The sequence below is a fragment of the Hemitrygon akajei genome, chromosome 4 (assembly GCF_048418815.1).
Source record: "Hemitrygon akajei chromosome 4, sHemAka1.3, whole genome shotgun sequence".
NCBI lineage: Eukaryota > Metazoa > Chordata > Chondrichthyes > Myliobatiformes > Dasyatidae > Hemitrygon > Hemitrygon akajei.
In genome coordinates, this window is record NC_133127.1 from 96,928,498 (window position 1) to 97,000,586 (window position 72,089).

The window sequence follows — 72,089 nt, forward strand, 5'->3', positions numbered from 1 at the left end:
GAAAGGCATTGACTGTGTGGCTAGTCAGATGCTTTTTCCCAGGGGTGAAATGGCTAATATGAGAGGGCACAGTTCTAAGGCGCTTGGAAGTAGGTACAGAGGAGATGTCAGGGGTAACTTCTTTACATAGATAGTGGTGAGAGCATGGAATAAGCTGCTGACGATGGTGGTGGAGGCAGAAATGATAGGGTCTTTTAAGAGACTCCTGGACAGGTACATGGAGCTTAGAAAAATCGAGGGCTATGGGTAACCCTAGGTAATTTCTAAGGTAAGGACATGTTCGGCACAGCTTCGTGGGCCAAAGGATCTGTATTGTGCTGCAGGTTTTTTATGTTTCTGTGTAATTCCCTTTACTCCACTGTAATACTGATACATCTGAGTTTAGTTTCTACTTCTCAAATTTCAGGGTGAATTTGATCATATTATAATCATTTTCTCCAAAGGGTTCTTTTACTTTAAGCTCTCTAATCAAATCTGGTTCATTGCACAACACCCAATCAGAAATAACTGATTCCCTAGTGAGTTCAACCATGAGCTGCTCTGAAAAGCCATCTTGTAGGCACTCTAGAAATTCTCCCGTCTGTAATCCAGCACCTATCTGATTTTCCCAATCCCCCTGCATATTGAAATCCCCCATGACTACTGTAACATTGCCCTTTTGGCATGTAAACTTGGGGGTCTGTTTACAACTCCCATCAATGTCTTTTTACCTTTGCAGTTCCTTGGCTTTATCCACAATGAATCAGCACCTTCTAATCCTATGTCACCTCTTTCTAATGATTTGATTTATCTTTTTACCAACAGAGCAATGCTACCCACTCTACCTTCCTGCCTGTCCTTTCGATACAATGTGTATCCTTGGACATTAAGCTCCCAGCTATAATCTTCTTTCAACCATGATGCAGTGATGTCTACAACATCCTTCCTGCCAATCTGTAACTGTGCTGCAAGTTCATTTATCTTATTCTGTATACTGTCCGCATTCAAATATACCTTCAGTCCTGTATTCGCCCTTTTCGATTTTGTCTACCTTTAACATTACAACTTATCCTGTTGACTGCAGTCTTGCCCTGTCAACAGCCTTTCCTCACTACACATTGCCTCTGTTTGTAAACCAGCTACCTCATCTTCAGCACTGTCATCTACCTTCCCTACAATATTACTTGCATTGAAATGTAGGAGGTCACAGCAAAAAAGCTCACCAAGACCTCTACTTCCTCAGGAGGTTAAAGAAACTTGGAATGTCCTCGTGAATCCTCACCAATTTTTATTGATTCATCATAGAAAGTATTCTATCTGGTTGCATAATGGCTTGGAATGGCAACAGCCCTGCAAGTAACTACAAGAAACTGTAAAGACTGTGAACACAGCTCAGCTTATGGCATAAGCCTTCCCTCTATAGACACAAAAAAATCTGCAGAACTCCAAGCGACACACACAAAATGCTGGAGGAATTCCGCAGGCCATGTGGCATCTATGATAAAGAGTAAACTGTTGACGTTTAGGGTCCAAAGCCTTCATCAGGAATTCGGGAGTATAAATTGGAACAGATGTACTCAGGGAGTTGCACAGAAGAAATGTGGAGGTAGTTTAGCAAGCACTTGCATGGGTTTCTTGATGGATTTGTCCCAAGGATGGTAGGGTGAAGGAACTACGTTTGACAAGGAACATTGTATCAAGAGAAAGAAAGAAGTACTCTATACTAAAGTCCTGATGAAGGATTTTGGCTTGAAACATTGACTGTTTAATCTTTTTCATAGATGTTGCCTGGCTTGCTGAGTTCCTCCAACAGTCTGTGTGTGTTTCCCTCTGAGACTCAGTCTATACTTCTCACTGCTGCAGCAAAACAGGCAGCATGATCAAAGATCCCACCCACCCGGAATATTCTCTTTCCTCCACTCTCCCATTGTGAGGAAGATACAGATGCCGGAATGCATGTACCACCAGGCTCAAGGACAGCTTTTATCCCACTGTTAGCAGACACTTGAACGGACCTGTTGTATGACAAGATGGACACTTGGCCTCACAATCTAACTCATTATCTGCACTGCACTTTGAAATGCATTGAAATACTCTACATTTACCTGTATGAGTGGAACTCCATCAACATAAATGAGCTCATCTTACATGCTGCTTGATTGATACCATATCCATCATCTTACATTTATTCCCTACACCAGTGGTGCACTATGGCTGTAGTGTGTCCCATATTCAAATTAAGTCTCAAAAATTCATCAAAGCTCTTTGACGTCAGTGCTGAACCTTGCGAATTCCGTTAACTATGACGACGGAAGCAGATACAGGGAATTTCCTCACTGCCATCTGCACATTCCTTCTCTCTTCCTCAAGGCAAGCACAAACCTGGCTTGGAAGTATATCATCTTCATCATCATTAGATCAAAATCTAAGCCCTAGGTTAAAACTCCAGGAGCTGCTAAACTCAGTCTTGCATCTTCAAGACCTGTAATAACCTATTTGGTTTTAATTGTCCCAGTGGTAGGGATGGAGATGGAGGCAGAGGAAATGAGTGAACTTCCACTGACCTTTCTTCTGTCTGAGATTCTGTGAAAGGCTGGGAATGTTGCATCCAAAGCTTCAAAAAGGACAGGATGAGTTTAATTAAATACAAACTTTATTTCAGAGGGCATTTCTGCTCATAGCCAGGCCTCAGGAACATTGGCAAAATCTGCCCAAATGAGAAACCAGCCAGTCAAACTGAAGCTTTGGTATAGTTAGCCTCACCTCCTTTCCACAGTTCCAGAGCATAATTTTTAAAACTCCACATTTGCTGGTCAACAGTTGTATTTAATTACAGAACTTTCCTTAGTTTGTTAAATAGGATCAACAAGTTTATAATAAGTGATTAATTTTCAATCAGATATTTTGAAAACAGATGGCTAAATTATTGGATGAGCAGTAAATCAAGGTCACACTGGTTAACATTCTTATGGATATTCACAGCCAAAGAGGGCAAGTGTTGTAAAGTTTCAATGATTGCTTTCTTTGTCTCCAGGGAATAACAAACTAAATGAAAGAATAATAGCTTTATACATTGCTATTGAGTTCTTTAAAGTTTAATTACATAAAAAAACTTTTTTTCTAATATCAGTGATCATTTTATATAACAACATTCAATTAAAGCAGCTGATCTATTTATTTAAATGAAAGGGAATTGATAGGGAATCCTATTGAAGTATAACAACTGAACTGACTGACACCTTGAATGTTTTCTTATTACCACTGCCAGTAATTCAGCAGAGACATGATTCTAATGAAATATTCGGGGAATAAACCTATCTTCTGTTTGTCAGAGTCCTGGTATTTAAAAGAAATTATCGGTCAGATGAGAGTTCATTTTTAACAGCACTTTAAAATGAACAATATCTCTTTTGCTGAGATACACTACTTGACTTTTTATTGCTCAAAGTCCCACTTATTCAGTATCTAGTCTCATTATAAAGCAACATGTACCATACAATAGAAATGAAAGAACTCAATAAACAAAGTAAAATCACAAAGTCCTAATTTTTAGGAGCATTCCTCTCCCACCTCCACAACCACTTCATCTGCCTCATTTCAGAATTAGAATCAGCTTCAATTTCACTGGCATATATTGTGAAATTTATTGCCTTTGCAATAATAGTTAAATTAAATAAATAGTGCAAAATAGACATAAAAGTAGTGATGTGGTGTTTGTGAGTTCAATGTCCATTCAGAAATCAGATGGCAAAGGGGAAGAAGCTGTTCCTGAATCATTCAGTGTATGGCTTCAGGCTCCTGTACCTCCTTCATGATGGTAGCAATGAGAACAAGGCATGACCTGGGTGATGGGGACCTTAATGTTGGATGATGGATGCCACCTTTTTGAGGCATTGCTCCTTGAAGATGTCCTGGATACTACAGAGGCTAATGCCAATGATGGAGTTGTCTAATTTACAAATCTCTGCAGCTTAGTTCGATCTGGTGCAGTAGCCCCCCTTCACCCCCACCCCCATTCCAGACAGTGATGCAGCTAGTTAGAATACACTCCACAATACATCTGTAGAAATCTGTGAGTTTTTGGTGATATACCAAATCTCTTTAAATTTCTAATGAAACATAGCTGCTGTCATACCTTCTTTATAGCTGGATCAGTATGTTGGGTCCAGATTAGATCCTCAGAGATTTTGACACCCAGGAATTTGAAGCTGCTCACTCTCTCCACTTCTGATTCCTCTATGAGGATTGGTGTGTGTTCCCTCGTCCTACCCTTCCTGAAGTCCACAATCAGTTCTTTGGTCTGACTGATGTTGAGTGCAAGGTTGTTGCTGTGATACCACTTAACTAGCAGTTATATCTTGCTCCTGTACGCCCTCTTGTCACCATCTGAAATTCTTCCAGTAACAGTTGGATCATCAGAAAATTTATAGATGGCATTTGAGCTGTGTCTAGCCACACAACCATGGATGCAGAGAGAGCAGAGCAGTGGGCTAAGCACACATCTCTAAGGCATGCTTGTGTTGATTGTCAGCAAGGTGGAGATGTTATTTCCTATCCACACAGACTGTGGCCTTCTAGTTCAGAGGCTGAGCATCCAGTTGCATTCAGACGTACGCAGCCCAGGTACTGGAGCTTTTCAATTAGAACTGTTGCAATGATTGAATTAAATGCTGAGCTGTAGTCAATAAACAGCAGAGTTGGTGTTTGTATTGACCAGGTGATCTACGGTTATATGAAGAGCTAATGAGGTCGCATCTGCCATAGACCTATTGTGGTGATAGGCAAATTGCAGTGGGTCCAGGCCCTTGCTGAACCAGGAGTTAATTCTATTTCTGGACAATATAGACTCGATTGTGATAATTCAAATCCAATCAGGTAGTCAACCTGCTGCCATCAGCTAACTGCCAATAGTTTTGTGTCAGACCAGTGGGAGCAGTATATATCCCACATAATTGAACTAAGTGAACTAAGACCATCTGGTGAAGTGGGGACTTCAGAAGCCCAAGTGCTCATTAAGGTTTAACTGCAATTTAACAGCTAAAACTTCAAAGTGCCTCTCCAGAATATGGCAGGTTAGTGCAGCTATTTGGAAACAGTGTCAAAACCTGCATATGAATTTCAATTCTGTTCTCCAAAATTTTCTGTTTCAAACTTTTTGGTGCAAATCATTTGTTTTGCTTTGGACACGATATATTACCGCTAGATTTCAGTTTTTTCGAACGTATGTAGTTTTAAGTTTGCGGTGAGTCTTCCAAATCATTTTTCCAGACAGAATGGAGCTACTGAATAATTTCCTATTAATCACTTACCAAAACTGAGATTCATACTCTTCTGTGAATCATACTACTTGGCCAGTGAAATCGCCTGAGGAGACCTGGCCGACATTTGGCTAATACTGTTATTTTAAGTAATTCTTTTCTATTAACAGAATCTGTAACTGCTCGTGTAATTTAGTAGACGCTGCTTGCTAAGCAAACTGAGTCCTCTGCAAATGCTTTCAGTAATCCCACTTTACCCTGAACTTGCCAGGCCCAATGATATCTATAGATACCCTGATCTAAACGATCAAGATCAAGGTCAAGATAGTTTCATGTCATTTCCAGTACACAAGGGTAAAGGAGAATAAAGTAATTGTTACTCTGGATCTAATGCAGCACAAAGACGAAGAACACAATAATAAAAAACAATAAATATAAATACATATGATAACTTATATACACAGGTTGTATGTACATGCAGTGATGTGTCTGTATATAAAGGTGATTCTGACAGGAAATGATAAAGTAGTGGTGGGGTGGGTTAGTGGGTGGGGGTGTTGATGAGCCTCACTGGTTGGGAAAAGTAACTGTGTGTGAGTCTGGTGGTCCTGGTGTAGATGCTATGTAGTCTCCTTCCTGATTGGAGTGGGACAAACAGTCTGTGAGCAGGGTGGGTGGGATCCTTCATGATATTGCTGGCCCTTTTCTAGCACCTTTCTCGATAGATGTCCTTGATGGCGGATAATTTGGCAGCGGTAATGCGCTGGGCAGTTTGGACTACCCAAATGAGCAGCATGTTGAAGAGCTCCAACAGGATGGTGCACAGCTGGCAACAAAGCCTTTGTTGGAAAGCATGTAATTGAAAATTTCAATAACGTGCAATGCAATGCTGAGGCATTGTACCCTACTGAAGACCTTTCCTTCTGTTTTGCTTATAAAAGGTGATTAAAGACATCTTTGCATCATTGGGAGAGGTGGTTATAACCAGCTGCTTGCAGTATGGTCCAGGTTCAAAGGACAGACCGGAAGGTCAGTCAGATGATTTAACAAAAGATTAGTCTGCATAGTTGATAGGTGAGTTAGGACATGGGTTAGCTGTTATGTTTAGGAATAGGAGGGTCACCGTAGGTAGGGGTGAGGTGCAGAGAGTAGACGGATTGAGAGGTTAGTAGGAGGGCTGGGGCAAAAGCTAGTTGATGTGATTGGAAATCAGAGCAATTCTGATTTGTAGTGGGTGTTTGGGCTAGAAGATGTGTGGGTGAGTTTTGACATGAAGAATTACTAGGTGAGTTTGAGTGGTGTGTAAATGTGATCAAATATGATTCAGCATATATGCTGGGAAAGCATTAGATCCTTCTTCAAATGTGATCAAGCGCAGAAAAGTTGTTGGCGGCTGATGGCTTTAGTCTAGGGGAAGGCAAAATAGAAAATCTTCGCACTGGTTGAATTCTCAGTCAGCAAACCAGGAATTAAGAAGTGCAAAGCTTCAACTGTACTTCAAATCTTTTACTAAGCTGCAATAAAGATCAGAAGATGCACGCAGAATTAAAGTAGAAGTTGAAATATTTAAGGAGAATCTGTTTGAGGAAAGCTTCTAACAAGCACTCCACAAACTTGAATCTGATCAAACAGACATACTTCAATTAACTTTGAGAAATGTTACAAGTCTTAAATGACCTGATCCTGCATGAGTTTCCTGTGCCAAACAGAGACCATTTATGTTTGATCAAAAATCCTGGAGCGAGCATCTAGACAAGCAATGCATATTGTTGGATATCATTTGCATATCCAAGTTTCACTGAAAGCTGTTTGGACGTGGAAAAGAAGTCAAAGATTCTACATTCACAACCTATCATCAAAATTGAAGCACACAGTACAATAAAAATAGACATTATATAACTCACTTTCTCTAGACTTCTGTATCTTTATAGCTCAGAGCCCCTGGGTGAAGTATCATTCTGTTCTCATTATCTCCTTTCTTTATAGCACCAAGCATCTGTCACCTTGTTTAGGAATGAAAACCAGACATAAATGCTAACCAATCAAAGCATTGTACAGATTAATGAAAATACTCAAACCATTATTGTCAAGATCCAAAATTAAAGCTTTAAGGGTAAGAAATTTGTTAACATAACTTTGGAATAAAGGTGTTGTATTGCTTTTAATTGGTCTAATATTACAAAGGGAATTGTAAGTACACTTTTGGATGTCTTAGTACTTGTTAAAATGCTGTAGTGAGTATTTGGTCCATACTGACAGATGAGGAAGCTTGTTAACTCAACAACTGTTTTATTGTGGTAAACACAAAACAGACCGGGCACCGTGACCTGGAGAGTGAACCCACAAATAGACAAACGAATAACTGTATAACCCAAGCTAAAATGTAACAATAACTGAACTGGAACTTCCCACCACAATCCCACAGAAGCATTTTAACACAAGAACAATAAACAGTGCTAGTCATTAGAAATGCAGGGGTGGGCTGTTGACCATGCACCCCACCCCCACCACCAACCCTGGAGCTTCACAATACTGCTCTCAAAAAAAATTTTGTGTCCTGGTGCAGAACTACTGCAAATGATGATCATGCAATGCCCATCATTTGTCATCAGTGAGTGAGATTCTCGATCACTTTGGTTTGAAACATAATAGTTGTCCACTCGCAGATCAACAAGTAATCAGTGGTTACTCTGAGCAAATGTTTAAAGGGTGAATTAACTCAGACTATCAATGTGGTTGTGACAGCCCAGTTTGTGACACCATGGAGGGCTTTGGTGTACAAAACAGGAGTAATGAAACTGGGAGAGTGATAATGACTCTGTCAGAACGGGGAAGAAATGTATTTCTGTGGGCACAAGCTACACTCCAGGATGCTATGTCGCCTTCCTTAGGGTATTATTTTCTGGAGGAGAATGAGGAAATATTTGAGAGAGATATACAATATTATGAGGGGTATGGGAAGGGTAAATAAAAGCAGGTTTTTTCCACTGAGGTTCGATGAGACTAGAATGAAAGATCATAGATTAAGGGTGAAAGGTGAAATATTTAAGTAGAATACTAGGGGGAAATCCTACCTTCTCCCTGTAGCATTTGGCACCTGACTAACCAACAACCTATCAACCTCTGCTTTAAGTATACTTAATAACTAAATTCCACAGCCATTCATGGCAATGAATTCCACAGATCTGCCACACTCTAGCTAAAGAAATTCCTCCTCATCTCTGTTCTAAATGGACATCCCTCTATTCTGAGGCTCTGCCCTCTGGTCCTGGACTCACCCATTAGAGGAAATCTGTTCTCCACATCCGCTCTATCTACGGCTTTCAATATGTGATACGTTTCAGTGAGATTCCTCCTCATTCTTCTAGACTCCAGGGAGTGCACTGAGTGTAGAAGAATGAGGGGGATCTCATGGCACAGAGCCATCAAATGCTCTTCATATGTTAATCTTTCACTCCTGGAGTCACTTTCATGAACCTCCTCTGGTCCCTCTCCAATGCCAGCATGCTTTTCTTAAATAAACTGCTCAAAATGTTCAAATGTGGTCTGATCAATGCCTAATAAAGCCTCAGCACCACACCCTTGTTCTTATATTCTAGTCCTCTCGCAATGAATGCTAACATTGCACTTGCCTTCCATGCCAGCTGTAAGTTAAGCTTTAGGGAGTCCTGCACAAGAGCCCAAAGTCCCTTTGTACCTCTGATTATTGAATATTCTCCCCATTTAGAAAATAGTCTATCCTTTATTCCTTCTACAAAAGTGCATGACAACACACTTCCCAACACTATATTCCATTAGTCACTTCTTTGCCCATTCTCCCATTCTGTCTGTCATTCTGCAGACACTCATGTTCCTCAAGACTACCTGCCCTTCCACCTATCTTTGTATCATCTACAAACCTGGACAGAAAGCCATCAAATCTGTCATCCAAATCAATGACATATAATGTGAAAAGAAGCGGTTCCAATACCCACCCCTGCAGAGCACCACTAGTTACCGGCAGTCAGCCAGAATAGGCCTCCTTTGTTCCAACTCTATGCCTCTTGCCAGTCAGCCCATCTTCAATACTCATGCTAGTATATTTCCTGTAATTCCATGAGCTCTTATCTTGTTAAGCAGCCTGATGTGCGGCACCTTGTCAAAGGACTTTGACATCTGCAAAGGAAACAGCATTATGAAGGACCCCACTCACCCCTCATACAAACTCTTCTCCCTCCTGCCGTCTGGGAAAAGGCACCGAAGCATTCGGGCTCTCACGACCAGACTGTGTAACAGTTTATTCCCCCAGGCTATCAGACTCCTCAATGCCCAGAGCCTGGACTGATACATTACTGCCCTATTGTCCTGTTTATTATTTATTGCAATGCCTGCACTGTTTTGTGCATTTTATGCAGTCCTGGGTAGGTCTGTAGTCTAGTGTAGTTGTTTGTTTTTCTCTGTGCTGTTTTTTATGTAGTTCAGTCTAGTTTTTGTACTGTGTCATGTAACACCATGGTCCTGAAAAAACATTGTCTCATTTTTACTGTCTACTGTACCAACAGTTATGGTTGAAATGACAATAAAAGTGACTCTCCTGACAAAGGGTCTCGGCCCGAAACGTCGACAATGCTTCTCCTTATAGATGCTGCCTGGCCTGCTGTGTTCCACCAGCATTTTGTGTGTGTTGTTTGAATTTCCAGCATCTGCAGATTTCCTCGTGTTTGACTTGACTTCTGAAAATCCACTGACTCTCTTTCAGCTGTTCTGCCTGTTATTTCCTCAATTCCAACAGATTCCTCAGGTAAGATTTCCCCTTATGGAAACCATGCTGACTTTAGCCTACTTTATTATGTCCCTCCAAGTACCCCAGAACCTCACCCTGATAATATCCTCCCAACCACTGAAGTCAGGCTATCTGGTCTATAATTTTCTTTCCAGTCTTCTGGAGCCTTTCTGGAATCTAGAGATTCATCAATGATCAATCCTAATGCCTCCACTGGAGTGTAGTCCATCTGGTTCAGATAACCTATCTAACCAGAGCTTTCAGCTTCCCAACCACCTTCTCTTTAGTATAGCAACTACACTCACTTCAACCTCCTGACACACTCGAATTTCTCATATACTTTTAGTGTCTTCCACAGTGAAGACTGATGCAAATTATTTACTAAGTCCATCTAACATTTTTTTGTCCCCCATTACTATCTCTCCAGCAATCCAATATCCATTCCGGCTTTCTTTTACTCATTATATATCTGAAAAAAAACTTTATGTATCCTCTTCAATATCATTGACTTGATTACCTTCATATTTAGTCTTTTCATCCTTCATTTGCCTTCTGTTGGTTTTTAAAAGTTTCCCAATCCTCCAACTTCCCTTCTAACTTTTCCTATAATATACACCCTCTCTTGTGCTTTTACGCTGTCTTTGACTTCCCTTGTCAGTCTCATCCCCATTTAGAATACTTCTTCATTTCGGCATGTCTCTATCCTGTGCCCTCCGAATTGACCCAGAATTTCCAGCCATTGCAGTGCTGCTATCATCCCTGTTAGTGTGCCCTTCCAATCATCTTTGGCCAACTCCTCTCTCAAGCCTCTGTAACTCCAGTTACTGCAATACTGATACATCTGACTTTAGCTTCCCACTCTCAAACTGCACGGTGCATTCTATCATATTATGATCATTGCCTCTAGAGAGTTCCTTTACTCTAAGCTCCCTGAACAAATCTGGTTTGTTACACTACACTCATTTCAGAATTACCTTTCCCTGGTGGGCTCAATCACAAGCTGTTCTAGAAGACCATCTCATAGGCATTATACAAAGACCCTCTCTTGGGATTGAGCACCAAACTGATTTTCCAAGTCTACCTGCATTTTGAAATTTCCCCATGACTATCATAACATTGCCCTTTCTACATGTCTTTTCTATTTTCTTGTGGCAATTTATATCCCACATCCTGGCTACTTTTCAGAGGCCTGTATATAACTCCCATCAGGATATTTTTACCCTTGCAGTTTCTGAACTCTACCCACAAGGATTCTACATCTTCTGATCCTGTGTCACCTCTTTCCATGGACTTGATTCATTTTTTTACCAAGACAGCCACTTCACCCCCTCTACCTATCTCCTTGTCCTTTCAATACAAGGTGTTTCCTCCGATTGTGTGTAGTTTTGGCCGCCTAATTACAGGAAGGATATTAATAAGGTTGAAAGAGTGCAGAGAAGGTTTACAAGGATGTTGCCAGGACTTGAGAAACTGAGTTACAGAGAAAGGTTGAATAGGTTAGGACTTTATTCCCTGGAGTGTAGAAGAATGAGAGGTGATTTGATAGAGGTGTATAAAATTATGATGGATATAGATAGAGTGAATGCAAGCAGGCTTTTTCCACTGAGGCCAGGGGAGAAAAAAACCAGAGGACATGGGTTAAGGGTGAAGGGGATAAAGTTTAAACGAACATTGGGGGGGGGGGGCTTCTTCATGCAGAGAGTGGTGGGAGTGTGGAATGAGCTGCCAGATGAAGTGGTGAATGCGGGCTCACTTTTGACATTTAAGAAAAACTTGGACAGGTATATGGATGAGAGGGGTTTGGATGGATATGGCCCAGGTGCAGGTCAGTGGGACTAGGCAGAAAAATGGTTCGGCACAGCCAAGAAGGGCCAAAAGGCCTGTTTCTATGCTCTAATGTTCTATGGTTCTATGATCTATGTTAAGCTCCCAGCTATGATCTTCTTTCAGCCATGACTCAGTGATGCCCACATTGTACCTGCTAATTTTTAAGTGCACTGCAAGATCTTATTCTGCATACAAAAAATAACACCTTTAGTCCTGTATTCATCATCCTTTTCAATTTTTCCCCCATGTTACACTTCACCTCATTCCACTGACTGAAATTTAACCCTTTAATCTGGCTGCCCTTCCTCACAGTCTCACCACACAATGCATTGACTTGTATACTAATTGCCCCATCCTCAGCCCTATCACTCTGGTTCCCATCCCTCTGCTAAATTAGTTTAAGCCCTCCTCAACTGCTCTAGCAAACCTGCCCACAAGGATATTGGCCCCCCTTGGATTCACTTGTAATCCATCATTTTTGTACAGCCCATACCTTCACCAGAAGAGGTATGACAATGATCCAGCAATCTAAAATACTGCCTTGTGCATCATTTCCGCAGCTTCTTGTTCATCTGTACTATCATCCTATTCCTAACCCTGACTATTTGGTTTCGCTTGAACAAATGGACCCAGACTCGGTAGTTCCTCTGAGACTCACTTTATTGTTAATACAGAGAAGAAAAATAGAGAGTTGCGAGAAATGCTTTATATTATACACTACCTACACCACTAATAGGTAGGGCTAACTTAAGCAACCCCTAGTAGTCTACACCGCAGAGTATGCTTAGCAACGTCTGCGTGGTCCCTGAGGCCGGCGATCGACCGTGGACTGGCTTGGGTGGATGTCCTTGGCACTGGTTCAGCTGCTCGGCCCGAAGGTGGGACCCAGGCGAGTGGTCTGCCAAAGAAGGGACTTGCCCACCTTTATAGCAGTATTGCCACCTCCCAGTCCAGCTGGAAGGAGCGAGGCATCCAATCTGACGTTTACACGACCCTAACCTCTTGGTCAGGTGACCTTCAACAATTGGCCTCTGCCTCCTCAGGGACAATGCATTCTATTAATCTTACAACCAAACAATGTAAAAAAAAACCATTCTTTAGAGACAAGGTGACTAATTACTTTTACACAAATCAGCACTTTTGGTTTGCTTTCAGGCCATTTAATCAGGTAGACCAGAGTCACATTGTTTCTCCCCTTATCTAGTATCAAGGGTCAATTTGCCCAACATGCAGGTAGACCTTCAAACCAGGGCAGACCCACAAATTCCTAATTGTTAACCATTTCCTTGCTGTATCCATTTATCAGACCCACACATCTCACCCATACACTGAACCATGACCTTCCGCTGCTCACCCTCCCTCTTGAGAATATTCTGCAGCCAATGTGAGGCATCCTTTACCCTAGCACCTGGTAGGCAATGCACCATCCTGGCTTCTCTTTTTCAGCCACATAATCTGATGTCCATCCCCTAACTACTGAGTCTCCTATCACTATTGTTCTACCAGACTCTGCCCTTCCCTGGTGAGCCTCAGAACCAGCCTCAGTCAGTGACAGTAACCGGGCTGTTGCTGCTGTGCCCTGATAGATCATCCCCCCAGCAATATCCAATATACTTGCTGCTGAGAGGAAAACTCTGTACTGACCATTTACTCCCATTACTCCTCGCCTACAATCCACCTACCAACACAACCGATCGACAGACGACACAATAACCACATCTGGAGAAGAAGGATGCTTATGTGAGAATGCTGTTCTGGGACTACAGTTCAGCATTCAACACCATAATTCCCTCCAGGCTCGACAAGAAGCTCAGAGACCTTGGCCTTCACCCTGTCTGCTTAGCTGGATCCTGGACTTCCTGTCAGATTGTCAGCAGGTGTTAAGTGTGGGCTCCCTCACCTCTGCCCCTCAGCACAGGTGTCCCTCAGTGCTGTGTACTAAGTCCCCTCCTTTACTCACTGTATACTCTTGACTGTGTCGCCACTCACAGCTCCAATCTTCTAATTAAATTTGCTGACAACGCTACAGTGATTGGTACACTACACTGAACATGACACTGAATCTCAAATAATAATGAGGCAGCCTACAGAGAAGAAGTCATCACCCTGACACAGTGGTGTCAAGAAAACAACCTCTCCCTCAATGTCGCAAAAACATAGGAGCTGGTTGTGGACTACAGGAGTAATGGAGACAGGCTAACCCCTATTGACATCAATGGATCTGGGGTCGAGAGGGTGAACAGCTTTAAGTTCCTCGGCATAAACATTACTGAGGATCTCATGCAATCTTTACATACCGGCTGTGTGGTCAAAAAGCACAACAGCCCCTCTTTCACTTCAGACAGTTGAAGAAGTTTGATATGGCCCCCCAGATTCTAAGATCTTTCTATAGGGCAGGGGTGTCAAACTCATTTTAGGTCACGGGCCGGATTGAGCAAAATGCAGCTTCATGCGGGTTGGATCAGTCGGATGCGTGCGAACACAGCTTTCATTGCCTCCGTTTTTTCAGTCTGCTCTCATGTGTCTCAGTCTCTGCTATAACTACAAAGTGTTTCACTTTACAAATTCCGTTTCTTATGAAGAAGACTGCCGAGCAAGACTGCCGAATAAACACTAAAAACCCTGAAAACCTGGTACCTGAATAAACTCAGCATTAGCCATATCATACACCATAGGCGCTTCGATTACTGGGGCCAGCTTTAATAGTAATTAGATATTATCTCGCGGGCCAAAGATAATTCAACCGCGGGCCGGATTTGGCCCGTGGGCCTTGAGTTTGACATATATGCTATAGGGGCACGATTGAGAGTATCCTGACTGGCTGCATCACTGCCCGGTATGGGAACTGTGCTTTCCTTAATCGCAGGACTCTGTAGATAGATAGATAGATAGATAGATAGATAGATAGATAGATAGATAGATAGATACTTTATTCATCCCCATGGGGAAATTCAACTTTTTTTCCAATGTCCCATACACTTGTTGTAGCAAAACTAATTACATACAATACTTAACTCAGTAAAAAAATATGATATGCATCTAAATCACCGTCTCAAAAAGCATTAATAATAGCTTTTAAAAAGTTCTTAAGTCCTGGCGGTAGAATTGTAAAGCCTAATGGCATTGGGGAGTATTGACCTCTTCATCCTGTCTGAGGAGCATTGCATCGATAGTAACCTGTCACTGAAACTGCTTCTCTGTCTCTGGATGGTGCTATGTAGAGGATGTTCAGAGTTATCCATAATTGACCGTAGCCTACTCAGCGCCCTTCGCTCAGCTACCGATGCTAAACTCTCCAGTACTTTGCCCACGACAGAGCCCGCCTTCCTTACCAGCTTATTAAGACGTGAGGCGTCCCTCTTCTTAATGCTTCCTCCCCAACACGCCACCACAAAGAAGAGGGCGCTCTCCACAACTGACCTATAGAACATCTTCAGCATCTCACTACAGACATTGAATGACGCCAACCTTCTTAGGAAGTACATTCGACTCTGTGCCTTCCTGCACAAGGCATCTGTGTTGGCAGTCCAGTCAAGCTTCTCGTCTAACTGTACTCCCAGATACTTGTAGGTCTTAACCTGCTCCACACGTTCTCCATTAATGATCACTGGCTCCATATGGGGCCTAGATCTCCTAAAGTCCACCACCATCTCCTTGGTCTTGGTGATATTGAGACGCAGGTAGTTTGAGTTGCACCATATCACAAAGTCCTGTATCAGTTTCCTATACTCTTCCTCCTGTCCATTCCTGACACACCCCACTATGGCCGTGTCAGCGAACTTCTGCACATGGCAGGACTCTGAGTTATATTGGAAGTCTGATGTGTACAGGGTGAACAGGACCGGAGAGAGTACGGTTCCCTGCGGCGCTCCTGTGCTGCTGACCACCGTGTCAGACCTACAGTCTCCCAACCGCACATACTGAGGTCTATCTGTCAAGTAGTCCACTATCCAATCCACCATGTGAGAGTCTACTCCCATCTCCGTTAGTTTGTGCCTTAAGATCTTGGGCTGGATGGTGTTAAAGGCACTAGAGAAGTCAAGGAATGTAATCCTCACAGCACAACTGACCCCCTCTAGGTGAGAGAGTGATTTGTGCAGCAAATACGTGATAGCATCCTCCACTCCCACCTTCTCCTTATATGCAAACTGAAGAGGATCCTGGGTGTGCCTGGTTTGTGGCCTCAGATTCTGTATTATCAGCCGCTCCATGGTCTTCATCACGTGCGACGTCAAGGCAACAGGTCTGAAGTCATTCAACTCCTTTGGTTGTGGTTTCTTTGGTACCGGGACAATACAGGATGTCTTCCACTGTCTGGGTACTCTTCTCTGCTCCAGGCTCATGTTGAAGATGCGCTGTAGTGGTTCTCCCAGCTCAGTAGCACAGGCCCTCAGTAATCGTGGGGAAACTCCATCCGGTCCAGCCGCCTTGCTGGTACAGATCTTCCTCAGTTGACCTTCCACCTGTGCAGCCGTAATCCTGGGCTTGGGCAAGGTCTCCTGTGAGTGGCTATTTTCCTGTGAGGGAAGTAAGCCTGGTGTGGATTTCTGTGGTGAGGATGAGATTGAGCTGTCGAACCTGTTGAAGAAGTTGTTCAGCTGGTTCGCTTTCTCCACATCTCCACTTATGTTCGCCCTCCGCTTTGCACCACATCCGGTGATGATCTTCATCCCATCCCACACCTCCTTCATGCTTTTTTTCTGCAGCTTTTGTTCTAGCTTCCTCCTATACTGCTCCTTTGCCCCCCTCATCTGTACTCTGAGTTCCTTCTGAACTCTTTTAAGCTCCAACCGATCACTATCTTTAAAGGCCCTCTTCTTCTGGTTTAGGAGGCCTTTGATGTGACTAGTGATCCAGGGCTTATTATTGGGATAGCAGCGAACAGTTCTAACAGGGACAACTGCATCCACACAAAAGTTAATATAGTCCGTTGTGCATTCAGTGACCTCCTCAACGCCCCCACAGAGCCCCCCTTGCAGTACATCCCAGTTAGTAGTACCGAAGCAGTCTCTCAGGGCCTGTTCAGCTTCAGGAGTCCACTTCCTAAAAGAGCGTGTGGTAGTGGGATAGAGAGTGATGCGGACAGCCCAGCGCATCTGTAGTGTGAACTTCCCACTATTCAGGACATTTACAAAAACAGGTGTGTAAAAAGGACCCAAAGGATCATTGGGGACCCGAGTCACCCCAACCACAAACTGTTCCAGCTGCCACCATCCGGGAAACAGTACCGTAGCATAAAAGCCAGGACCAACAGGCTCCGGGACAGCTTCTTCCACCAGGCTATCAGACTGCTTAATTCATGCTGATGCAACTGTATTTCTATGTTATATTGACTATGTGTTACACATAATATTTATTATAAAATACTATAATTGCACATTGCACATTTGAACAGAGACATAACATATAGATTTTTACTCCTCATGTATTTGAAGGATACAGGTAATAAAATCAATTTAATTCAATTCTCCTAGTGGTCATGCATCTACTATCTGAAGCCTGCAGTCAGCGTGTGACCACCTCAATAAAAGTTTCATCCACGAGGCTTTTGGCCTCCTGGATGATTCTGAGTGCATCCAGCTCCAGCTTCAGTTTCTTGACCTTATCAGTCAGGAGCTGAAGTTGGGTGCACGTCCTGCAGATGTAGTCATCAGGGAGACCGTTAGGTAACAGAAATCCTACATCTCACAGGAGGAGCATTCCACTGCCTGAATAACCATCCTGCCTACATTTGTTATGCCTCTAACTTCTCAAGCTTAAGTTCTAGCCTGCACCTGTACTCACACAGGTCTGCTGAGTGAAAGCCTGGCCACTGAAACACTGCAATGGCCACTCCAACTGTAGCTGCTCCACTTTGACCTTGCTTCTATTTATCAGAATGATTGCAGCCCACCAAAAAGCTCCTAAGGCCCCAAACTCTTTTAAAATCTCATGCAGCCTCACAAACTGATGACCTCTTGTGATGATTGCAGCCTGCCGAAACAATGGTGGATATGAGTTTGATATCAACATTTGAGAGAAGTTTTGGAAAACACGTGGATGGGAATGCTATGGAGAGCTATGGTCCAGGCGCAGGTCAATGGGACTAGGCAGAGCAATAGTTCGGCATGGCCTAGGTGGGTCAAAGGACATATTTCTCTGCTGTAGTGCTCTATGACTTGTGCTAGGGTTAAGGATGTCTTGAAACAGCTGAGGGGCATTCTGAAGGATAAGGATATATTACCAGTAGCCATATTATACCACTGTAAAGGTAGAAGAAGGAATGAGGTCCTGTAACACAAGTTTAGGAAGCTAGGTAGCCTTTTGAAAAGCAGGAATTCAAAGACTGTAATCTTTAACAAGAGAAAACTTGCAGATGCTGAATGCTGCAGCTGACAGTCACGTACCACCCCACCAGCCTCCACATCCAGCACATAATTCTCCGTAACTTCCATCATCTCCAACAAGCTCCCACCACCAAGCCCACCCTTTCCTTCACCCCCCCACTTTCCGCTTTCCGCACTGATCGCACCCCACATGACCTCCATTCATCCCTCCTTACCGAACTCCCTTACAAGCAGAACAAGTGCTACACCTGCCCCTACACCTCCTCCCTCACTACCATCCAGGGCCCTAAACAGCCCTTCCAGGTGAGGTGATACTTCACCTGTGAGTCTCTTGGGGTCATCTACTGCATCCGGTCCTCCTGGTATGGCTTCCTGTATGTCGGTGAGACCCAGTGATAATTGGGAGACTGTTTCACTGAGCACTTAAACTCCATCTGCCAGAAAAAGTGAGATCTCCCAGTGGCCACCATTTTAATACCACTTCCCATATCCATTCCGACGTGTCAGTCCATGCCCTCCTCTACTGCCACAATGAGGCCACACTCAGGCTGGAGGAGCAAAGTCTGGGGAGCCACCCTGATGGCATGAACATCGATTTCTTGAACTTTCAGTAACGCCCTCCTCCTCTCCTTCACCATTCCCCATTCCCATTTCCCTCTCTTACTTTATCTCCCTACCTCCCCATCACTTCCCTATGCTCCTCCCCCTTTTCTTTCTTCCATGGCCCTCTGTCCTCTCCTATCTGATTTCTTCTTCTCCAGTCCTATATTTCTTTCACCAATCAACTTTCCAGCTCATTACTTCACCTCTCCCCGCCCCCACCACTACTCCTGGTTTCACCTGTCACTTTGTGTTTCTCCCCCCACCTTCTAACTCAAACTCCTTGCCTTTTTTTCCAGTCCAGTCCTGGTCTCGGCCAGAAATGTTGACTGCACTCTTTTCCATAGATGCTGTCTGGCCTGCTGACTTCCTCCAACATGTTGTTACCTGTTAACTGTAAACTTTGGATTGTTTCCAGTGCCATCGGCTTGTGAATATAGGAATTGAATATCAGTTAGGTGAATTTGTGGCTGAGAGTATGGTGAAAGAAGATGGACTATACATTCATGGATCATCTGGGCTGTTTCTGGAGAGAAATACATTTACTTTATATTGGCACAGGACTAACATCCCAGTGGGTCACGGACTCACCTTCATTACTGAGCAGGTGAGAAGGGCTTTGGGGGAACTCAGATACGGCAAAGCATCGAGACCAGATGGGGTGAACGCCAAAGTCCTGAAGGAGTCTGCTGAGCAGCTGTGTGAAGTTCTCCAGCGCATTTTCACTCTGACTCCCAGCCTGGAAAGTGTCCTTACTGTGTGGAAAACATCATGCGTGGTCCAAGTATCCAGCGGCCCTGACCTCATACATCATGAAGACCCTAGAGAGGTTGGTCCTGGCTCACCTCTGACCCCTGGTCAGATCGGCCATTGATCCCCTGCAGTTTTCCTACCAGGAGCACATTGGAACCAACGATGCTGTCATCTGCCCATTGAACAGAGTACTCCCGTTTGGATAAGTAGAGTAGCATGCTTTTAGAATTTTCTACAGCCTTCAATACCATTCAGCCTTCGTTACTAGGGGATAACCTCCATTCAATGCAGGTCGGCACTTCCATTGTATCCTGGATAAAGACTACCTGACTGGCCGACCACAGTTTGTGCGGCTTCAGAGCAATGTGTCAGACATGAACATAAGCAGCACTGGGGCCCCACAGGGGACTGTACTGGCTCCCTTCCTGTTTACCCTGTGTACCTTGGACTTTAGATAAACACTAAGTTATATCATTTTCAGAAATTCTCTGATGACACAGCATAGTTGGGTGTATAAAGGGAGGACAGGAGGATGAATACAGAGCCCTGGTGGAGGACTTTGTCAAATGGTGCAAGCTGAATCATCTGCAGCTCAACGTCAGTAAGACAAAGGAGATGGTGATGGACTTTATGAAGACTAAGCCTGCACTGCTCCCTGTCACTATTGGTGGTGAGGATGTGGATGTGGTGAGGACCTACAAATATCTGGGGATGCACCTGGATGACAGACTTGAGTGGAGCACCAACACAGAGGCCGTGTACAAGAAGGAACAGGGTCACCTCTACTTCCCGAGGAGACTGAAGCCCTCCGGAGTATGCAGGCCTCTTCATCATATATTCTACCAGTCTGTTGTCATCAGTACAATCTTCTATGCCATGTTGTGCTGGGGCAATGGCATCAACATGAGAGATGCCAACAGGCGCAATAAATTGACTTGAAAGTTTAGCTCTGTTATAGGAGTTAAACTGGACATACCAAAGATTTTGGAGGAACAAAGGACCCTTTAGAAAATCCTGGCAATTCAGGACAATGTCGGCCACCTTGGCTGAACAGCAGAGATTGTTCAGTAATAGACGAAGACAACTATGCTGCTCCAAAGTGCTCTTTCTTACACTCAGCCATTAGGCTCTATAATGAGTCAACCTATAGCTGGGGAAGTGATATTGTGAGCTTTGACTTGTAAATCTTGTACATTTTATTTTTTAGGTAACATAGTTTTATTCTTTCTTACTTCTCTTCTAATATTTGTATACATTTCTACTAGAATGTTTGTGAAACCTGTGGAATTTTCTCTATTTCTGCACAAATGATCTAAAATGTGATCAGATCTTCATGTCAGTCCTAACACTAGATAATGAGAACCCAGTGGAATAAATAACACAACATTATACTTGTTCATTTATTTATTGAGAAAAATTATCCAATATTACATGTATTTGTTGGAGAAGTATGTGAACCTCTGGGGCAATGCCTTCTAAAAATGCTATTTGGAGTCAAGTGTTTCAATCAATGAGATGAAATTGGAGGTGTGGGTTGTAGAGGTGTCCTGCCCTATAAAAAAGACACACAAATTCAGTTTACTGACAGAGCCCGCTCTTCTCAAGAAAGATCTGTCTATGTGAACCATGTCTCGATCAAAACAACAATCAGAGGACCTTAGAAGAAGAATTGTAGAGATGCATGAAGCTGGAAAAGGCTTCCAAAGCATTTTGAAAGACCTGGATGTTCATCAGTCCACTGTAAGGGAAATTGTCTACAAACAGAGATAACTCATTATGGCTGCTACTCTTCCTAGGAGTGAGCATCCTACAAAGACCTCACCAAGAGTACAATGTGCAATGCTGAAGGAGGTGAAAAAGAGCCCAAGGGTAACAGCAAAAGACCTGCAGAAATCTCTAGAACTTGTTAAAGTCTCTGTTCATGTGTCCACAATAAGAAAAAACACTGAACAAGAGTGGTGTTCATGGAAAGACGGAGGAAACCACCACTCTTCAAAAAAAAGTTCCTGCATGTCTCAAGTTTGCAAAAGACCACCTGGATGTTCTACAACACTTCTGGGACAATATTGTGTGGATAGATGAGACAAAAGTTGAATTTTTTGGCAGAAATGCACATTGCTATGCTTGGAGGAAAAAGGGCACTGCACACCAACATTAAAACCTCATCCCACCTGTGAAACATGGTGGAAGGAACATCATAGTTTGAGGCTACTTTGCTGCCTCAGGGCCTGAACAGCTTGCAATCATTGAGGGAACAATTAACTTAAACTTATGTAGCATCCGTGCCCCCAATTTACCCCCCGTTCACCGCCGTCGCCCGCAAATAGTGCGATGCATCAGTGTAATTATGGTGTAATGACCCTCCAGTACACGTTCACAACACAAATACCAGACAATACACCAAAGGTGAATAAATAATTGCAACTTTATAGTTATTTCTTAGTGATGGCTTAGTAGAAACAGATAACCTAAAGGTGCCAGATCAGTAAGTTCATCAGTTTGTGCACATAATATTTTAATACATTGGCGCTCATACCTCCAGTTCCATTCACAATGACCTTCCGAGCCTTCAGCCACTGTCCGAACTGCCGACGTCTAGTATCTGCCACCCTGGAACCGCTGTCCATTCGTTACGCGTCCGTGCTCCTCGCTCACCTCCTGAAAAAGACCGCAAACTCCCACTCAGCTTACACATACAAGACAGCATAACAATTCTCCATTGGTTAGTTCCCCCTTATCGGCAGTCATAACCCAAACATTCCAGACACAGAAACCCATTACAGCATTACATAACATTACAGAGAAGCCATTTTGTTAGCCTGAACAGTTAACATCACACTTACTGGTACTGAGAGCCTTACATTCTCCCCCCACCAAATTTAGTCATGCCCTCATGACACTCAGATAATTTGCCAACCCTTCCTGCAAAACACAAAGCCCAAACCAAGTGCAGAAAGCAGTGACATAACTCCCCAAAACAGTGGAGATCACACCCTGTTCCCCGGGTGCCACATAGGCCAACCTATCTGAGGGGCGCCTGCTTCTCTGAGACCTGTGCACTCCCTCTTCTAACTCCTCCACCTTGGACACTACAGGAGACTTGTGGAAACTATGATGCGAACCCTCCTGCGAGTGGTCACCCAAACCCCTCCGTACCTTGGAACCCTCTATCTCTTGCTCAGGCCCCACATCCTTGCTGCCGACACCCTGTGGTACTCCCGCCGGCCCATCACTAGCCCCCCTTACCCCATCTAACCCAGTGGGTGATGGGCCAGGAACCTGCTCCTCCATCACGGGGGCTTCAGCGAATGGCAGCATGTATCAATCATCCGAGTGTTCATCCACCGAGTCAGTGTCCCTCACAGGGACTGGGCCGGGGCCCTCCTCTCCTGGTGTGGGCTCTTCCTCCACCCTGCGTGGATGCAAAGTCCTGGTAGTAGGTGCAGCCGGCACCTCGGGCTCCTGCTCTACCTGTACATCTCGCCCCAGAGGAAACAGATGATTCTGATGGAGTATCTTGATGGGCCTCTTCCCATCCTCGGGCTGCACTTGGAAAACCGGTAAGTTGGGCAACTGACTCTCCACCACATAGGGTGTGCCCGACCAGTGATCAGCCAGCTTGTGCTTCCCAGGCAATCCCAAATTCCTTATGAGGACACGATCTCCCGGCAGGAGTTGGGAGAACTTTACTTTCTGGTCATACCTCTTCTTATTTCCCTGATTCTGCTTGGTGGCACTTCGCCAGCCAACACATAAGCCCTTTGCAGTTTTTTCTTCATATCAGCCACATACTTCAAGTAAGGTTTCAATGGTACTTCACCCGTGGCCGTCCTGAAACAGAGGTCAATGGGCAACCTTGCCTCGTGCCCAAACATCAGATAACAGGGCGAGTAGCCAGTAGCGTCATTACATGTACAGTTGTAGCAGTGAACCAGATGCCCAATATATTGACTCCATTGACTCTTTTTGCTCTTTTATGATGTTGTTCCCTTATTCAAGAAAGGGAGTAGAGATGGCCCAGGAAATTATAGCCCAGTGAGTCTTACTTCAGTCGTAGGTAAGTTGACGGAGAAGATCCTGAGAGGCAGGAGTTATGAACATCTGGAGAGACATAATATGATTAGGAATAGTCAGCATGGCTTTGTCAAGGGCAGGTCATGCCTTCCGAGCCTGATTGAATTTTTTGAGGATGTGACTAAAAACATTGATGAAGGTAGAGCAGTAGATGTAGTGTATATGGATTTCAGCAAGGCATTTGATAAGGTACCTCTTGCAAGGCTTATTGAGAAAGTAAGGAGGCATGAGATCCAAGGGGACATTGCTTTGTGGATCCAGAACTGGCTTGCCCACAGAAGGCAAAGAATGGTTGTAGATGGGTCATATTCTGCATGGAGGTCGGTGACCAGTGGTGTGCCTCAGGGATCTGTTCTGGGACCCCTACTCTTCGTGACTTTTATCAATGACCTGGATGAGGAAGTGAAGGGATGGGTTGGTAAGTTTACTGATGACACAAAGGTTAGGGGTCTTGTGGATAGTGTGGAAGGCTGTCAGAGGTTACAGCCAGACGTTAATATGATGCAAAACTGGGCTGAGAAGTGGCAAATGGAGTTCAACCCAGTTAAGTGTGAAGTGGTTCATTTTGGTAGGTCAAATATGATGGCAGAATATAGTATTAATGGTAAAACTCTTGGCAGTGTGGAGGATCAGAGGGATCTTGGGGTCCGAGTCCATATGACGCTCAAAAGAGCTGCACAGGTTGACTCTGTGGTTAAGAAGGCATACGGTGTATTGGTCTTCATCAACCGTGGAATTGAAATTAGGAGCTGAGAGGTTATGTTGCAGCTATATAGGACCCTGGTCAGACCCTGTTTGGAGTACTGTGCTCAATTCTGGTCGCCTCACCGTAGGAAGGAAGTGGAAACCACAGAAAGGGGGCAGAGGAGATTTAAAGGATATTTGATGGAAAGGGGAGCATGCCTTATGAAAACAGGTTGAGTGAACTTGGCCTTTTCTCCTTGGAGTGATGGAGAATGAGAAGTGATCTGATAGAGGTGCATAAGATGATGAGAGGCATTGATCGTGTGAATAGTTAGAGGCTTTTTCCCAGGGCTGAAATGGCTAGCACGAGAGGGCACAGTTTTAAGGTGCTTGGTGGTAGGTACAGAGATGTCAGGGGTAAGTTTTTTACGTGGAGAGTGGTGAGTGCGTGGACTGAGCTGCTGGCAACAGTGGTGGGGGCAGATATGATGGGGTCTTTTAAGAGACTTTTGGATAGGTACATGGAGCTTAGAAAAATAGAGGGTTATGCGTAACCCTAGTAATTTCTAAGGTAGGGACATATTCAGCACAATTTTGTGTGCCGAAGGGCCTCTATTGTGCTGTAGGTTTTCTATGTTTCTATGTTTTAAATCAACATCAGAATGGTTTAAAAAGAAGGAAATTCATGTTTTGGAATGGCTGAGTCAAAGTCCTGACGTTAATCATAGAGACATAGAAACATAGTCCTAAAGAAGTATTGTGGAAGGACCTGAAGCAAGCAGTTCATGCAAGGAAATGCACAAACATCCCAGATTTGAAGCAGTTTTGTGAGGAGGAATGTCCTAAAATTCCTCCAAGCCAGCGTGCAGGGCTGAGGAACAGTTGCTGAAAATGTTTGGTTGAAATTATTGCTGAACAAGGGGATTACACCAGTTACTAAAGCAAAGGTTCATATACTTCTTCTAACAAATACATATAATATTACATCATTTTTATAGATAAATAAATGAACATTTTTCTGTGTTATCTAATTGGCTTCTGTTTATCTAGTTTTAGGACATGTGAAGATTTCATCACTGTTTAGGTCATACTTATGCAGAAATAGAGAAAATTCTACACAGTTCACAAACTTCCCAGCACCACTGTATCTAGGCACTTGTAATACTACTGTGAGAATGCAATTTTCTTTGAGATCAATAAAGAATCTGCCTAACTATCCATCTATCTATTTACATAGAAGAGATACAATGCAGTTTGGGGGACTGATTTGGTGAGCACCTTCGCTCTGTCCGTTTCAAAAGGCAGTATCTCTCAGTGGCTACCCATGTCAATTCATCTTCCTATTCCAGTTTTGGCATATCAAACTAATGAGGCCAGACTCATATTCCATCAGGGTAGCCTCCACACAGATAGGATGAAAATCTATTTCTCTAATTTCTGGTCATTTCTTCCCTCTCTCTCCTTCTCTCCTTTTTATATTCCCAAGTCTGGGTCTTTCCCCCTTACCTTTTCTCTTTTCCTCATCTGCTATCACCTCACTCCAGTTCCCCTCCTCCTTCCTTTTCTTCCATAGACAACGAACATGTAAGACTGATTCGTAAATTTAAGAACATTCCCAGCCTCTTAAAAACCATGCTGGAATACAAATTAGGTGTTTTGCACCGTATCTATAAACTTCATTTCATATTTGGCTGAGTGAGCAAACTACAAAAACAGATCCATGAAGGGAGATGTTCATTAAATCCTGGCTGACAATTGTCCACAGTGTCAGAATTATCTGAAATAAATGTATGAGAATACAAACTTAATTTCACTTCAGTTGCTTGAAAGAAAAGCAGGAAAGCACTCAAATCTTCAGAAGATGGAAAGCGTCTACCTAACAAATATACAAATTAGGAGCAAGGGTATGTCATCCTGGTCCCATGAGTCTGCTCCATCATTTAATCAGCTCACAAAGGATCTAATTGCATATTCAACTCTTCATTCGTGCAATACCTTATAACCTTTCATTACCGTGCTTGTCAAATATCTATCTTTGCCTTGAATTCTGAACTTCAGCTTCCAATGACCTTTGAGGAAAAGATTCTGAGAGAGAAAAGAAAGATCTTTTCTCTGTCTTAAATGGGTAACCAGTTTTGAATCAGTGACTTCTAGTTCACACTTCTCCTGCTCTTAGGTTTTTCAGATTTTTCTTTTAGCCATTTTGTAGGAATGTCACGCGTAATCATTTTATTTCCTCAAGGAGACTCTCTGGAGACTCTGAAACAGTTTTTGCACGGTTAATCAAACAACGCATGGCATTCCTACAGAATGGCTACAAGGTGAAGGAAATCAATTGCGTCCTTAAAAAATCTGATGGAAAAACCAGGAAGCCTAACAATGTGGAGGAACCCATTGCAACTGCCTGTCTTCCTTATATTTCCACAGTTCCTGGAAGGATTGCTAGGATCCTGAAAAAATTCTGAATTAATGCCATCCACAAGCCCATAAAGAAGCTCAAATTATAGCTTATGCAGGTCATAGGTGACCTGGGACTCAAGACAGCTGGCATTTACAGGACTCCCTGTGAATGCAGAGCAGCGTACATTGGCCAGGTGGGGCACAAGGTGGAAACCGCAACAAAGGATCACAGGAGGTGCATCTAGCTTGGGTTACCCAAAGAAATCAATGGTAGCAGAACATTGCATTCGTAATAACTATAGGATTGAATTTGATGGCACAAAACTACTCTGTCACGCCAAGTCTTTTGGGACCGTCTGGTGAAGGAAGTCATTGAAATAAAAGAAGAGAAAAAGAATTTTAACAAAGGCAAAGGTCTCACTCTAAGTAATAACTGGAATTTGATTGTAAACAAGAAGGGGCAATGGAAACCTGATTGGATGAAGACTAACCAATCAGGAGGATGGACGATGGTGTTATGTATACCACTGGACTAGAGATGCCTGGGCATCATCGCAGATGAAGATGACAGAGTTCATCATCGAAATGTCAGCTAAAATTAATACCCACATCTGGCTGGAAGCCCAAGAAGAGTTTATTCATCATATATGCTGGAAAAGCACTAGATCCTTTTCCACTCAACTTCATTAGCCCCATCACTGAACTGTTTCCTCAACCTACAGACTCACTTTCAAGGGCTCATTGTCTCACATTTTTAATAGTTATTGCTTATTTATTATCATTACTATTGTTTTAATTTTTTCTCAGCTCAAGCTGGTAAAACCTGAGCTACAGGCATAGCCAAGCACATTCATTTCTCAAATGCTAGGAACTTTCTGACTATGTTCTTTCAATTTACTCTTTTAAGTCAGCATATTTCTAGTGTTTCTCTGTAAGTTATGTGTGCTTGGAATGGCAATATCGATTAAATAAGTTGTTCTTGCTTGCTTATCCTGTACTATTATATTGGACGGTTATTGTGGATTGTCCTGTCTCTAATAACTGACTGGTCATAATATAATTTGTGGTATTCTGACTCTAAAACTGGATCAGGATTGTATTTATAGTATGGTATGATTTCTTATATGAGTTTGTATTTTAAAGCAGGATTTTAATGAACAATGTTTGCCACTTGATTGTACCTGTGTAAGTAATCAGATTGAGTTAAATTGCTACAGGTTCCAGTAATGTGTTGGATTGTTTCTGGTTTTCCTCAGCATTTTCTACATTTATCATCTTGACTTTGTTGGTCTTTTATTATGTATTTTTGATATTTCTTTGTGTTAATCACCTCGTTCCATATTGCCACAAGGAACCCTTCTGTTTCTGGGAAGAGGACTCCAACTGGGAGCCAAGCATTCAATGCTTCCTTGTCAACATCAAGTCTGCTCAAATCGTGGGGATGTCCTTCCTGGAGGGTCATGATCTTCCACTAATTAACCTTTTCTTCTATCTTGATAATGTTTTCATTTTCCTGGGTTGTTCTGTCATTTAAATTCATTGGTGTATAATTCTCATCAGAATTGCATATGCTTGCGTGGAGTGCTGATTCATGTTTTTGTTAAGGAAAGTATATCCTTAAAAGTTTTATCTGACTGTTGTGTAGATTTTGTATAGCTGAAGAAGCAGGTCTCAGGTCTGAGAGCAAGGAACGATCCAAAGTTTGGATGATTTTTAGCACTGGGCCTGATTGATAAGGTCAGGGTGTTGGGGCCAGAGGTGAGGATGGGCTAGTTCAGCTCGGTGCTTCATGAGGTTTATATGTCACTGCGCTGAACTGAGACTGTGGCCTGCAATTAACAGGTTCCTGAATTGTCTGCAGTGATGACTGGCTTTGTATCTGTGGTCTCACTTTCGTAAAGTTCAGTTCTGAATGCTATTTGCTTACTTTTATTGTTTGCACGTTTTTTTCTCTGCACTTTTGGTGTTTGACTATCTTCTTTTTTTAATTGCATTCTATTGGGTTTCTTTGTTTTGTGGCTGCAAGTAAGAAGATGAATCTCAAGGTTGTATATAGTATTGAATTGTAAATACACATGGACTAAGATGTTAACTGTCCTGTGCTATCATCAGTGAGATCATCAGTTGATCTGCCACCTGTCTTAAGGAGTTTCGGCCCGCTTATGATCAAGACTCCCTCGAGGTGGTGGGCCAGCAGTGCTAAAGCACCACCTCTCACTGATGAGCTTAACAACTTGGCATCTGCCTCTATCAGAGTTGTTGGTCGCTTCCATCCAACAGATAGTCTACTCTTCAGGTGTCTATGCAGCTACTGAAGAGTTTACAAAAGATGGATACACTGTCTGACTATCTGCCCCTCTGGACGTACTTAGTCCACACCCATGATGATCCTGCCTCTGCTGCCTCAGCTACAGCCCCGTTGGTTGACTTGCTCTCTCTTCTAGTGAAGCCAATGTCACGCAGCCGCTTCTGGAAAGTGAACGCAATAAAGCCACGGCAACCTACTTCAAATGGATAGCATGAGACCTTCCACCCTCTGTCTCTGCACTCTGATCTTAATTCTGCATACTTGGTTAACTTGCGCTCGTGGGCTTCATTGATGTTGTCTTCCCAGGGGACTGTGATTTCACCAATAACCACTTCTCTACTGGTGTCAGACCAGACGATTATATCTGGATGCAATGTGGTGAAAACTATTTGCTCCGGGAAACTGCCTTTCCCATCCAGGTCGGCCTTGACACACTAATCATCGGCTGTAGAAAGCATGCTTGATCGTGGGCCTGCGCTGTACACCCTTGACTTGGAGCCTTCTTTCACAAATGATATGTGATGTTCTGTGCAGCATGGGGCATGAGGTAAGTTGTGCTGCAGTACTCTCTGCTCAACCGCTTGTGTTACAACTTTGAGAACGTTGTTATGTCTCCAAGTGTACATTCCGCTGGAAAGATTAACTCTGCATGAACTCGAAATATGTTGAAGTGTTCCCTTCTCGCCACAAGCAACACACCTGTCTGTCTTATCTTCATACCAGGTGCTGAGGTTGGCAGGTGTAGGGAGCAGGTCATACACTGTTCTGTATAGAAAAGACATGCGGAGCGGTTCCATCTGCCACAGAACATTCCAAGATAGATGTCGTTGTTCAACACTTTCCCACCAGGTCCAAGCCCCTTGTTTGGTCAGGCCAGCTGCTTTAGCTAACTTCTTCTCCTCTTCTACCTCTCGTATTTCTTGCGTTACAAGCTCACGGCGCTCCTTACCTGTAGAAGATGACCACCACTTGTGGGTTGTCCATCCAAGTCCCTGGTGGCCTAGCTGGGTAGCCCCAACCGTCTCCTTGTGCTTCAATCTAGACTCTGCCTCATCAACTGCTGCCCGGGCTGACCACTTCCTGCCTGATCTCACATCCGGCTGGGTGTTCTTGATGACAGGGTCTTTTGAGTCTCAAAGCATTAAGAATGATCCTACCTTGGCTATCTTGACCTCTTCAGCAAGGGATTGCACTGGGATGGTAAGCGTTGTCTGGCTACTGTGGATTGCAGTATTAGTGAGGCTGCTTGGTACTCCAAGCCACTTCTTCACATACCTGTTGATCTTCTGTTCCATTGCCTCGACATGGGACATTGCCACTTCATAGACAGTTAGTGGCCACGTTATCCGTGGCATCAGACTGTACTGCAAGCACCACAACTTCAACTTGCCAGGCAAGCCACACTTGTCGACAGACATCAGACCTCTGCTGATCTGTTCTCCTGTCTCTTGAACCCTCTTGGTGTCTCTCAGCTCCTCTGTGTACCATCGCCCGAAGCTCTTAACTGGTTGGTCCTGAATGGATGGAATCTCCTCTCCACAAAGGGTGAAATGAAAGTCAACCAGCTTTCCTCTCCTAAGAACAAGGGTCCTTGACTTCTTGGTCTTGAACTTCATTCATCCCCAATCCTTTAGCTCATCGAGTCTAGATGGGACACTTTCCACTGCCTCTGTGCTAGGACACAAAAAGAGTGAGATCATCCATGAACGCACACATTGGCGGTAACTCCCCTCTACCATCAAGTGCGACACCTGGTCACACTGATTCTGCAGCCCTCACAATGACCTCCATAACACAAAAAGGATGGGTGAAATCGTACATCCCATTGGGATACCAACGTCTAAGCTCTGCCACCTAGTTGTAAACTGCTGAGTGGAAAACCTCATCCGGAAATCGTTGTAGTACTGCATAACGAAGTTCCTCACCCTAGCAGGAATCCATAGGAATTCCATCGCAAACTCAATCAGGGCATGGGGAACGGAACCATACGCATTTGCAAGATCAAGCCAGACTACAGCCAGATTTCTTTTCAACCTCTTCGACTCCTGGATGGTATGCCATATCATACTAGTATGTTCAAGGCATCCCGGGAAGCCTGGTATTCCTGCCTTCTGCACAGATATATTTACCAATCCATTCTCTATCACAAATGAAGATATTCTTTCTGCTAGAATGCCAAACATAATCTTCCCCTCTACATTCAGGAGTGAAATTGGTCGGAATGGATTCAATGTAATAGAAATCTCTTCCTTCGGGATGTATACTCCTTCAGCCTCACTCCATGACAAAGGAACAACACCTTGTCTCCACATCACCTTTAACAATCTCCACAAGTATTTCCTCAGCTCTTCACACTTCTTGAACACCGTATACGGCACTCCATTAGGTCCTGGCACTGAACCTGCCCTTGCCTCCTGATGAACCGCTCGACTTCTGCCAGTTTGGGTTCTGACAGATTGAACTTCACTCCTGGCTCGGTAGGCTTCACAAGCCCAGAAATGTCAGGCAAAGGACATCACCTTTGCTTGCCAGGTGATCCTCAAGCTCTTGTTGAGAGATGTTAAGCTGCCTGCTCTTACTTTGTTCAAACAATCTCTTTGTGAACTGGTGAGGGTTCTCAAAGAACGCCTTTCTTGCCTTCTCTCTCTTCTTTCTGTTTTTACGTTGTGATTCTACACGACGGAGTGATGCTAACTTTATTCAAAACTGCTCTCGGAGATCAGCAAGCCCTGGATGGTCACCCTCACTTGCTACCTTCCACCTCTGTCTCAACGATCTAAGCTCTCTCCTCAATCTACTAATCTCAGCCCGAAACGTCGACAGTGCTTCTCCCTATAGATGCTGTCTGGCCTGCTGTGTTCCACCAGCATTTTGTGTGTGTTGTTGTTTGAATTTCCAGCATCTGCAGATTTCCTCGTGTAATCTCCTTCTGGTGCCTGCTTGGTTGCCGTGTAGGCTTTGCTTTCTTCAACTCAACTACACCAAACCTGTCCTTTCCAACATCATAAATCATATCGCCCATCACTTCCAGCTTTCTCTTTGATGTTCCCCTGAGAGTGTTCTCCAACATCATACTGATATCCTCATCAAACACACGCCAAGCCTTCTCATCTGCCATTGCTGGCCACTTGACCTTCCTCTTCTTCTCTACCACCTCACCACCGCCATCATGCAAAGGATCTACCTGGGTACTGTGGTCTGCTACCTGACCTGGGTTATCTCTCGTCTGACCTGGAGTACGATGACTCTCTCCAGAACGAATTGCTGTGGCTTGTGTATCAGTGGTTGAAAAGACCACATCTTCTGTGCTTGGTGAAGTAATTTCGTCTTCATCCACTGGGATGGAATAGCACTTCAACTTTACTTGGTGGACTCGTAAACCTTTAATGCTGGAAAACGCTCTCCCACACCAACACATTGGACACTCAGAGCCTCTTATCCTAGCTCTTGGTCATAGTCGTTCAATGTAATTAACTGTATCTGTCCAGTTGGGTCCATCATTCTCCCTCCCTCTCGGAGGACCCCAAGGGTATATTTCTCCATGTAAACTAGAAGCTTCAAGAAATGGGTGTTCTTCTGAGCTGATGCCCAGACTGCCAATCCCGACACCCCCGGTGCCAGTCTTTCCTGGCTGTCCGCTATCTCTCCACGCTGCCACCGGACTATTCCTGGTTGCCAACCAGATTATTCCTGGTAGTCACTGGTGTCCAGAACAAAAGAATTGAAAATACACATGGACTAAGATGTTAACTGCCTTGTGCTATCATCATTGGGATCATCAGTTGATCTGCCACCTGTCTTCAGGAGTTTTGGCTCGCTTATGATCAAGACTCCCTCGAGGTGGTGGGCCAGCAGTGCTAAAGGACCACCTCCCACTGATGAGCTTAACATCTTGGCATCTGCCTCTATCAGAGTTGCTGGTCGCTTCCATCCAACAGATAGTCTACTCTTCAGGTGTTTATGCAGCTACTGAAGAGTTTACAAAAGATAGATACACTGTCCGACTATCTGCCCCTCTGGACGTATTTAGTCCACACCCATGATGATCCTGTCTCTGCTACCTCAGCTACAGCCCTGTTGGTTGACTTGATCTAGTGAAGCCAATGTCACGTAGCCACTTCTGGAAAGTGAACGCAATAAAGCCACGGCACCCTACTTCGAATGGATAGCATGAGACCTTCCACCCTCTGTCTCTGCACTCTGATCTTAATTCTGCATACTTTTACAATAAATGAACTTTGAACTTCTCAGAATAGGTAGAGATGGATAACCTTCACTCTTTGTTCGAGAAGAATGAAGAATGCCAGCCGCTCAAGAGTCTTCAAAAAGAAACATACTGAAGATATGGCAAAGTGGTGCTGAAGGAAGGAGGCCTTACACCTCATGATTTGCAAAGCTGCCTCTTCGTCTGTGTGATCTATTGTCTTCCCAGATGGTGAAACTGAATAAAGCAAAATCAAAATCATTAATTCCTCAAAAAAAAATGATTCAGCTGTCAACCAGCACTAAGATTTATGGCAAAGTCTGTTTATCTGCATGTACTTAGCCTTGCTGTTGTTATAGAATTTAAACCCATTTTATTGCACTTGATTTGAAATGTTATTTTGTTTAAAAAAATGTTATGAATGACATTGTCATAAAAGCGAATTCATTTTTCCATATTTCACTACTGCTGTTACTGGTAGTTCATTGAACAGTAATGAAGAGCATTACCTTCAATGCCAGCAAGTCTGCTTTGAAGCAAGGAACCTTTAATAGGAAAAGACTGTATCATCATATTATTCCCTTCCTGTGGATAGTGTGCAGAAATCCAATATATCATTTCAGCCACAACCCCATTCAAATAATGCTTCAACCCATGCAAATCCTCTTCAGCGTAAGGTTGTAGTTTAATTTATTGCATTCAGATATTATACACTCAGGGGAAGAGAAGAGATTGATGGGGCGACTCTGTAGCACAGGAAATGTGAAATTGTTAATTTAACTATAAGTAACACAGAGATACGGTCCATTTGTAATTCTGAATGGCCTGATTACATTCTGTGCAATGGGACCCAGTACAGATATCTGAACTGATTAGAGAAAGGTCCTTTGAGAACTGAGGCTGGGCTTTCTATAAAGACATTATCAGAATTCACTGGCTAATATTCCTGCTGTTCTATGCTGGTTTATATCATCTGTCACTCTCAATGTAAGTGTAGTCAGCCAATGAGTTACAGCAACTGGGAAATAACAACTTGGACCATAGCATAAAATGGACAATAACAAATTGTCAGCTCATCTTATATCCCAATTCATATTATTTTTCATTGAAGTTATGTGAATGTCCAGCAGAGGTAGCCTGATTGAACACAGATGATAAACCACCAGCCCACTGGCAGCAAACGATACCCTTGAGTTGCCATGTATTTCACTGTGGACCATATTGCAGATAACTTTTCTCCTATCCACAGAAAATTCCCTTAGTCATGAGATATTCTGTAGGATGAATACATTTTATGAACTATCAAATTCCACAATAACAATGAAAAGAACTTGGTTTAGCATACAGCACCAGTTCCATCATTTTTTGGTCTTCTTCATCCAGGCAATGAGATGAGTCCCATGTTATATCCTCAAGGTGACTGCCTGAAGCATCAGAACTTGGTTGCTGGCTTTCAAACATAGGCCAGATGTTGTGAGGTATTAAAATATTCGGTAGCACTCTGTACTCTCTCTGCTTTTCCAATCTGCGAAACAAAAAGGGAGCTCCCATTAAAATAATGGTGTAAGAAATGCTTTCGTAGAGTGCTGGTGTTACATTACTTTGTGGGGCAACTTTAATATAAGACACTGGAAGGTAAATCAGAACAGATACACTATCTCATGGAGTTTATCACTTCAGCAAATTAATGGAAAAGGGAGTTATATTGGCTATTCATATACCTTTAACCATCTTATTGTTAAATTCCAAGACTAATTTTAACTCTGTATTTTGTTACTCAGAAAGCAGTATCAAGTGTGAGAGGTGCTGCATAAATTAAATCTAGCCAACCTCATCATCTAGACTTTGTGATTTACTGGAAGTGCTGAGCAGATCATAGTGATGTGTAAAATTTGAAGTTAATCCAATTGACTTGATAGGAGGATTCAAATAAAAGTACTCCTTGATGAGCAACGTTTTGTGATGAAGTGTATGTGACTGAGTGACTATCTATACCTATTGTGACAGAATTGTTCAAGCCCTATACTTGTACAAGGCCTTGCCCTGTTTATCTTTCTTGGCAGAATCTCAGATGGTGACAAAGAGGTGTACAGGAGTGAGATAGATTTGCTGGTTGAGTGGTGTTGCAGCAACAACCTTGCACTCATTGTCAAAAAGACCAAGGAATTGATTATAGACTTCAGGAAGGGGATGTCAGAAGAACACAGCAGTCCTCTCTGAGGGGTCACATGTGGAAAGGGTGGGCAGCTTCAAGTTCCTGGGTGTCAACATCTCTGAGGATCAATCTTGTACTCAACTGCATGCTAGCAGCTATATTTCATTAGGAATTTGAAGAAATTTGGTATTTTACCAAAGAGTGGTAAATTTCTAAAATGCACCTTGAAGGCCATTCTGACTTGTTGCCTCACCATGTGATTATAGTACCTTCAATGCACAGGGTCGTGAAATGCTGTGGAAGATTGTAGGCTCCGCGCCGCCGGCCCCATCCTCTCTACCATCAAGGACATCATCAAAAAGTGGTGACTCACGAAGGTGGCATCCATCATTAAGGACCCTCACCATCAAGGACATGCCCTCTTCTCATTACTACTAAAAGGGAGACAGTACAGGAGCCTGAAGACACACACCGAACATTTTAGGAACAGCTTATTCCCTCCTGCCATCAGTTTTCTGAACAGTCAATGAACTGATGAACACCATTTCACTATTTTGCTCTCTCTTTGCACTATTTATTTATTATTTAACCTATAGTGTGGTATTCTATATATTGCTCGGTACTGCTGATGCAAAAACAACAAATTTCACAATGCGTTAGAGATAATAAACCTGACTTGGTTTCTAATCCTGATATTCAGTGGTTTGGATTCCTCAGATGGAATAATAGGTAAAAAAATTTCATAGCCAACACTGCTTTGGTTTGTTCAGTTCCATTTCATTTTCTCCAATTTGCATTAAAAGTGAAGTTGTTGCGAAATGCTCTGATTCTCAGGTGCAGATTTGAAGAGCAAATTCACAATCTTTCATGGTGGTGATTGGATTTGCAGGAATTGTGGATCATTGCACAAATACTCAACATTAAGATGGGTGTTTCCAGTGTGTGTCAAGATTGCCAACTTATGTTATTATTCCTAAGGAAATCATCCTGTGACATATCCTGACTGACATGCACCATGTAAGAGAGCAGTATTACAATGTTTTACTGCATCAGACCCCTTTAACAGGTCAGTGAGCACTTACATTTCTCTCCATCATTCATTAAACCATTACTCATTGACAAGATAGTAATAACCATTTATTATTTTTAGTATACGCTGTATATCACTTACTCACCTCGTAATTGTTTTAGTTGAAGAAATCTGCCTGCATTTAAAACTCTCATGATATAAAGAATACTCTCAAAGTGTGTTTTTGGCAAGAAAATAATTCAATTTATATATTTATATGTTACACTGTGAATATTTGCTATACAAAGGCACTGGGGCAGCCCTTGAATCCATTGGTTTATCATCTTAAATGCCCATTGCCCGTACCACCACCAATGCATTACTACATTGCATGACTACAGTAGAGCTAATAGGACTTGATGTTTCAATCCCTATGATAAGTTGGCACTCTCGATGTTGGCGGTGGGCTTGGAGTGGTGACAAGGAGGGTAGGTTCCTCATCGGGGTCATCAGGTGGGCATCCTCCTTCTTTGACGTTTCGTTGATAAGCCTCCGACGTCTCCTGAGGGCTCAACGGTGCTACCTGGTGTCCCAGATACACCCCCTTCAGTTCCCTACCCTCCTGTTTTCATCTTGCAGACCAATTGTTGTCTTTCCTTTTAATCCAAATCCAATTACTGCTTTCTTCTGCTGCATTTGACAAGGATTTGATTGCTTGTTGGAGTGAATAACCCCTCACCCCCACCTTCTTCAATAGACTAGTCATAGATGTAGCCACGAATCCCTTGCATCCCACTTCTACAGGGAAAATCTTGGTCTTCCAGCCGTTCTGGACAGCTTCAGTTGCAAGTTCAGAGTACTTGGTCTTTTTCCTCTCGTAGGTTTCTACAACACCATCTTCCCATGGTACTGTTAATTCCACAACATATGCCAGCTTGGCTGTTGTGGATCACAGGATTATGTCTGGCCGGAGTGTTGTAGCTGTAATGTCTGGGGGAAACACAAGCTTTTTTTCCTCAAGTCCATGTCCATTTTCCAATCCCGAGCAACCTGCAGAATTCTTACCTCTTTTGATGTTATATTATGCTCTGGAGGTTGGCCTGCTGGTATAAATCATGTGATGTTTCTTGCTGATGTTTGTGGTGATTTGCCTCAGTTCCAAGATTGATGCCAGCTATCTGAGAACTTGGTTATGCCGCCAAGTATACCACCCCTGGCTGAGGCTCGTGGTGCATCCTGTTAAAATGTGCCTTAGTGATCCAGGTGCTTGACAAAGAGAGCAAGTGGGGTCTTCTCCCCACCACTGGTTCAGGTTTTGGGGTGTTGGTAGGAGGTCATAAGTGGCTCTGATGACAAAACTTAGCTGAGATCCCACCAACTCCCAGATTTCACGCCAGCTGAGTTTCCTCTTTTCCAGGCTCTCCCAATTAGTCTATTGGCCCTGCTTGGCCATTGAAACGGCTCTGGCATGTCGCTTTGCCTCTTCCTGTCTTCTCACCTCCTCCACCACGAGCTGCCTCTTCTGCACTGATGTTGCCTTGTGCCATTGAGGAGTCTTTGGGACGAGCCCAAGACTGGCTTTCCCAAGTTGGACTTGGTCAACCACATCCCTGAAGCGAACAGCAGACCTAGCACTCTGAATGGCTTCAGATGGGGTCCACTTCCTCCCCATTGCCACATGGGGGGCCACTGTTCGAATAACAGTATCTTCAGATTTAGTGAGGGTCATGACCAACCTTGCTTTGGTGCATTTGAATTCTTGCACAAGACTTGTAATTGATAATTAAAATTGGCTGTTCCCGTACAGTCCAACAGGACTTAAGCATCGTGGAAGTCCAAGCCACCGTTTCACATGTGTGTTGATCACTCTTTTGAGCTTTTCCACCTTGTTGATGGGGATTTCATACACTGTTAAAGGCCACATGAGTCTTGGGAGCATGCTGAACTGGAAGCACCACAGCTTGAGTTTTCCTGGCAGCAAGGTCTTGTTGATGTGAGCTATGTACGTGATGGTTTCCTTTTTGAGTTGTTTAAGCTGCTCGGTGTCCTTGAGCTTAGCATCATACCATCGGCCCAAGCTCTTCACTGGCATTTCTGAAACAGTTGAGACAGGTGTTCCGTCAATATGAAATCTTTGATCCGTGAGTTGACCTTTGACAATGGAGATGCTTCTGCACTTACTGGGCTTGATCTTCATCCTCACCCATGTGATGTTTGATGAAACTTTTCAAGAAGTCTCTTGGTGCAGGGAACAGTTGTCGTCAGTATTGTTATATCGTCCATATAGGCTCCTATCGGTGGTAACCGTTGACCAAACTGTAGCCGTTTTCCTCCTGCAACTCCTTTTGAGGCTCTGATAATGAGCTCCATTGCCATAGTGAAGGCCAATGGGGAGATGGTGCACCCCACCATGATGCCTACTTCCAGTGGTTGCCAAGCTGTGGTGAAGTCTGATGTTGTGAGACAAACTTGCAGATCCTGGAAGAAGCATTTTACCAGATTTGTTATTGTTGCAGGCACCTGAAAGAATTCAAAAGCAGTCCACAGCAGGGAATGAGGGACTGATCCATAGGCATTAGGCAGGTTGAGGAACAAGACATGCAGATCCTTTCCTTCTTTCTTAGCTGTCTGGATTTGATGCCATATGACGCTGGTATGTTCAAGGCATCCCGAGAAGCCTGCTATGCCAGCCTTTTGGATTGATGTGTCAATGAAATGGTTTTGTTTCAGATACTTTGTAAGTCTTTGCGCTAACTCGCTGAAAAATATCTTGTTATCTATGTTCAGAAGGTTTATTTGGCAAAAACTGTTCGAAGGTGGACAAATTACTTTCTTTGAGGATCAGAACATCCCCTGCACCAAGATCACTTGCTTTTCCCATGCAACCTTCACGTTTCTCAGGAGAAATTTCAGAATATCCAGGGCGTTCTTGTAGACACAATACGGAACACTGTTAGGGCCTGGCGCTGATGCCAATCTTGCCTTATTCACTACCCCTTTCACCTCACTCAGCTTGGAAGACCTGATGTTAAACTGATTTTGTGAGAGTGAGATTGGTGGGATGTCAGCTGGGACAAGTATCAGTTCATCTTCTAGCTCATCAGTGTGGATAGTTCTGAGATGTCTTTCAGCCTCTTCTTCTGATACTTACAAGGATCCACATTTCTCTTTTGTGAAAATGCCTTTCACATATTTAAAGGGATCTTCGTAGAAGTCTGCTCTTGCTTTTTCCTTCTTTTTGCATCATTTCCTGAAATTCTCTGCTCTGCGCAGCTTCGAGAGCATCTGTTTTAGGTCCTCTTTAAGGAGGTTGGTGCCCTCCCTTTCTTCTGCTGTTGCTTTTTTCCACAACTTGTTACACGAGCGTGATGGTGGATGAACCCAAGTGCAGAACACAGGCATGGAGGCAGAGTCGGGAGGCATTATTAACGTAGTGAGTGTGGAGTCGGTATCCAGGAGCAATGCTTGACCTAGAGCTGGTGGTCCTAAGAACCTTGAAACAAGGTTACTCACACTGGAGTCGACCAACGAACTGGCAGCTCCTTGTTGTGGTCACAGGGTTTTTATATTGCATTTGCTGATGGAAAGCAGGTGTTTGTAATTAGTGGGACCTGGGAATGATTGGAAACTAAACGAGGTGATTGAGGCCCAATTCCTGAGGTAAATAGCCAGGTGGCAGATTGCCAGAAGGGACCATGACAGTACCCCTCCCTCAACAGGAGCCTCCAGGCAATCCTCCAGGCCTGTCTGGATGGTCCCGATGAAAATCCTGGATGAGGGAAGAGTCTAGGATGATCAGTCCATACCGCAAATGGTTGTTCTGCCACCTCCAGCCATTGCCTCCATTCTTCCAATGCTAGTTTGACCGCCAGGAGTTCCCAATTTCCCACGTCGTAATTCCACTTGGCGGGGGACAGTCGGCGAGAATAGAAGGCGCAGGGGTGAAGTTTTTTGTCCGAACCTGATCGTTGGGACAGGACTGCTCCTATCCTGGAGTCAGATGCGTCCACCTCGACAATGAATTGACGGGCTGGGTCCGGATGGACCAGGATGGGAGCGGTGCTGAAACGCCTCTTCAGGTCGGTGAATGCCAAGTCAGCTTCAAAGTCCCAACAGAAGGGGGTGGCAGGCGAGGTAAGCCAGGTAAGGGGGGCCGCCACTCGACTGTAGTCTCTGATAAATTGGTGGTAGAAGTTTGCAAACCCCAGGAATCGTTGAAGTTGTTTGCGGGTCATGGACCTAGGCCATTCTTCCACTGCCCATATATTCTCGGGGTCTGCTCTTGATGATGACTGAAGGAACGTGGAACTCACATTTCTCTGCCTTCACAAATAATTGGTTTTCCCATAGTCATGGAGGACTTGACGGAAACGGTGAATGTGTTCTTGAGGGTGCTAGAAAATATCAGGATATCATTGAGTAAATGAATATGAACTGATTAATAAAGTCCCTCAGTACATCATTAATGAGGGCTTGAAAAACGGTGGGAGCATTGGGGAGGCCAAACGGATTGACCAAATATTTGAAGTGGCCCAGAGGTAAATTAAAAGCCGTCTTCTACTCATCCCCCTCCCTCACCCTGACTAGATGGTATGTGTTTCAAAGGTCCAGCTTTGAGAAAATGGTGGCTTCATGCAGTGGTTCAAAAGCCAAACTAATGAGGGGTAAAGGGTACTTATTCTTAACTGTTATACTGTTTTTGCCTCTGTAATCAATACAAGGACAAAGTACCCCTTCTTTTCTACAAAGAAGAAACCGGCGCCTACCGGGGAAGATGAAGGTCTGATAATGCCCGCCGCAAGGGACTCGGTGATGTACTTCTCCATGGTCTCTCTCTCCGGTCGGGATAGGTTAAAAAGGCGACTGGTGGGTAGCAAGGCCCTGGGGAGAAGGTCGATGGCACAATCATGTGGGTGGTGTGGAGGCAGGGAAAGAGCCCGTTGTTTACTGAATACTGGTCACATGTCATGGTACTCGATGGGGACTCGGGACAAATTGAGGGGTTCCGGGACAGGCGGGGTTGCGGTATCTCCTCTGGGAGATGGGGCTGACCGCAGACAGTTGGCGTGGCAAGACTGGCTCCATTTGGCTATCCTGCCGGTAGACCAGTCGATGTGGGGATTGTGTTGGGTCAACCATGGGTACCCTAGAACTACCGGGACTTGAGGTGAACGAATGAGACTGAACCGTACCTCCTCCCGATGGTTGCCGGATAGGATCAAGGTCAGGGGAGGCGTACAGTGGGTCACCCGAGCCAGCAGTTTTCCGTCCAGGGCCCGGGCCCCCAGGGGGGTAGTTAGTGGCTCACGAGGTATTCCAGCCTGGGAGGCTATGTCCTCGTCCAGCAGATTGCCCTCGGCACTGGAATCCTCCAAAACGGATAGGGACAGAGACTGTTGTTGGTAATTCACGGTAGCCGGGATCCGCATCCGAGTCTGGGGGGCTGAAGGGAGTGTCGGCGGACCCACCAGAACAGTAGGAGTAGGAACTCTGTGAGGAACAGAAGGGGGAGAGAGGTTAGGGCTGGTGGAAGAAGGTAAGGTGGACTGTGGGATGGCCCGAGGAACGGGGTCACCAGTCTTCTCTCTCAGACATTCTTGGAGTCGGTTGTCCAGCCTGGTAGATGGGGAGATCACTGAATCCAGGCTGTTAGTGTCATCCCGAGTCACCAACTCGTCCTTTACCTTGTCACAGAGGTCTTGCCGGAATACCTCCTGGAGTGCCTCAGCATTCCAGCCCGAGTTGGTCGCTAGCGTCCGGAACTCCACCGAGTATTCGGCAACACTGTGTGAGCCTTGATGGAGGGTGAGTAGGCGCTTAGCGGCATCTTTACTGCGGACGGGATGGCCAAAAGTCTTCCTTATTTCTGAGATGAATGTGGGGAAGGAAGAGCGGGTCTCTGGCTGCTTATCCCAAATCACAGTGGTCCATGCTAAGGCATTTCCTCGCAACAACCTCATAATGTAAGAAATTTTTGACCTGTCCGTGGCATATGTGGATTTCTGCTGCTCGAACACCAAGGAGCATTGCAGTAGAAAAACTCGACACTTCCCCAGATCTCCGGCATAGATTTCTGGTTCAGGTATGTGTGGCTCACTTGGTGGATTTGCTGTTGACGCATTGGGTGTCACCACTACAGGCTGGTCAGACAGAGTTCCCAGAGTCGACGGGGTAAGATGGGCAGATACTTGGTCGACCTGTTCACTGACCTTTCTTACATTCAGGAATGGAGGTTTTCCATGACATCCCGGAGCAGCTGATCGTGCAAGTAGGGAGCCCTGGCTGGTGAGGGCTTGTTGCAGGGGATTCTTGTCCACTGGGTTCATTATGGCCAGTTCGTTCTGTTACACAAGCGTGGTGGTGGACGAATCCAAGTGCAGAACACAGGAGGTGGAGGCAGAGTCAGGAGGTGTATGAACGTAGCTAGCATGGAGTCAGTATCCAGGAACGATGCTTGACCTAGACCCGGCAGACCCAAGAACCTTGAAACGAGGTTACTCACACCAGAGTCGACCAACAAACTGGCAGCTCCTTGTTGTGGTCACAGGGTTTTATACTGCATTTGCTGATGGAAAGCAGGTGTTTGTAGTTATTGGAACCTGGGAATGATTGGAAACTAAACGAGGTGATTGAGGCCCAATTCCTGAGGTAAATAGCCAGGTGGGCGATTTCCAGAAGAGACCATGACACAACTTCCTCAGGCCTCTTTTTCCTTTAACAAGTCATTGGATTTCCTGGAGATGACGGGATTTGGGGGAAGGAGGCATATCTTTCCTGCTGGCTTGTTCCTTCATTCCAAATTTCTCCTTTCCGTAGCTGTAAATCAGGTCACCCATCTTCTCCAACTTCTTTTCTGTTGATCCCTTGATGCCACTTAAGATCAGGCTCACATCTGCATTGATCGTTTCCCACTCCTTGCTGTTAGACTTTGCCCATTTCACCAACAGCTTATGTCCTTGCATGTTCTCCACTTTACGATGTGCCTGGCTGTGTCCTGGACTGTGCCTGAAACTTCTTCCACATTCCTTGGGGTGCTGATACTCTGCGGACTGTGGGTTTCTTCCTGCTGCTGAGTTTTATCCGACTGATTTGACTTTCCTCTTAACAGAATCTGGTCAATGCAGGGCCTTGGGTTGGAAAGAATATACTACAAAGACTTCTTTAACAGTATCATCCAAACCTCTGATTTTACAAACTGGAAAGTTACCTACAACTTTCCCTCCAACATGTGCACAGCCCTCACTTGGAAATACTATGTCAGTAATTCTTTTTTATTTGGTAGGTCCAAGTTTTGAAACTTGTTACATTACCGCGAAGAAAACATGTAACATGGTACAGAAGTTCAAAGAGTCAGTCCATTACTTCTGCTTCAATGGAAACTAAATATCACACTTGCTAGCAAAATCTACACTCAGTGGCCACTTTATTAGGTAGATACCTAATAAAGTGGCCACTGAGTGTATTGTTCAATGTCTTCTGTTGCTGTAGCCCATCTACTTCAAGCTTCGATGTGATGTGTGTTCAGAGATGCTGTCCAGCACATCACTAATTCTGGTTCTGATTCTGTTGTAACGTGTGACTATTTGAGCTACTGCTGCCTTCCTGACAGCTTGAATGAGTCTGGCCATTCTCTTCTGATCTCTCTCATTAACAAGGCACTTTTGCCTAGAGAACTGCCACTCACTGGATGGTTTTGTTTTTGTTCTTCACCCCATTCTCTGTAAACTTTAGAGACTGTTGTGTGTGAAAATCCCAAGAGATCAGCAGTTTCTAAAATACTCTAACCAACCTGTCTGGCACCAACCATCATTCTATGGTCAAAGTTACTTAGATTACATTCCTTCTCCATTCCAATGTTTGATCTGAACAACAGCTGAACCTCTTGACTATGTCTGCATGCTTTTGTGCATTGATTTCTGCTGTATGATTGGCTGATTCGATATTTCCAATAACAAGTAGGTGTACAGGTGAATCTAATAAAATGGCCACTGAGTGTATATTCCAAAGAAGAACTTCAAACATGGGAATAATATATGTTTGTTACGGGAGGAAAAGTAATGTTTTAACAAAGCCACTCTTTAGAGTACTTTCCAGGTTATGACTGATTTTGCAGGAGATCCTGAGGCATTGGAGTAGATCTAGAATAGAACAATACAAAGTTATTCCAAGTGTTTGAGACATGTTTTGAGAAGAAATGCAAAGCCATGAAAAAATAATTGAAGTGACCTGATTGAATTTAAGAAAATATGAAATAATTTTGATGGATGATTACAATAAAAATAAATTACCAATTCTCAAATGCGAGAAAATCTGCAGATGTTGGAAATCCAGCGAAGCACACACAAACTGCTGGAGGAACTCAGCAGGTCAGGCAGCTATGGAAAAGAGTAAACAGTCAATGTTTCAGGCTGAGACCCTTCTTCAGGACTAATTTTGCCCATTGATCATGAATATAACCTAATGAAAGATAAACTTTCAACCAGATAGCAAAAGAAATGTCTTCATACAATAATTGCAATGCATCTGGAGTAATTTTCCAATATGACTGATTGAGACACAGGTAGATTATTGGGTCCTTCATTGACAAAAGGCAGAAACTCTAGTCCATTACTGGCACTACAAATATTGCTGGGTGTCAGGCTGGAAACAGAATGCTTGGTGCATCCCTTCAATGGGAAAATGTTTTATTTTAAACTTGTAGATTTCTCTAATTTCTTAATAGCCGCTTGAAATAGGGTGTGATAAACTTCTAAAATAAAATACTGATTAATAATCTATGCAATCGTTTGCATTTTTTATCTTTATCAATGGACCCTTGCTGCCCTCCATTACACTAATACACATTCTTTACATACTCGTTCATCAATTTCAATCAACCAGTTTAATTTTGTTATATCCTCAAAGAACCCAGTGACCTCCTTGAAACCCATTGCTTGAAAAACTGACTTTTTAAAATTATTATTCCTATTTCTTCTTTGTTAGATTAGTTGCAGTTTGAAAATAGCTCAGGGTAGCTTCCCTGTCATGTAGACTGGCCTAAATTCTTTCGTTCATTTTCCTCCTTTATCAAACATCAGGATCAAATGAACCACGTTCAATACCAATTGTATCTACTGAATTTATGAAATTTCTAAAAATATTGCCTGGAACTGGCCTACTTCCTGATTCATTATCTTGAAATTTCAAACTGGCTATGTTAGACCTGTCATTTCTTGCCACATTTACTGCAAATAAGCATTTCAATTTCTGATTCATCATTTCTGGTGTCACATTCATCTTTCCACCTGACGTTTTTTCTTCCGCATATATAAAAATATGGTACTGACAAGATCATTGTCATTGAGTAAAAAGAATACTCTCTTTAATTGTGTTATAATGGTTATTTTATTTGAAGAAATTGTTTACATGTAGAAAAAGTTGAGATGCTCTGCATTTTATTCTATATAACAGAAAAATACTATTTAATGAGTTGCAAAAAACTGCTGAATCGTAAATGTTGATCTAATTATGTAGTAATTGACTATGCATGAAATTTATAAATTATTAACTATAGTAGTTTGCACAATTGCCTTACAGGGTCAGTGATCACCAATCCAGGTTCAATTCCCGCTGCGCTCTCTTCTCCCGGTGATCGTGCGGGTTTCCTCTGCGTGCTCCCATTTCCTCCATGTTCTGAAGACATACGGTTAGAGTAAGTAAGTTGTGGGCATGCCATATTGCTTCCGGAAACATGGTAACACAGTGGTACACCTCTAGCACAATCTGCGTTGATCAGATTTGATGCGAACGATGCATTTCGCTGTATGTTTTGAAACACATGTGACAAATAAAACGAATCTCTAAGATCTTTACCTTTGCAACTGTGGTGTATTACTTGTAATCGGCATTCTGTGTTTTATGGTCATGACCTCTCATCTATTGTTATCATTTCCTCCACAGCCTTTGGTCAGTTTGACAAAGCAACACTAAATTAGCATAGAGTGGTTATTGTCTGCCCCTTGTCTTGGGACCCTCAAAGCCACCACAACAGCTATTTTTCTGCTTCCAATATTGCTTGCTCTTCTTTCCAATGCTCTTATTTCCTGCTTCATTACTACTGAACAAAGCTTACTTATTCAACACCTGGATCATGGAAGTCCTAGATGGGGAAATAGTGTACACTGAATTGTGAGCAGTGAGAGGAGCCTGAGGATCCTGAAAGCACTGGGAAGGAATAAGAAAGGTAAAGGAGCATTGACAGAGCACCAGACTCTAATCAAAGATGCCTTCTAAATAACAAGCAGCAGTCCAAGAATTGCTAAGCCTGGGAATGGAGTAGAGTTTCAACTGGAAGAGCATTTCAGCACTTACTCCCACCCTTTTGGGATAGAGAAAAACAATGCTTCTCTTCATCCTCACCTTCCACCCCTCCAGCCTCCACATTAAACCTGATCTGCCATCGTTTCCACCACCTTTCTCAGGGGCCATTTGCTCTGCAACTTCTGTTCCTATTCTACACATGTTCATCTCTGCCTACACAAACAAGAGAAAATCTGTAGATGCTGGAAATCCAAGCAACACACACAAAATGCTGGAGGAACTCAGCAGGCCAAGCAGCATCTATGAAAAAGCATACAGTCGACGTTTCGGGCCGAGACCCTTCATCAGGACTGGGTTCAGGAGTCCTGCTGAAGGGTCTCGGTCCAAAACGTCAACTGTAATTTTCCATAGATGCTGCCTGGCCTGCTGAGTTCCTCCAGCATTTTATGTGTTGCTTGCATCTCTGCCTATTTATGGTTTGTACTGTCAAATAAGCTATGGTTATTGAGCATCCATCTTCGTGTCGCAAATGGAATCAACAGCATTTCTATTTCCTGGACAAACTTGGTCTCCATCTTCTCACAAGCATTCTCTTTGTTCTATCCTCTATTCTCCCTCTCTGCAACATTTACATGCTTGCTTTTCTATTCTGATGAAAGGTTATCAACTTGAAACATTGACTCTGTTCCTCTCTTTAAGAAAACATTTCCTAGCCCGTTGAGTGTCTCTAGCATTTCCTGTTTTTATTTTCTGATTTCCAGTGTCTGCTTTTTGTTATCAGCTTGATGAGTTTTGCTGCCACTCTTCTACATTGTCAATGACTTTCCCTTTCTCCTATGGTCCACTCTCCTCTCCTATCAGATTCCTTCCTCTCCAGCCCTTTACCTTTCCCACCCACCAAGCTTCACCTTCCAGCTAGCCTCCTTCCCCTCCTCTCATCTTTTATTTCTGGCATCTTCCCCTTTCTTTTCCAGTTCTGAAGAAGGGTCTTGGCCCAAAACATCAACTGTTTAATCATTTTCATAGATACTACCTGATCTGCTGAGTTCTTCCAGCATTTTGTGTATGTGTTCATTAGGAATTGTATAACTTGCATTCTTGAAAAGCTAAGCTTCAGTCACCAAAATAATCTGATTGGCTAATTTTTTTGTGGATTCCTGGTTTGTGATAGCTGTGGCATGTTGTTTTTTTTGGGGGGTATCTTTTCTGTCCTACCTACAGTACTGTGCAAAAGTCTTAGGCACATATATATTGATTTTGCAAATTTATTAAACAAAACATCCTTTGTTATGCAGCACATGAGCGGATGATGTCACCTCTGAGCCTATTTCTGTCAGTCCATTTAGTTTTGTAAGCCCTCAATGATTTCGTTCTGCGGAGGGTGTTATTTTTTTCACTCCCTTCATCTCAGTGGTTTTGGCTGACTCGGAAAGCTCTTCTGTACATTCTAAATGAGAATGTTTGGGGTCCCAGATTTTGCCATACAAAGCTCCTGATGCAGCTGTGCTCTCAATATGCTCAACTTAATTTACAAGGTTTAGCTCCTCGTACTCAACCCTAAACTTAAGACACATCACTCTCCAGTTGCACTTTGTCAGTATGATGAATCACAGGAATATCAGAGGTATCTCGTGTTTGATGCTTTCAATGATTTTGCCACATCATGCATTTTCAATTCTTCTTTGATCAGTCCTAACCACAAATATGAAGGAGGTACATTATGGGTTTGTTAGTGTAGTGACCTACAGTGTATTCAGAATAATAAACAGGAAATGTTGAGAGTTCTCATGTCTGTCAGATTTATTTAAAATGGACACTGGATACAATGGAAACACTTAATAGGTTAAGCTGTATCTCTGGTAAGAGAAACAGTTACTGTTTCAGGTCTGGGACCCTTTGTCAAAATGTTGAAAGAGAGAAAATAAGAGAATCATGACTCTCTGATCTGCCCTGCCTACTATTCTCCATTACATGACACTTTCACATGCAACTACAGGAGATGGATCACTTTTCCTTATACCTCTTCCCTTTCCATCATTCAGGGACTCAAATAAATGAAACAGCATTTCACTTCTTCCAGTCACATGCACAGTGTTCCTCATGGGATTTCTTCAGTACTGGATAAACCACACCATAGGTTGGGTGATGCTTTCTGGAGTACCACAGGAGTGATCCTCAGCTCTCTCTTTGTGGCCTGTACTATTCCAGGAGGTCAGATACAGTGAAAGAAAATGTGTCATTCATCTAGGTATGTTGTGTACAGGAGTGAGATATGCCAACTAATGGAATAGTGCCACAGCAACAAGCTGGCACTCAACTTCAGTGAGATGAAAGGGCTGATTGTGGACCTCAGGAAAGGTAAGACGAAGGTACACATACCAATTCTCATAAAGGGATCAGAAGTGGAGAGAGTGAGCAGCTTCAAGTTCCTGGGTATCAAGATCTCTGAGGATCTAACCTGGTCCCAACATATTAATGTAGTCATAAAGAAGGCATGACAGCAGCTATACTTTATTAGGAGCTTGAAGCTATTTGGCATGTCAACAAATATGCTCAAAAACTTCTATAGTTGTACTGTGGAGAGCTTTCTGACAGGATGTATCACTGTCTGGTATAGGGTGGTGGGTACTGCACAGGACCAAAAGAAGCTGCAAAAGCTTGGAAATCTAGTCAGCTCCATCTTGAGCACTAGCCTACAAAGTACGCAGGACATCTTTAGAAAGCGGTGTCTCAGAAAGGCAACGTCCATTATTAAAGACCTCAGCACCCAGGGCATGCACTTTTCTCACTGTTACCATCAGGTAGGAGATACAGAAGCCTGAAGGCACACACTCAGTGACACAGGAACAAATTCTTCCCCTCTGCCACCCGATTCCTAAATGGACTTTGAAGCTTTGGACACTACCTCCCTTTTTTAATATACAGTATTTCAGCTTTTGTACATTTTAATAATCTATTCAATATATGTAATTGATTTGCTTGTTTATTTATTATTGTTTTATTTTATTTATTATTATTTTTTCTCTCTCTCTGCTAGATTATGTATTGCATTGAACTGCGGCTAAGTTAACAAATTTCACGTCATATGCCTGTGATAATAAACCTGATTCTGATTCTGATTTCCTCTTTTCTTTCTGTCAGCGTGGGAGCTGAATATTTTGCCTACCATCCTTCAAGCAGGAGTAGCTGCTACTGATGCAGTGAAATCATCAATCACAATATCCCAGTTTTGCAGAGTAAAATGCTTTGTGTGTAAGTAGTAATGTCCCATTGCTTTGATATGCCTGCCAATAGAATGATAAACCTCAGTAATAGCAGCCAAAATGATTATCAAACCAAGGAAATAAGGACCAAAGTAGGCTAAAATTTTAAGTCTTCAACATTAAGTTGGCATGACTGAAGATGGATGACAACTTACTGGAGGCTCATAAAGCAAGAAGTACAATTAAATTCTCTATTAATAAGAGTTTTTAGGTGGTAAATTGTGGTAAACTATCACGTCAAACAACGAAGAGGTGAGCAAAAGCAAGGTTGGCACAATGGCTGCGGCCTGCGGATGCGATGCAAAGTCCAGGCATGTTTGAGATGGAGTCGGAATGAGCAGAGCAGAGAAAAGGCTGAGTGGCGGAGTTTCAGAGCATATCCACCTAAACCAAGAGTGGGGTTGGACCGATCTTAGTGATGGGCCAATTTGGAAATATCAGGTACGGGCCGGAACGTGCCAATAGGGTCTTGACCCACAGCCTATAACTGTGGTGGGGCCAGGGTCCTAGAGCTGGGAACAACCCGGTGTTTGGATAATTTAAACACCAGGCCAGGTGCTGGGACCGGAGGCATGGGTTGGGCTAGTTCGGCTCGCTGCTCCACAACATTTACTGTGCTCTTTGCTACACTAATGCTGAGAATGTGAGACTGCTCTGAGCTCCGTGTCTGCAAGCTTCAAGGCAATTTGCCCTGCTGTATGATGAACTGAGGCAGAGGCTACGGGCCTGCTCCAGGCTTCATGTCTATGGACTCACTTTTGTTCTGAATGCCATTGCTTGTTCTTATTGTTTGCATGATTTGTGTTTTGTTTTCTCTCTCTGCACACTGGATGTTGGTCTTTGTGTTTTTTGGGGTTTTTTGCCTTGTGGCTGCCTGTAAGCAGGTAAATCTCAAAGTTGTGTAATTTATACGTACTTTGATAATAAATGTACTTTGTACTTTGAACTTTTGAACATACAACAGACCACACAGTGAATTTTGGAGACACTGTGCATATTTTGGAATCTGGAAACAAACTGCTGGTGCAGTTCAACAGGTTAACACAGTATCTGTGGAGGCAGAGGTATGATCAACATTTTGGGTGGACACAGGATTCATCAGAATGGGTTTGGTGCAAAGATTGTTCCGTGTAGTCAACGAAAAGAGAGTCATGACTGGGCAATGATGCAGGATCCCAGCTACATATGCAAGTTCATTAAAATTGTAAATTTGTTTTTCTTAAAAGGAAGTTATCTAGTATATGTAAATAGTGTGATGTCAGTTGTAGTATGTGTGTTGTTGGGCACATCTGCATGATCTAGGAAGAACTTTGAATAAACCTGACATGACTTTGAGATTTCTCCAGGTGTGAGGTATTGGGTTTGCTGTCCGTGAAGTTCTAAACTCAGCTGAAGATCTAAAGACCTATCCAATATACGGATAAAGGAGGTTATACTGTAGCCACCTACTCGGCAAGGCTAGACCACTTCCCTCTTTATCCTCCATAGTCAGTTTAGCTGTCGGTATCCACTGTTAGAGTGGAGGGTCACTCTCTCCCTACCAATGAAGAGACACTTCCAGCTAATGAAGTAGTTTAAGCACAGTTTAATTATTTTCAGTGATACATGTTTAAATTTAAATAAATTTCTTATTTACTATTTCCAAATTATAAATGATTTCCAAAACACAGCCACTATACCAATAAGTCTAAGAGACATACCAATGAGTTGCAGATGCATTAGTCATCTGTCACAGTAATCAAAGGCAGAGGAATAGATACTCATTCATCACGTCTTTCTGTCATTCTTTTTGTCATTCATTGACCATTCCTAACAAGCCTGACTGCTCTCTGACATTTATACTGTTTTTTGCTACTCGGTGATTTCACACACAGATGATACTTTTTAGATACCTTTGCTGGTAAATTCACACAGGTGGTCGAAAAGCTTTTGGGCACTGAGATCCAAGGCACCCTAAGTTAATGCAGTGAGGGCTGACTCTCGGACTATACAGATCTCTAACTATTGACACATCAGCTATTTGATGTGCTAAGTGATAGTATCAACCTGGTCTGCGAGTTTCCTTGAATTAACTAACTTGGCCAGTGTTGTCTCATTTGGTGCAGGCCCAGTTAACATAATCCCACTATTTTGCACTACATCTCTTGAGTAGTCTGGCTCCATGGTGTGAACCTGTAGTCAGTGCTCTATAGACAGTGCTTTTTGTTTGCAAAGCTGCCCATTTTATATCAGACTGATTATTTCTTGCAATTTACATTAAGAACTGAAGACTGGGTCTTGTTTAGAACAAGAAGCTGAGCAAGGAATAGTGGTTGGAAGTTTAACTTACTCAGAGAAACTCTTTGATCCCTGGAAGTGTCAGCTGCTATGTTAGAAAGCTAAGCTTGCCACAAAGGCTCCTTGGCCTTGGACAGAGAATATCAATCACACAAGTTCCACACATACTTCATGATATGATCTGCATGTTACTGCGGTAAAAAACCCACAACAGCAATGCTCTGCTAAAGCAGCAGCCATCAATCACAGCTGGTGCCTTTTTAAAAAATCTGTAGTGCAACAAGCATGCTGTGGACTGAAGATGTACAGCTGCTGTTTCTGCAACTGCAATAAAACAGCACATCCTACCCTCTTCCTTTACTGAAAATGAAGTACATGGCAGCAATGGATGGTTGAATCTAAAAATACATCAGGATTCAGCTGAGGCCTTCATAGCCGAGCACTCAAAGTACATCAAATGTCTTATTGGGATGAGATACAACAAATGTGACCCAAGGATTTTGAATTATACAGTACGCATAATTGGCTACACAAAGGCTGGAGTTATGAACTGACATTAAACTTAATCAATATTGTTTTAGAACCTCTAATTTCCATTGAAGCATGTTACACTGCTTGTTAATGAAGGTGGCCCTTAACTGGCACCACCATAATGGAATTGTTTGTGGGATAAAGGATTTGCTATGAGGAGGCCATTTGAAATGCTATAGGTTGCTGAGCACTCAGGTGTGTGGAGTGAACGATGCTCTCTGCTGGTATAATGAAAGTGTAAATACTTACTGTGACATGAATTTTCATATTCACCGGATCCCTTTGGAATAATTATTTGCTGAGCCACAGTAAAGATGATAAAATCAGCGTATCTCACAGTACCATGGAAGAAGCTTTTACAGAGCTTCTGGATTTCCCAAGATATACTATAGTTAAATACTATCCACTGGATTTTTATACCTCAAAGGTGAGGATTTTGGATCTACTACAATGATACTTCACGTTGCTACTATGTGCCATTGAGTCATCATCAACTCATGGTGACCCTATGGATAGTTGCCCTAAATGAGTTTTGATCCTCGCAAAAACGGCTCATTGTTGATAACATTGTGTTCATAGCTGTCCTTATTGTGTCCATCCATGTGATTGGTGGCCTTCTTGTCCCTCCACCTTGCCAAGCATGGTATCCTTTTCTAGGGAGCTGTTCTTTGTATGATGTGCCCAAGGTACGATAGGAGGAGTTTTGTCATTTGAATTTCCAGCAAGACATTTGGTTTGATCTCATTAAAGACTGATTTGTTCATTCTGTGAGAGGTCCACGAGATGTGAGTATTTTTCTCTAGCACCACAGTTCAAAGGTGTCGATACACTTCTTATCCTTCTTTATCGTCCAGCCTTCGCATCCATATAATGTCATTGAGACCACCATTGCCTGAACAAGTCAAATCTTTATATGTAGAGATAGATTCCTGTTCCTGAGGATCTTCTCTAAATCCTTCATGGCTGCTCTGCCACGGGCAATTCTTCATTGGATTTCTTGATTGCTTACTGCTTTCGTGTTAATCATTGATCCAAGTAAATTAAAACTGTCAACTACTTCAATTTCCTCTCCATTGAGACAGAAATTGGTTGTGCTGCCAGTAGTTATAATCTTAGTCTTCTTCAGGTTAAGGTGCAGACCCATCTTGAGGCTATGTTCTGTGAATGCTTAGCAGTTGCTTCAGGTCTTCTTCATCTTCAACCAGTATTGTCATATCATCAGCACACAAAGGTTACTGATGATTCTGCCACCAATTCTCACATTCTCCTTGTATACTCCTGCTTCTCCGAAGATTTGGTTGGCGTGCATATTAAGCAGGCAGGTGGAGAGAATACAACACATGCAAAATGCTGGAGGAACTCAGCAGGCCAGGCAGCATCTATGGAAAAGAGTACAGTCGACATTTCAGGCTGAAACCCTTTGGCGGGGGAGAGAATACAGCCTTGTTGTACCTCTTTATGGATACTGATCCATTCTGTTTCTCCTTGTTCTGTTTGATCTGCTGCTTCTTCATTGATATAAAGACTGCACATGAGGGTGATCAACTGTTCCCATACAGCCATGTGCCTTAATCTGATCAAAGCAGTTGAAGGCCTTGCTGCAGTCAATAAAGCACTCTAGCTGTCCTTCTGGTATTCTTTTGTCTTCTCGAGAACCCATCTCACATCTGCAATAAAGCCTCTTGTCCCACACTAAATAAGGTTGATATCCTTTCTGAATGAGCATATCAGCCTCAGCTTCAGAGATTTCTGCTATTTTCCCTTTAGCAATAGAGGTCCTGTTCTAGCAACACACACAAAATGCTGGTGGAACGCAGCAGGCCAGGCAGCATCTATAGGGAGAGGTACAGTCGACGTTTTGGGCCGAGACCCTTCATCAGGTTCTGTTCTATGTGTTTTGAAGAACAAATAGTAGGGAAAGAGTTTGACAGCTTTTAATGATGTAAAGCTCTTCATACAGAACAATTGGCTGAGGCTCGGATATGATCCTCATCAGCAACATGGGGACCAGAAGCCACAAAAACTGCTAAAAGGACAATTGTCATTCTATTGCATGCCAATGAAGTCTACTGGCTGCCCATCAATTCAGGAGAAGATTGATCTGGTCCATAATGCATTCAGAGTTAAGTGCTTCCTGGCCTTTTAACTGATTATATTTCAGTTTAAACAGTTATAGATATTCTGTTTCAGAAAGAAAATATTGGAAACATTTTAAAGTCAAAAAGCTTTCTTTATTAAGTTCTGCTTTGCTGATGTATAATCTTCCTTGTGGGAATTGTTTCTTCAGTTGTTTCAACAGCCATACTTGGAAGGGCACCTTATGCCTTCCAGCAACCAACTTTGTAATATCAATCCAAGCTTACATCGAGCTAGAAACTATAATCAATTCAAAAGAATTAAGTGGTGTCCTGTAGATCTTTGGGGGCTTAGAGGGTCTCAGCCTGAAACGTCGACTGTTAATTCATTTCCATAGATGCTACCTAGCCTGCTGAGCTCCTCCAACATTTTATGTGAGTTGCTTCAGATTGCACGCCATTTGAATATTCAGAAAGAAACAACTTTTCAGTTGATAGGGGGGTGAGAGCCAAGGTGACCAGTGCATTATAGATAGGCTACCAGAATGATTAAACTAAAGTATGCTCTCCTGAAAGAGATACAAAATTGAATGATCTGGGTGCTTACACACACTATTTGTTTAAAGTGACAGATCAGTTGAAAAGGTGTTTGGAAAAGCATATCAGATTCGAACACAGTGTATAAGAGCAAGGAGGTCATGGTGAATTGTAAAGTCATTGGTTTAGCTATAACTGGAATATTGGTTTCAGTTCTAGGACCCACCTTTTAGGGAAGTTATTAAGGCTTTTGCAAGGATACAGAGACAAATAGCTATAATGATACTAGTGTTACGTACCCGTGACACGTGACAGTGGTACCCTTGTCACGTGACTGGGGTTGAAGTTATACTGGACATGAGGTAATGGTTTTGTGATGGGGGAGTGATGTCATTTTCCCGCCAGTAGAGGTCATGTGCAGTTCGTGGCGGAATTTGCTAAGATGACTTCATGTCACTGCGTGATTTAATGTGATGACGCAGTTTAGTTAAAAATGAAGTTTTATATAATGCCTAAAGTTTAAAAGGTCACTGCCAACGGTTTCTTTGCTGATGGAGAGTGAACAAAAGTTTGGAAGGTAAAGATCGAGGAGAATCGATTTTCGAAGGTGGAAAAGTTCGACCTTGTTTGATCCTCATTCGGAAGGATTTCGTTGACTATTCTCGTTGTTAATCCCTGGGTTGACCAGAAAGGATTGAGAATAGTGTGGGAAGAAAGGTCAGTACTTTTGAGCCATTATATTTTATAAAATTCTTCGTGGGAAAGTTCGACGCCGGGGAATCGAAGGACATCGACGTGGAAGAGAATTTACATCGCTTTAAAAAGTCTCTCCTTTTAGAAGTACCGTGAGCTTTTGAACTTTCGGCATATCGTTCTAAAGAACTGTTTTTTCCAATACCGCTTTAAAGACTGTTTGGGACTGCAAAGCTATTAAGAACTGTGAATGTGTTGCACAGCAGCTGTTTTCCGGTTATGTTTGGGTTTGTTTACTTTCGAGGGGGTTTGTTTCAGTGCTTAATAAACATGTTATTTGTTGTTAAACCTTTGCCTAGCTCATCTATATTTATTGTTGCCTGAATACGTAACATTAATTATGGGGGCTACGTCCGGAATTTGGATTGTTTGAGTTTAAAATGCTTTTTGGATTTTGAATCAGTGTTTTGGTAACGGGGATTGCTCGATTTTTTTTTGTTTGTTTGGCTTGTGAGTGGTATTTGGCAACGATGAATATTGATGAGTTTCTGGATTCGCCAGACGCGGATTTGTTAGCGACGGCGAAAAAAACTGAAGTATCTGAGATTGCTAAGAGATTGCAACTTAAAGGTATTTTGACGACTACATCAAAGGCTGTAATACAGAGAAAAATCGCATCACATTTTGTGGCTTCGGGTGGTTTTGATGAATCGATTTTAGAATCGTTTCCAATAAGTAATCTGGAGATGCAGTTGCAAATTGAACAAATGAGGTTGGAACAAAGTAAAGCAGAGTTGGAGCATTATAAATTGGAATCTGACCAGAAGAAGAGAGAGTTTGAATATGCAATGGAGAATTTAAGGTCTGAGAATCAGTCTTCTGATTCTAGAAAACCGTTTGTTGCTAGCCAAGAAATTAAATTGGTCCCTCCATTTAGTGAAACAGAAGTGGAAAGATATTTTCAACATTTTGAAACTATTGCTCGGATGTCAGAGTGGCCGAAAGATAAATGGTCAGTGTTGTTACAGAGTGTGATTAAAGGCAAGGCACAACAGGTTTACACAGCTTTAACTGCTGCGCAAGCATTAGATTATGATATTGTGAAAACGAATATTCTCAAAGCATACGAATTAGTCCCAGAAGCTTATAGGGAAAGATTCAGGAGTTTGAAAAAGTCTGTGGAAAAGACTTATGTGGAATTTGCCTATGATAAAGCTATGTGTTTTGAGAGATGGGTTTCTTCTAAAAATGTAAATGAGGACTATGATACATTGAGAGAGCTGATTTTAATGGAGGAATTTAAAAGAAGCATTCCTGTTGAAGTAAGGACCTACTTAAATGAAAGGGATACTGATAAATTGCAGGACTGTGCTAGATTAGCTGATGTGTATGTTTTAATCCATAAGAATAAATTTCCTCAGGGTAGAATGTTTAAGAGGAAAAATAATATGGAGACTCCAGGTAAATTAGAAATTAAATCAGAGGTTAATGAGAGAGGTAAGGAGGAAGGAAAACATGTGAAGGAAAGACAGTTTGGTCTTATTTGTAACTATTGTAAGAAGCCTGGCCATGTAATAGCTAACTGTTTCAAATTGAAAAAGAAAGAGAAGGAAGCAGTTCCAGATGCTTGTGTGCAACATACTGAAGCACCTGTAAAGTTACAGGGTTTGGTAAACACAAATGAGGATTTGTTAGAGTCTGACAAAGTTAGAAAGGGATATGATCATTTTATAACTGAAGGGTTTGTATCCTTGAAAGAAGGATCTACTCTGGTGCCAATAAAAATTCTTAGGGATACTGGAGCTTCTCAATCACTGATGTTAGATAGTGTGTTGAAGTTTAATGAAGAGAGTGATACTGGTGAGGTGAATTACATAAGAGGTGTTGGAAGTGATTTTATGCCTGTACATTTACATGAAGTAAATTTAAAGTCAGGGTTAGTTACAGGATTTGTTAAAGTAGGACTACAGCATAGCTTACCTGTGAAGGGTATTTCTTTATTGTTAGGTAATGACTTGGCAGGTGGACAAGTTTTTCCTGAAGTGCATTTGACAATGGAATCAGAGGAACCAGAGGTGAATTCTAACACAGATTCTTCCTGTGTTGTGACTAGAGCGATGGCTAAAAAAATTGATGTGCAGAATGAGGTTGTTACTCATGACTGTTCAACTCAGGATTTGAGTTTTGAGGATGTGTCAGAGACTTTCTTACCTTCGTTGTTTGAACAAGATTCTGGGAGTAAGTCTGACTATGAAGATTTATCTCTGTCTCGGAAGGAGATGATAGCAGAGCAGAATAGAGATCCTGAGATTATAAAATTGAGGGAACAAGCTTTACTAGGTAGTGAAATTGAGAAGGGGTCAGTAGGATATTATTTGGAAAAAGGAGTGTTGATGAGGAAGTGGAGGTCGCCTACAATTCCTGCAAGTGAGGAATGGAATGTTGTTTACCAGGTGGTTGTTCCTAAAGTTTATCGGAATGAGATTTTGACTTTAGCTCATAGTGTGCCTTTAGGTGGACATCAAGGGGTAAGGAAAACTGTGGACAAGATTTTAAAACATTTTTACTGGCCTGGTTTAAGAAAAGATGTGGCAATGTTTTGTAAGACGTGCCATACTTGTCAAATTGTAGGTAAACCAAATCAGGTTACACCAGTAGCTCCATTACAACCTATTCCAGCATTTGGTGAACCGTTTTCTAAAGTTATTGTAGATTGTGTTGGTCCATTACCAAAGACAAAAACTGGTTATCAGTATTTGTTGACTATCATGTGTACTTCGTCTAGGTTTCCAGAGGCAGTACCACTTAGGAATATAAAAGCTAAAACTGTGACGAAGGCTCTTATAAAATTCTTTACTTATTTTGGATTGCCTAAGGAAATACAAACTGATCAAGGCAGTAATTTTATGTCTGGATTGTTTCAACAGATAGTTTATAAATTGGGAGCTAAGCAAATCACTTCGTCTGCATACCATCCAGAATCGCAAGGTTCCTTGGAGAGGTTTCATTCTACTCTCAAGAATATGATTAGGACATATTGTGTGGAAAATGAAAGTGACTGGGATGAGAGTATAAGCTTACTTTTATTTGCAGTAAAGGAATCGGTACAGGAATCTTTAGGTTTCAGTCCATTTGAACTTGTGTTTGGGCATAGAGTTAGAGGACCTTTAGCTTTATTGAAGGAACAGTGGATTAGTAAGGAGGTGCATACTAATTTGTTGGACTATGTTTTGAAATTTAAGGACAGGTTACATAAAGCTTGTAGTTTAGCCAAGGAAAATTTAAAGTTGGCTCAGGAGAAAATGAAAACTTGGTATGATAAAGAAGCTAGGATGAGGATGTTTAAGCCTGGAGATAAGGTGTTGGTTCTTTTCCCAGTGCAGACAAATCCTTTACAAGCTAGATTTCATGGGCCTTATGAAATTGTGTCTAGAATCAATGATGTGGATTACGTAATAAAAACTCCAGATCGTAGAAGGTCAACACAACTTTGCCCCATAAATATGATTAAACCATATTTTGAGAAACAATTTGATACTGTGACTGTTGTGGTTAGTGAGAATGAGTTTGATTTAACTGGGAACATGATAGATGATTCATCTGACTTTCATTCTAAATCTAACATTGTTTCTGTTAGGTTACCTAATTTGACCATTTTGGAAAATATGGATGAGAAATTAGCACATTTACAGCTAGAGCAAAAACAACAGATGAAGGAATTGATTTTTAAGTATAAGGATTTGTTTCCAGATGTTCCGAGAAGGACTACTATAGCTTCACATGATGTAGATGTTGGAGATGCCAAACCTATTAAACAACATCCATATAGGATGAACATGGAAAAATGTGAACTTGCTGAGAAAGAAATTGAATACATGTTAGAGAATGATATTATTAGACATTCTAACTCGAATTGGAGTTCGCCATGTGTTATGGTGCCAAAACCTGATGGTAGTATTAGGTTTTGTACAGACTATAGGAAGGTGAATGCTGTAACGAAAACAGATGCATATCCAATTCCTAGAGTAGATGATTGTGTAGATAAAGTTGGGAAAGCAAAGTTCCTTACAAAGATTGATTTATTGAAAGGGTATTGGTGTGTTCCATTAACGGACAGAGGTAGAGAGATTTCTGCATTTGTAACTCCATCTGGGTTATATGAGTATAATGTTCTTCCATTTGGGATGAAGAATGCCCCAGGTACTTTCCAGAGGATGATTAATTCTGTGATTCAGGGATTGAAAGATACTGATGCTTATATTGATGATTTAGTGACAGGAAATGATACGTGGGAAGCACACATTATTGCGGTGGAGAAATTGTTTGAAAAGCTTTCAAAAGCTAACTTGACTATTAATTTAGCCAAGAGTGAATTTGGACATGCCACTGTGACTTACCTTGGTTATGTTGTAGGTCAAGGTAAGGTAGCTCCTGTTCAGGCAAAAGTTCAGGCAATTTTAGAGATTCCCACTCCGACGGGGAAAAAAACTCTCAGAAGATTTTTGGGAATGGTAGGATATTATAGAAAATTTTGTAAGAATTTTGCTAATGTTGCCCTTCCATTAACTAATCTTCTGCAGAAGAATGTAAAGTTTGTGTGGACAGTGCCTTGTCAGGAAGCATTTGAAAAATTGAAAACAATGATATGTCAACAACCTGTGCTTAAGGCACCTGACTTTGAAAAACCTTTTTCATTAGCTGTAGATGCTAGTGATGAAGCTGCGGGAGCAGTATTGATGCAAAGGAATGAGGGTGATGAGGTTGATCATCCAGTAGCTTACTTTTCTAAGAAATTTAATAAGCATCAAAGAAACTATTCAACAATAGAGAAAGAATTGTTATCTCTTGTTTTGGCTTTGGAATATTTTGGTACAACTCAAAAACCACTTATTGTTTACACTGATCATAATCCGTTAGTTTTTCTGAGTAAGATGAAAAACAAAAACAGAAGATTGTTAAATTGGAGTTTGATGTTACAAGAGTACAATATTGTGATAACTCATATTAAAGGTAAAGATAATGTGGTTGCTGATTGTGTATCTCGATGTTGAATGTACAATGTAATTTTTTATTTGGAGTGTTTTTTTTTATTGTAACACTCCTACTGTATTGTATATTGTGTATGTTATATAATTTATACATTTGTTTTTCTTGTAAGTGATTGTTAAAATTTTTGTTCTTGTCAGACCAAAAATGTTTTTTTTGGAGGGAGGTGTTACGTACCCGTGACACGTGACAGTGGTACCCTTGTCACGTGACTGGGGTTGAAGTTATACTGGACATGAGGTAATGGTTTTGTGATGGGGGAGTGATGTCATTTTCCCGCCAGTAGAGGTCATGTGCAGTTCGTGGCGGAATTTGCTAAGATGACTTCATGTCACTGCGTGATTTAATGTGATGACGCAGTTTAGTTAAAAATGAAGTTTTATATAATGCCTAAAGTTTAAAAGGTCACTGCCAACGGTTTCTTTGCTGATGGAGAGTGAACAAAAGTTTGGAAGGTAAAGATCGAGGAGAATCGATTTTCGAAGGTGGAAAAGTTCGACCTTGTTTGATCCTCATTCGGAAGGATTTTGTTGACTATTCTCGTTGTTAATCCCTGGGTTGACCAGAAAGGATTGAGAATAGTGTGGGAAGAAAGGTCAGTACTTTTGAGCCATTATATTTTATAAAATTCTTCGTGGGAAAGTTCGACGCCGGGGAATCGAAGGACATCGACGTGGAAGAGAATTTACATCGCTTTAAAAAGTCTCTCCTTTTAGAAGTACCGTGAGCTTTTGAACTTTCGGCATATCGTTCTAAAGAACTGTTTTTTCCAATACCGCTTTAAAGACTGTTTGGGACTGCAAAGCTATTAAGAACTGTGAATGTGTCGCACAGCAGCTGTTTTCTGGTTACGTTTGGGTTTGTTTACTTTCGAGGGGGTTTGTTTCAGTGCTTAATAAACATGTTATTTGTTGTTAAACCTTTGCCTAGCTCATGTATATTTATTGTTGCCTGAATACGTAACACTAGCACTGAGTTTTCCTCAGAGCAGAGGGGATCTGGTAGAGGTATCCAAACTAATGAAATGTATGTACAAGAGTACATAGAGTGAAACTGTCCAGTTAGTAGTGGGGTAAAAAAGAGGGGATGTAGAATACTGGCAAATAAGCCTGAAGTGACGATGAGGAATGTCACAGTCACAAATAGTTAGAGCATGAAATGCAGTTCTAGGGATTACATTGGAGACAGATTCAACTGTAGCATTCAGAAAGGAGCTGGATAATTCTCTGAGAGGGAATAATTTGCAAGGTTATTCAGAAAGGGTGGAGAATGGGTTGAGCTGAATCAACTAACTTCCTTCCATGGTGTAACTTGTTAAGAAATCAGGCATGATGGAATTAAGTGAACATAGTAGGTATTAATTCAAGCGAGAACCAGTTCTAATGCAAATTACTAAGAATAAACTGAGTTTAAAAGTACAGATTTGTAACAAAACTATGGTGTCTGTTGTTGCGTGAATGAAATCACCGGAGAGAGAGTTACTACTGGTAGATACAAAGCAGCTTCTTTATTCAACAAAACAAAGTTCAGCAGGCATCATACGGACTGAGACGCTTTTGGTGGAAAGGTCTGCTGGCCCAACATGGGGCTCGATATTTATTTACTAAATACAAAGGACAATTGTACAAGTATAGGCAATGCTTTCCTTTGAAACTACAAACAAACCCACACCTCCCGATTACATTCAGCCCACAGGCGTCAGCAGCATCTGGACTGGTATTCAGGAATCCATTGTTCCAAACCGAATCCACAATACACTTATTTGTTATTTTATGTGCTAAACATGAAGGACAATCAATATTTACAAAGTATGGATAATGCTGTTTTTGAAGCTACATACAAACTTAACACCTGATTACATCCATCCCACAGACGCCTGTAGGTTTGAGCTAGTATTCACAGCTTTTACTAAGCTTTTACTAAGTGTTAATAACCTAAATCCAAAAATTACTCTAACAGCATCTATAGGGCACAGGCTCCCCAGATATATGGTCACAAACTGACATGACCATGAGACATTCTCATATGTATCAGCCAAATGTAAGACAATGGGATGTGGTTAGGTGACCTAGAACATCAAGCCAAGCATCAGGTACCTTCAACAAGAAACACAAACTGCTGGAGGAACTCAGTAAGTCAGGCAGCATCTAAGGAAGTAAATAAACAGTTGACGTTTTGGCTGAAACCTTTCTCAGGGTCCTGATGAGACTTGCTAAGTTCCTACAGCAATTTCTATGTGTGTATTGCTCAAGATTCCCACCATCTGCAGAGTGTCTTGTGGTCAGACACCTTTGGATAAGTTAGTTTTCTTCATGTGGTAGAGATCAAAGAAACTTAGAAACCAGCACAGCAAACGTGATCACAGGCATATTTATCCTGTCAATACTTGGACATTTTTGTACCTAGGGAGTCAGCCCTCACAACTTTAATTTTGGTGTCTGTGTTCTCAGCCCTCAGGAAGCTTTAGACCATCTATGTGAATTACTTAGTCCTACCAAAGGTGATTGAACCTTCAGAGGTGCCTTGCTAGTTACAGTGTTCTCCTGTTGTAAGTATGCAAGTCTATGGAACCATCCAACAGACTCATAATGCTGAAGTTAACAATGCCATTGTAGCTACTGAATGCATATTGACCCACTTACTGTTTCCTTTGTTCTTTTAAGAGTATAAGAAATATGTACTTTGAATTCAGGAAATTCTACTGAAATGGTCTTCCAGAGAATGCCTGCCTGTCAGAATAAATGAAAATCTTTTTACATTCATTAGCTTCAGGTTCTGACTAATTCAGTCACAGTCTCAAAGGAAGTAATATCCAGAGGTATTGGGACAGGTGGAAGAACAGGACTATTTGGACTGCACAAAGAACCAGCATAGAATTAACAAATTAAATGGTTTCTTTCCAAGATATAACCATTTTGTAGTTCTGTGATTCAATTACATCACCTGGAATTCAGAAAAGTCTTAGAAACTAGGAAAATCTGTTGTTCAGTTATTACCAACTTAGCTAATGTAGTTGCTCAATTCCATTAGCAATGAAGTCCATTGGAATTCTTTCTCACTCTGTCATGAAAGTTAGGAATAAATTTCTTCTTGCTATGGAGCCACAGATTCCATCTATCTTGGAAATATACTCTGGTGCCTGGAGATACCAATGGTGGTCGTACCAGAAGGTTATGAAATATAAAATAGTTCATAGGATGTGTTAACTTGCAAAATTATTCAAAACGCTGGAGAAAAAAGAAGTGACTTACTGCTAAGTACCAACTTAGACGCAATGGATCAAATTACTGCCCTCAAACCTCCTGAATCATAGATGCCTCCTCCAAATTACTGCCCTCAAACCTCCTGAAGGATAGACTCAATGGATCAAATTACTGCCCTCAAACCTCCCGAAGCGTAGATACCTCCTCCAAATTAGTTACCTATGAAATGTCTGGTGCTACAGCTGTACTATTTATGCTCAACCCAGAACATTCTTCTTTCTATGCCCAATGTGCTGCAGAATAAAATTAAAATTTTGTTCTTAAAATTAGCTGCAGACAATTATTTCAGAAAATAAGTAGACAAATTCAAGACAAATAACAAGAAGTAATAGTTATAAAATGATGAATTACATATATTTTATATAAATTCAGATCAACGAAGTTCAAAGTTCAAATTACGTTTGTTATCCAAGTACGTATATGTCACCAGATGCAACCCAGGGACATAATAAATCTATAATAACCACAATAGAATCAATGAAAGACCACACCAACTTAGGCATTCAGCCGGTGTGCAAGAGACAGCAAACTGTGCAAATACAAAAAGAAAGAAATACTACTACTACTACTAATAATAATAAATTACAATAAATATCAAGAACATGAGATAAAGAGTCCTTGAAACCGAGTCCATTGGTTGTGGGAACATTTCAATGATGAGGCAAGAGAAGTTAAGTGAAGTTATTCCCTTTGGTTCAAAAGCCTGATGGTTGAGGAATAATAACTGTTCCTGAATCTGGTGTTGTGAGTCCTGAGGCTCCGGTACCTTATTCCTAATGGTAGAAGCGAGAAGGGAGCATGTCTCGATGATGGTAGTGGGAGTTCCTGATGATGGATGCTACTTTCCTGCAACAGTGTTTCATGTAGAAGTACTCAATAGTGGAGAGTGCTTTCCCGCGATGGACCAGGCCATATCCATTACTTCTTGTAGGATTTTCCATTCAAGGGCATAGTTTTTTTTCCATACCAGATTGTGATGCAGCCAGTCAATATACTCTCCACTATACATTTATAAAAGTTTGTCAAAATTTTACTTGCCATGCCGAATCTTCTCAAACTCTTAAGGCAGTAAAGGCACTGCCAGGCTTTCTTTGTAATTGCATTTGCATGCTGGGTCCTCAGAAATAATAACACTGAGGAATTCAAAGTCGCTGACCCTCTCAACCTCTGATGAGGACTGGCTCAAACTGAGCCAGTCAAATTTGAATTGATGTGTTCACAGTACACCAGCAAGATAGGACTGTTTAGTCTTTCAAAGCCAATAGTGGTGGAGTATGCTTCATGATCAATTCCTCATTGTGTACAAACATTGCAGTGCTGTCCCAGTCCTGCTCACCAGACCTGGAACACCGTACGATCAGGTGCCATCCATTTTACCTGCCACGGGAGATTTGAGTGATCATTTTGGTAATGGTGTACATCCCACCACAGACCAATGTCAAGCAGGCTCTAGATGAACTGAGCGATGTGACCAACAGGCATGAAGCAGCACATCCTATTGGCTTCCCCGTCATTCTGGCTGAATTTAACCAGTTTGAAAAAGTCTCTAAATAATTATTACCAACAAATCACATAGTACTAGAAGAGACAACAAACTGGACCACTGTTACTCCACCATTAATAGGTCTTACCATGCTATTCCACACCCATATTTTGAACAATCTGATATCTGGCTGTGTTTCTACTCCCCGAGTATAGGATGAGACTGAAAACAACAGCACCAGTAGTGAGGACCAACACGGTATGGACAAGGAAGGTGCAGGTGTATTACAGGACAACTTTGAATTGGTGGACTGGACTGTATTCTGAGACTCATCTTCAAGTTTGATTGAGTACGCCACAGCTGTCACCGACTTCGTTAAAACCTTTGTGGATAAGTGTGTGCCTATGATGATATACCATACATACTCAAATCAAAAGCTGTGGATGAACCAGGAGTTTCGTTGTTTGCTGAGCACTAGATCTGTGGCATTTAAGTCTGGCAATCCATGTCTGTACAAGAAAACCAACAGTGACATGCGGAAGGCTGATTCAAGAGTGAAGAATCAATTCCGGGAGAGGTTGGAGGTGATATTGGATGCACGACTTCTCTGGCAGGGTTTGCAGGCCATTACATCCTACAAATTGAAGCCCAGCATTGTGAATGGCAGTGATGATACACTCCAGGACAAACTCAATGCTCGCTTTGATAGGAAGAATAAAACTACAGTTATGAGGTGATCCTGTGACCTCTGTCTCGGAGGCCGAGGTCATATTGTCTTTCAGGAGGGTGAACCCTTGCAAGGGGGCAAGCCCCTATGGAGAACCTGGTAAGGCTCTGTAAGCTTGTGCCAACCAACTGGCGGGGGAGTTCTAAAACATTTCCAGCCTATCACTGCTGCAGTTAGAAGTTAGCTACGCACTTCAAAAGGGCAACAATCATACCAGTGCCTGACCGAGTGCTGTGTAAGCTGCCCTAATGACTATTGTCCAGTAGCACTCACATCTACAGTGATGAAGTGCTTTGAGAGGTTAGTCACTGCTAGAATCAATCCTGCCTCAGCAAAAACCTGGCACCACTGCGATTTGCCTATCTCCGCAAAAGGTCTATGGCAAGCAATATCTCATTGGCTCTCCACATGGCCTTGGATCACCTGGACAATATGCCAGGATGCTGTTTATTGACTATAGCTCAGCATTTAACACCAACATTCCCACAGTCCTGATAAAAAAGCTACAGATCCTGGACCTCTGTACCTCTCTTTGCAACTAGATCCTCGACTTTCTAACTGGAAGACCACAATCTGTGCAGATGGGTAATAACATTTCCACCTCACTGACAATCAACACTGGCACACCTCAAAGATATGTTCTTAGCCCACTGCTCTACTCTTTCTACACCCATTACTGTGTGGCTAGACACAGCTTAAATGCCATCTCTACATTTGCTGATGATACAATCATTGTTGGCAGAATCTCAGATGGAGACGAGAGGGTGTACAGAAGTGAGATATACCAGCTAGTTGAGTGATATTGCAGCAAGAACCTTGCTGAATTTTGAACTGTGCTCAATGGAGATCATCCTGACACATGCATATTTGCTGTCCAGATGTTCCAGAGTTGAGTGAAGAGCCAATGAGATAGCATCTATTGTGGACTTACTGCTCCAGTAGGCGAATTGCAAAGGATCCAAGTTGCTTCTCTGTCAGGAGTTGATATGTTTCATCACAGTGGATGCAAGAGCTCCTGTACAATTGTCATTAAGGCATTCTTCTCAGGCACCGGTATAAATGAAGCCTGCTTGAAGCAGGTGGGTACCTTAGACTACCAGAGTGAGGGTTTATAGATCACCAGCCAGTTGACCAGCATAGGTCGTTAGTACTTGGCCAGGTACCCCATCTGGCTGGATGTCCAGCCAGGATATAACAAGAGATATCTTATGAAATGCCAATCACCAACCTGCTGACTAATAAGTTCCAGTCCACTATGAGCTGTGGAAAAATGCCATGTCAAAGTGATTTTTATCACATTTCTATTCATGTTAAATAGTCTGTCGACATGAAGTAAAATTTGTTAGTGTATTCATTTATTGATTGTTCTGCGATCAGGGCACAGTTTACAAAGCCAGTATTCATTGCTCAGTTCTAACCGGACTTGAGAAGTTGGTGATAACTGCCTTCGTGAATGAGCACATGTCCTTCTGGTGGATGTAATTCTGCAGTACCTCTAAGTAGAGGAATTCAGTATTTAGTCTCAGTGGCAATGAAGAAACGGTGATGCTTCCAAGTTAGGGAACCGCGTAGTAGTGCTGTTACCACGACATTTATACTTGTTGTGGTGGAGTTTCTGGGTTTAGGAGGTGCTGATGGAACAGTCTCAGCAAACAATCACAATCTATCCTCTTGATGGGACTTTACTCCAGCCACTGTGCTTCAGTAGTGCAGGGAATGAAGATTTAGGGTGGTGGAAGGGTTGCCAACCTAGCAGGCTGCTTCATTCTCCATGGTTATGGTGTCACGTTTATTAAGTTAAGGATCAAAGATCAGCTTTATTCACCATATTCAGTACATTGACACGTATTAAGAATTCGTGTGGTGAGTTGGCACAGTACGCAACAAAAATACAACATTCAACAATTCTAAAGAATAAACAATTATATAAAAATAATTTAGAGGTTAAAATAGAGATTTGAAATACAATTAGCATAAATTCAAAAATGCCGGCATGTATTACAGTGAAAAACTATTATAAAAAGTAGTTTAAAATGTTTACTGTGCAATGCAGTGACTGAGGTAATACGTAAGACCATAAAACATAAGAGTAGAATTAGACCATTCAGCCCATCAAGTCTGCTCTGCCATTCCATCATGGTTGATCATGGATCCAAGCCAACCCCGTACATCTGCCTTTTTGCCATATCCTTTGATGCCCTGACCAATCAGGAAACTATCAACTTCCACCTTACATATACCCATGGACTGGGCTTTCACCACAGTCTGTGGCAGAGCATGCCACAGATTCACTACCCTCTGGCTAAAAAAAAAATTCTTCCTTATCTCTGTTCTAAAATGTTGCCCTTCAATTTTGAAACTATGCCCTCTAGTTCTGGATACCCCCACCATAGGAAACATGCTCTCCGCATCCACCCTATCTAGTCCTTTCAACATTCGGTAGGTTTCAATGAGATCCCCCTGCATTCTTGTAAATTCCAGTGAGTTCAGGCCCAAAGCTGCCAAACAGTCACCATATGTTAATCCCTTCATTGTGGAATCATCCTTGTTAACCTCCTCTGGACTCTCTCCAATGACAACATATCTTTTCTGAAATATGGGACCCAAAACTTAGACAATTTTCCAAGTGTGGTCTAACCATTGTCTTATAAAACCTCAGCTTGTTTTTATATTCCATTCCCCTTAAAATAAATGCCAACATTGCACTTGGCTTCTTTACCACAGACTCAACCTGTAAATTAACCTTCTGGGAGTTTTGCACGAGGACTCCTAAGTCCCTCTGCAACTCTGATGTTTGAACCTTCTCCTCATTTAGATAATAGGCTACATGGAGGATCTAATTAGAATGGTTGATCATATTAATGGCCTGGAGGAAGAAACTAAAATAGGTTCAAAGGAAATTTGTGAAAATGATTCCAGGATTGAAAGGCTTGGCACCTGGAGAGCATTTGATGGCTCTGGGCCTGTATTCACTGGAATTCAGAAGCTTGACGGGTGACTTCATTGAGACCTATCAAATGGCCTTGATAGAATGGATGTGGGGAGGATGTTCCCTATGGTGGGAGAGTCAAAGACCAGAGGACACAGCTCCAGAATAGAGGGGCGTCCTTTTAGAATGGAGATGAGGAGGAATTTCTTTAGCCAGACAGTGGTGAATCTGTGGAATCTGTTGCCCAAGGCAGCTGTGGAGGTCAAGTTTTTATCTATATTTAAGGCAGAGGTTGATTGGTCAGGTCAGCAATATGGGAAGAAGGCAGGAGATTGGGGTTGAGAGGGAAATTGGATCGGCCATAATTAAATAGTAGAGCAGACTTGATGGGCCAAATGGCTTAATTATCCTCCTGTATCTTATGATCTTATAGTCTAAACTTATAAAAAGGCATGAATTTTTTGTTTTAATAGCTCTACAGTGCTCTCCAGAAGGAAAAGGTCGTCTGCAGGGTGGATTGTTCCTTGCAGTTTCTTTGTCCTGCTCTGATGGTAGACTGGAGACAATGACTTTTGCTGCTGACCCAACAGTTTGCTGTAGTTTTCATAATTTGGTAGAGGAAGCTGCACCAAACCAGTCAGACAGGAGGTTTGTGATCCACCTGCAGATGGAACCTGGCACGTTAAGTTTGGAGAATTTCTGTTGCAGAAGCTAGAATGTATTCTTTTACATTCCTGACTATTTCCTGAAGAAGATGGAAAAGCTTGGGTTGTCAGGAAGTGAATAACTCTGCAAAATTATCAGTTTCCAGTCAATAATACCTTCAATGATTGTTGATGGAGAGGGACTTGGCAAAAGCAATTCTATTGAATATCAAGGGTGGGTGGTTATAGTTTCTCTTATTGAAAATAGTCCTTATAACGCAAATTTGAGGTGTGAACATTACATGCCATTTATTAGTGAATGCCTGAATGCTCCCTTGGTTTGTGAATGGAATTAAATGGTGTGTATATCTCCCCATGTCAGCATTTTGACCATTGATGAGCAGCTGAAGGTGACTGGATGTGGGACACTGCTCTCAGAAACTCCTGTCACAATAACCTAGGGCTGGGATAATTGATTTCAGCCACAACCACTTTTGTTTTGTTGTGAGGTATAAATACAAGCACTGGAGTATTTGATGTCAATTGGCTCAGTTTTACCAGGATGCATTGCTGCTACACACTCAGTCAAATGTTACCAAAGTTAACACTGTGTTTGCATGTTCCCTACAAGGTTGAGATGAAGTCTGAAGCTGAGTGTTCCTGCCCAGACCAAAACTGGGCATTGGTGAATAGGTTTCTGTTAAGGACAACCTCTGTCATTTTGAGAAAGATCAAGCATAGACTGATTGGGTGGTAGTTAGATTGTATCCATTTGCAAGAGGATTTGAGTAAAATGGTGTAGATGTCATACAGCAATTAGATAGACCCCCATTAAGCCCACAGCTGGAATATTGTATGATGTTCCAGTTACCTCATCTAAGGATAGATATACCTGTGATATAGGGACTACAGTGTGAGCTCATTAGATTGAGTAATGAGCTGTGGTAGCAGTGGGAGGAAGTCATGAAATCAGGAATGTGGGCTCTATGAAGAAAGATAAAGCAGACAAGGCCTGTATTTCCTAGAACTTGGAAGAAGGGGAAGTGACCTCAATGAAAAATTTGTGATTCTTGCAGGCTTTGTAATATAGATGCAGAAATGTTACTTGTCCTCGTTAATGTTACTTCTCTTCCTGCAGCCAGATCCTCCCATAAAAACCAAAGAGAGAATGTTGCACCCTCCCTGAATCAAATTTCCCCTCTCACTAAGTCCTGAATCCTGAACAGCGCAGCCTGCTTTCGATCAGATTGGCTCTTGTTGCAGTCTGTGGTTATGCTCTATGCCCAGTGTACCATATTCTTGAGTAATCATATGCCAAAATAATCACTTAGTGCTTGCAAGATGCTTTATCCTGTATGTCATACTCACTGAACGTACAATTAACAAATAAATGTGGACTAAGCACACCGGAGAGATTATTCTACATTATAGGAAATCATGGCTGATTAAACTCATTTTGCGATGTCATCGACGCTGAGTCAAAATGATTTCTGCCTACGGTCATAATTATCAGTTGAGATGTGAATAAAGATGTATGTTTTTAATGAGTCTATTTTATGACTTCTTTTGAACAAGCCTGCAACACTTCCTTTTGCTTTACTTTGCTAATATTTAAATTTCAGGCAAGAGGTTTTACGATTATTTATACGCTCAATGTGTCTGACATAGTTCATGACTCAAAGAACGTTCACTGAAATCAACATAACACTCAAGCTAATCAGCTCAATTCAGCCGGGAAAGAGGTTAATATTCACAGTCCATTTAGGGGGATCTTTACTGCTCAATGTATACTTACTTCTGAGAGTTTCTTACAAAGCACAACAGATTAAGGGGAAGAAATTGATTTTCAATCTTCAGTGGTTAACGTTAAGTGGAACTGAATGTGCAGAGGCAGGTAAATCAAAATGCCAATACCTGCATATGCATATGATGTTAGTGAACAAATTCAATTTTCTTCATCTGAGGAGATGCAGGGCAATAAAA